General features: G+C 47.1%; 1 protein-coding gene across 1 annotated transcript; it reads right to left on the bottom strand.

Annotated features, from left to right (window-relative positions):
- Positions 1-22,168: 22,168 nt before the first annotated feature.
- On the bottom strand, positions 22,169-58,297 carry LOC142250421 (uncharacterized). Its single transcript, XM_075322587.1, has 6 exons — positions 57,864-58,297; positions 49,337-49,476; positions 37,541-37,674; positions 36,152-36,278; positions 26,825-26,938; positions 22,169-22,421 (listed from the first exon to the last, which is right to left on the bottom strand). The coding sequence occupies exons 1-6, from the start codon at positions 58,141-58,143 to the stop codon at positions 22,284-22,286; spliced, it is 933 nt and encodes a 310-aa protein (XP_075178702.1). The 5' UTR covers positions 58,144-58,297; the 3' UTR covers positions 22,169-22,283.
- Positions 58,298-72,089: the final 13,792 nt, after the last annotated feature.

Raw genomic sequence — 72,089 nt, 5'->3', positions numbered from 1 at the left:
ATACAAACGATTCACTTTGTTGAAGGACCTGTGTGAGGTCATACCCATACCACCCACTTCAAGGGGTTTCCAGTATTGAAAATCCCTGTACCCCGGGTGCAGTTTGTATAAACACAAAAAGCAAATGGTGCTTTCCTCACCCTGCCCTGGTCAAGTCTCGGTTGCCACTCTCATATTGGTGTCTGTTATTTTCTGCAGCCCCCGTGGAAGCAACCAAGCTGCTGGGATCTGGGTTCTCAGTGGCTCGAGGGTCTCCAGACCCGGGGGTCGTGCGGCCACTCAAATGAAGGGGAGTATTTACAAGGGATTATAGAGTTTGTGACGCCACCCGTGGTATGTGGTTATTAGGAGTACCACCGCTGCGGTTGGGAGTACCCGGCGATGATGGAACGGGGCAGCCAGGTGTTGTGACCCTCCACGGGTGGGGGGAAATGCTCCGGGACTCGGTGTGGGGATCAGGCCATGGGATGCAGGGGTCACTCTTGTACTCACTCAGTCCATTAAGCAGACACCGATCACTGGGTAAACCAAATCTCTGGACACCGCTGCCGCTGTGGGGAACTATTTCGGGTCCCATCCCCAATGGTGCTGCCTGGTGATCCGTGACCTGCCTCTTGGCACTAAGTTTACTTCTCTGGTGGTCCCGGTAGTGTGAAACTTGCCAGGTCCCGCTCCCCACTGTGGCTAAGTGTGGGAGCTTGCTCTCAGGGCTCATGCTTGGGATTTTCTGGCCTGTTTTGAGTGGAAAGTCCTATCCCCCTCGATGCGCTAGTACCCCAATTTTGGAGCGGTTGGGAATGAATCTTGAAGGCTCCGTTCTCCACGGGTAAATTATCGGGCTACATGCAGCTACTCCCCGACCTAGGGTCCACGTACCCCGTCGTCCCTCGGTCCCGCCGCTGGCTGCCCTGCTTGACAGATCCGAGCCCCTTGCTATGATCCCCTGCGACCGGGGGTCCGATCCTCTAGGCCCAGACCACCGCCTGCCACCTAGACAGTTTTCTTATGGGAGTCACCGCTCCCGACCTCCTCAGAGCTCCTCACAGCTCGAGGGCTACTCTCTCTCCACCTCATTCCTTCACTCCTCCTCACTACTGACTACTCACTACACTCCTCACGTCCCCTCCCCGACCCCCCAGGTGGGCGACTCTATTCCACTTAAGCCGTCCACTGGTGTGTCTGGTGGGTGTGGTGCAGGGTGTATCTAGGATTTGATTTGCTGTTGTAGGCAACACCATTTGATTAGGGACCCAGAACCAAGAGGGAGGTGGATACTGCACGGGAGGGTAGGTTGTGCAATACCCTGTGACGACCTGATAGTCCAGGCGCGTCACACTTACATCTTGTAAATAGTGCTGCAGCCAATCAGTGACATCAAATCAAGTTCAGTTATTGACTGCAGCACTGTAGACAATAACAGATAACAGGAGCAGCGTCGTAAACGGTGGAGACTCAGCGCTGGACCTGAAGAGGGTGAGTAAAGCACCAATTTTATTTTTATTTTTGTAAACTGCAGCCGAGGGTCCGGGGTTTTCTGACACGGGAAAACGGCTTTTACGTTGTCGACAAATGACGCCCTTTTATGAGAGTAGTCAATTGCTATGGGATAATGATCAGCCGTAAAGTGCTATATTGGAAGTGGGCGGAAAATCGCCTTCTCCTCCGCCCCGGTTCTCTCGGGATTCTTGAATCTGGCCCAATTTGGAAATATCCCCTAACTTGACTACAAATGCAATCAATAGAAATGGGCAGGTGCGGAGAGCGGTGCACACGGTTATGATGGGAGAGGGCAGCGGATGATGGACGTGTGCATCATGGATCTGTGCGCGGTGGCCACATATTAGTCCCTGAGCAGCTTGCTTCCTGCTGCTGCTGGTTGTGAAATGTGCACAGCAGCAGCCTCCCCCACCCTTGCTGGCTCAGGATGTCGCTGCTGCCTTTTATGGGTCCAGATTGCTGGAGCAGAGGCGTGGTTGGGGCCTGGGCGCCCTGACAGAAGCAGACGTGCTTCGCATTCTTCATGGGAGACTTTTTTTTTTCATATATCGTTTGATGCCTCTGATGTCATCCTTGCTTCATTTTCTTTTTTTCTCCCTTGCAGCGGGGAATACATTTCTAAACATGCAGAAAATCTTATCATCTGCTTCTAATAAATCCAAGAATTGTGCAGAAGTCTTAATATTCTGTATAATAGTCTGCACAAAACCTATAGGACAAAGTTTCCTACCTGGAAGAACGAGCACAATCATGGGGGGGGGGAGGGAAAGAAAGGCGCTATGTCAAGAAGGAAGCAATTTTTTTTGCAGTTTCAGATGACCCCTGTACCCCTGGCTAAAGTAAGTTTAAAAACAAATTGTGGTTTACTCACCTTCCCCAGGTCCGATGCTGAGTTTGCACCTGTTAAGGGGGTGTTACACACAGCGATATCGCTGGTGTAAGCACCCGCCCCCGTCGTTTGTGCGTCATGGGCAAATCGCTGCCCGTGGCGCACAATATCGCTAACACCAGACACACGTACTTACCTGGCTAGCGACGTCGCTGTGTCCGGAGAACCGCTTCCTTTCTAAGGGGGTGGTTCATGCAGCGTCACAGCGGCGTCACTAAGCGGCCGCCCAATAGAATCGGAGGGGCGGAGATGAGCGGGCGGAACATCCCGCCCACTTCCTTCCTCATTGCCGGCAGCCGCAGGTAAGCTGTAGTTCGTCGTTCCCGAGGTGTCACACGTAGCGATGTGCGCTGCCTCGGGAACGACGAACAACCTGCGTCCTCAACAATCAACGATTTTATGAAAAGGAATGACCTGTCAACGATGGACGATAAGGTGAGTATTTTCCATCGTTAACGGTCGCTCCTTGCTGTCACACGCAACAACGTCGCTAACGATGCCGGATGTGCGTCACGGAATCTGTGACCCTGGCGATATATCATTAGATACGTTGTTGCGTGTAACGGTGCCTTTATCCCGTTCTCTGTCTCACGTCAACGGTGCTGCAGTCAATCAGTGAGCTTAGTGGTTCGTGCTGTCAACTCGGCCGAGCTACTGAACTTGGTGATTGGCTGCAGCGCTACAGACAATAACATACTGGGGGCAACGAGAGAGACTCAGCTTTGGACCCGGGGAGGGTGAATAAGGCAGACACAGGAGTCAAGATACTGTGGTTTTCTGTAAACCATATGCGAAGAGCTGGCTGCTGACTAAAGACTATTGGGCCAATGGACATAGAGTGCAGTACACGACTCTAAGGGATGTGGACTTTTTCCAGCATGGAGTGCTGGTTATTTCGACCTCATTGTTGTGTTTTATTAGATATTTTCTTGCTTGTCAGTTGACGATACACAGAAGGCCAGACATGGGATTGGTAATTAGCTGTCACGGCCGTCTCTCTGTATTTTGAGACTAGTGACAGGATCAGGACTAGAGTCTCTCATTGTCATCTGAGACTCTACAGATTAAAGGTGTTTACTTTCTTTTGGTGTGACAAGGGTTAATGTCCGTTTTCCTTGCCAGCAGCTTCTGACTCCTTGTCAGGTGTTTCCAGTTTGGGACCAGTCCCTTTATATTCCCTCTGCTTCCAGCAGAGGGTGCCGATTATTCGCGTTGCCATTTGGATTCTGGGCCTGGAGGTGGAAGGAGCTCCTGAAGTCCTTGCTGTTGGTAGGCTGCAGTACTGGTGCCTGATTGCAGCTTAGTTGTTGGAGTTCCTCTGTTCCTCTGTTGTTGTTTCACCCCTGTCTGTCTTACCTTCCCTTGGTGTGTTTTAGTGCAGCGGTGGGACTAGTGATCCTTACCTTCCCACTCACTAGCCAGGGCTTACTGCAGGGTCTCTCAGGGCTTCAGGTTCCTGCTTGGCGACAGATGATGAACCTGTATAGAGACTGTCTAGGAGTGCAGGGTACAGCGGCAGGTAGGTGAAGGAGATCTCCATCTTCCCTCTCACTAGCATCAGGGCCCGCCGATGCTTTTGTGTTCCAGGTGTACCACTTGTTTGTCTTGGTAAAACCCCTGTCTTTTGCGTGTTTTACCAAGTGTTAATCATTCCATTACTCTTGTTAGTGTTACAGGAGCCTCAATTAAGCTATTACTTTCCCAGCCACTAGTCCCATTATGTGAATGTGGATTTTAGACCAGTGGAGCCGTCACCACAGGGGGTCTCACATGTAGTCCCAGGTTGAGGGGTTCGGCCTCAGGAAAATACCTCCACCAATGCACAGTTAGTATTGAGGCTTTCCTGGGATCTGACCTGAACCCGGGGTGGGGTGGCCTACCTAGGACACTGACAAGGGGATGCTGGTTGTTGCCGGCTGGAGCTGGATACACGCACAACGGTCGTGATATTTGACTGGAGGAGTATAGGCTGTGACTGCAGACCATACTGGTGGGAGATACAACAGCTTTGGGACAACCAAAAGTTGGGAGACAGTGGGCATCGCCTGGTACCGGGGCAGTGGAATTGCTAGTTTGGGATCTTGTGGACGGATGGCATCTTATTTTGTCCATCTACCTGGAGCTGCTGTGAGACCGTGAACGGAAGCCTAAATATAATTCTGCCTAGATGATTAATTCAACCCACAACCTCAGATCTTCACACCTTATAAAGAGTTTGTTGAGTTTAGAAAACCCACTTTTGTGCCCCCTGTCTGGGGATATAATAGACGGGGTTCTCTGTTTAGGATCCTCATCTCTTGATCAGAGCACACAGCGGTGGCAGAGAGGCAGAGAGCGTCTCTGTCTCTGGGGACCTGTCCTGCTATTCACCAGTGGCAGCACTGCATAGAGATCCTGCCAGTTTTCCCCACGTATTACACAGCTGATCGCCGGGAGCATCTGCCATGAGACACTTTTATTATAGGAGGAGCAATCCGGCAATAAAGTAGGCTATCCGCAGACTCAGCTTTTAATAGTAATGTTTGACAGGAACTAGCAAAAATACAGTCAAAACACCTAAAACAATAGAAATATGTTCCGAATATCACCTGTATGAGTATAAAGTGCGGTCAAAGAATTAGGAGGAGAGGATAAGAAAAGGAATACTGATAAGTTCTCCCGTCCTCACAAAGTGTTGCAAAAAGCCGGAAACAAGTTGGATTTTTTTGGTCCTGTTCTTTGCTGTCACAATGTGACTACATTCACCCGCTTTGTAGCAGACTCCTTTGCACTCATTTCTTCTTTTTTATTGTTTGTTGTACTAGCTATTGACCGGGATAGTAACTGTCTCTCTGTCTCCCTCCGAGTCTCTGTCTGTGTGTCGCTGTCTGTCTCTCTGTCTGTCTCTTTCCTTGTCTGTATGTGTCTATGTCTCTGTTTGACTATTTCTATCTCTGTCTGTATTTGTATCAGTCTATCGGTCTCCATCTCTGTGTCTGTCTGTCTCTATCTCTGTCTCTATGTGTGTGTGTGTCTGTCTCTTTCCCCGTCTGTGTCTTTTCCATCTGTCTTGGTCTGTCTCTTTCTAGGTCTGTCTCTTTCCAGGTCTGTCTCTTTCCCCGTCTGTCTGTTTCCCCGTCTGACTCTTTCCAGGTCTGTCTCTTTCCAGGTCTGTCTCTTTCCCCGTCTGTCTCTTTCCAGGTCTGTCTCTTTCCCGGTCTGTCTCTTTCCTGGTCTGTCTCTTTGCCCGGCTGACTCTTTCCCGGTCTGTCTCTTTGCCTGGCTGTCTCTTTCTAGGACTGTCTCTTTGCCCGGCTGTCTCTTTCCAGGGCTGTCTCTTTCCAGGGCTGTCTCTTTCCCCGTCTGTCTGTTTCCCCGTCTGACTCTTTCCAGGTCTGTCTCTTTCCAGGTCTGTCTCTTTCCATGTCTGTCTCTTTCCAGGTCTGTCTCTTTCCCGGTCTGTCTCTTTCCTGGTCTGTCTTTTTGCCCGGCTGACTCTTTCCCGGTCTGTCTCTTTGCCTGGCTGTCTCTTTCTAGGACTGTCTCTTTGCCCGGCTGTCTCTTTCCCCATCTTTCTCTTTGCCCGGCTGATTCTTTCCAGGGCTGTCTCTTTGCCGGGCTGTCTCTTTCCAGGGCTGTCTCTTTCCCCGTCTGTCTGTCTGTCTCTTTCCCCATCTGTCTCTGTCTGTGTCTGTCTTTTTTTGTCTCTCTATATCCTTCTCTCCACCGACATCATATAACCTCACACATAAGCTTCAACTAACAGTTTATTTTGTTCCTATAGCAACCACTGACAGTTGCTATTAATAACCTATAGCTCCCACCTCCATTCAGTTTAATGGTGGCAGGATTTTAGAGAGTAACTGTAAAGCACGGGGTTAAATTTTTCTGTCAAAACATAGTCTACGAGTCCCCTGGGTCATATGAGGCGTCTGTGCAAAATTTCGTGATTGTAAATGCGACTGTGCGGATTCCTTTAGTGGACATACACACACACACACACACATACACACACACACGCATATACACTCAGCTTTATATAGTATATATATATATATATATATATTATTGCCGCATAGTTTAATCACTGTCTTATTGTTACCCCCTTCACACCATCGTTTCATCAGGCAGATATAGATATTCTTCAGTTCAGCACTGTGTGTTGTGTAAACCTCCTGCTCCTCTCCGCAGCTATAGAATGGAGCCAAGATGGAGTATGACAGGAGAACGGCACCATAATGTATAGACATGTCATCAAACCGGTTGTGCATTCCCGGCGGTGGTTACTTTGTGTAGAGCATACGTCTCCTTGACATATTATCTCTTGCTGTGCTGTAAAATGTTTGGGAACACTGCGTTTTATTTTCTCCAGTCTCGCAAAGATAAGATTGATGATTTTCCAAAATATTAAGACTTCTCTACCTAAGGTGCAAACATATGTCCTTGAGGTGTCCTCTTTTATTAAAGGGGTTGTCTACTACTTTTACATTGATGGCCTTTCCTTAGGGGTACTTTGCATGCTGCGACATCGCTAGCCGATTGTAGCGATGCCGAGCGCGATAGTCCCCGCCCCCGTCGCACATGCGATATCTTGTGATAGGTGCCGTAGCGACCAATATCACTACGGCAGCTTCACACGCACTTACCTGCCCTGCGACGTCGCTCTGGCCGGCGACCCGCCTCCTTCCTAAGGGGGCGGGTCATGCGGCGTCACAGCGACGTCACATGGCAGGCGGCCAATAGAAGCGGAGGGGCGGAGATGACCAATAGAAGCAGAGGGGCGGAGATGAGCGGGACGTAAACATCCCGCCCACCTCCTTCCTCATTGCAGGCGGGATGCAGGTAGGCTATGTTCCTCACTCCTGCAGCTTCATACACAGCGATGTGTGCTGCCGCAGGAACGAGGAACAACATCGTACCTGTCGCTGCAGCGAAATTATGGAAATGACCGACACTACACAGATCACCGATTTCCGACGCTTTTGCGATCGTTTATCGGTGCATCTAGCCTTTACACGTTGCGACATTGTTACTGGCGCCGGATGTGCGTCACTTTCGATCTGACCCCGGCGATATCGCAGTAGCGATGTCGCAACGTGCAACGTACCCCTTAGGATAGGTCATTAATGTCTGATCAGCTGGCTCCAACCCCTCACAACCCCGTTAATCAGCTGTTGTTGGTCCTGACGGCGGCAGCAGCATGCAGCCGGAAATGCTCAGTTCTGAAGCTGCTCCATCTTCTCATAGTGGCCGCAGCCAGGTACTGCACATCTGCCTCCTATTGATTTTAAAGGGAGGTGGATGTAGTATTCGTCCGCCGCCACTATCAGAAGATGGGGCAGCTCCGGAACTGAGCATTTCAGGCTGCATGCTGCCACCACCGGGACCAAGAACAGCTGATCAGCAGAGGTGTTGGGTGTTGATCCTGGCTGATCAGGGGGCAATGCACCTAGGACTTCACTGTGTTGAGCGCCTTCGCTGGCTGCCGGCAGTGTTTTCTCTGGCTGGTCTTCCCGAGATCAATGATTGTTTTGTCTTGCTGGTCTACTAGGCATTGCTCCCACCTAGCCAGAATCCAACTCCACACTGATGAGGGGCAACACCCCGAAACAGCTGTCTGTGAATGGATACCTGGCCTTGGTATTTCCCTTGTCATAGCTTTAAACTCGTCAAAGAGTTGGATACTGACTAAAATGGCCACTTAATATGGTGGTTATGGTGGTCTTCTTAAAAAGAGCCACTCCTTGGCCTTCCCGGAGGGATATCTGGCTATTTTCTGTGTCCACGGACCTTTTTTGATTTGCAGACCCCGGCCGATCAGACATTGATGACCTATCCTAAGGAAAACCCGTCAATGTAAAAGTAAAAGTAGTGGACAACCTCTTTAACTTGTTAAAAATTACATCTATGAGAAAGTTGGGTGTTAACCAATAGGCATATGAAAAAACGGGGACACGTAAAAACTAGACTATAAAAAGGAGCAAATTAAAAGTAGCAGAAAATCCACAAATGAATAAAGGGTGAAAAACAAAAACTAGACAAAAAAGGCACAAATGCAATAATGAATCGGGCTCTTCATTTGAAGACTGATGTACAATAAAGGGGCAGGAAGCTGAATGTGGAAGCAACACAACTTAAAAGAGGGAAAGTTATGTACAAAAAATGTGACACATTCTCAATTCTCCCACAGGAGAGAAGGATTTATAAAGTTAGCAGCCATGCCAATATAACCAGCATTACAGCACTTAAAGGGGTTGTCCATTGTCATCCAGACTAACTGATGACTTTGGGAACGTTGTGATAGGAATTGGGGGATCTTGTATAATTGTGGGCAATTCTTTAACCATATACACTTAATAGCTGCAGGTTGGACAGTTTCAAAAGTAGGAGAACCAGGCTTCAGTGGTGAAAATCAATGCAATAATTAATTATTTTGGTGGTATCAGATATCCCTCAGCTGTCCTGGCTCAGGCGCCATCTCTTGCTTCCTTCCCCTGGGACTAGTTCCCTTTGTGCAAGTCCATGGCAGGTTTCTGCTGTTACCCAGAAACCACATTTGTCATCATCCCCCAAGGAATTTTAAGGCCAATTTAGACAGCTATATGCTGTATGAGTATTCACAAACGTTTTGCATTCAGTTACCCCATGCACTTCTGGAGTTTGTCTCTTCATGCACTGCTGTCAGCTGGATAATCATCTTTTCAGTAAACTCTTGCTTGGTTTGTAACTATATATGTTCTAGCTCAGACCTGCGGTTAACCATTTGCCTTCTGTAAGCATTATGTTCTAGCTCAGACCTGCAGTTAACCATTTGTCTGCTGTAAGCATAACAAAGTCTACGCTGCTCATGCTGTTCACACCACACTGCTACTGCAAGACTAGGTGATCTTCTCTACAATCAAGGACCCAGTTTGTGGGTTCATCTCTGCTGCCTGTAGTTAACCACTTGTCTGATGATTGTCTACACCTCTGCTATTAACAGTTTGTCTGCAGATAGCATATAACTCTGCCATTAATTATTTGTCTGCTGCAAGTCCTGGTTTAGCTATATATCTGTAGTTCTTGCATAAGTCTACACTCCTGACTCTGTGTCTTGAGGTGTTTTTTGCTCTGTTTGTCTGCTGCCATTCTATAAACCCTGCTGTCCTGGTCCTCACTGATCCACATGTCATCTGCTATGTATCGCCTTTGGTCCGTGTTGTTCACTCTTACCAATGACTAAGGCTAAGTTCACACATCCTGTGTTTTCAATCCGTCAGGTCCGTCAGCAACGGATCAGTCATTTTCAAGATGTCAACTGATGCAACTGATGTGTTTTTCACAGGATTCCTTTCACAGGAATCCTGTGAAAAAACGGATCAGTTGCGTCCGTTACATCCGCTGTGCGTCCGTTTTTTGACGGATCAGTCATGATCCGTCTGTGTTTGGGACAGCCCAGTGGGCGTGCCAAGCATGCTGGGCATGCTCAGTAGAGCATGACGGAATCCTGCGCTGGATTCCGTTGTAAGACGGATTACGACGGAATCCAGCACCATAGACATGCATTACAAGCTTGACGGATGGCGACGGATTCCTGCGCGGCGCGTTAATTTTGACGGCCCGAAAAACGTTACATTCTGCGTTGCTCCCCGCTCGGCGGTCAGTCAAAAACGACGGACCGCGACGCAGCGGATGCAACGCAGGGTCATCAGTCGCAATCCGTCACTAATAGAAGTCTATGGGGAAATACAGGATTCCTGCAAAATATTTTGCAGGATTCCGTAATTCCTCAAGGCTACGGATTGTGACTGATGCAAAACACAGGATGTGTGAACTTAGCCTAGAGAATCCTCCTCTCCAGGTGAGCCCATAACATCACTGGTTACGAGTACTGAGCACCCGAGCATGGTAGTGCCCACTCATCACTAGTTACGAGTACTGAGCACCTGAGCATGGTAGTGCCCGCTCATCACTAGTTACGAGTACTGAGCACCTGAGCATGGTAGTGCCCGCTCATCACTAGTTACGAGTACTGAGCACCTGAGCATGGTAGTGCCCACTCATCACTAGTTACGAGTACTGAGCACCTGAGCATGGTAGTGCCCGCTCATCACTAGTTACGAGTACTGAGCACCTGAGCATGGTAGTGCCCGCTCATCACTAGTTATGAGTACTGAGCACCCGAGCATGGTAGTGCCCACTCATCACTAGTTACGAGTACTGATCACCTGAGCATGGTAGTGCTCACTCATCACTAGTTATGAGTACTGAGCACCCGAGCATGGTAGTGCCCGTTCATCACTAGTTACGAGTACTGAGCACCTGAGCATGGTAGTGCCCGCTCATCACTAGTTACGAGTACTGAGCACCCAAGCATAGTAGTGCCCGCTCATCACTAGTTACGAGTACTGAGCACCCGAACATGGTAGTGCCCACTAGTTACGAGCACCCGAGCATGGTATTGGCCGCTCATCACTAGTTTCGAGTACAGAGCAACCGAGCATGGTAGTGCCCGCTCATCACTAGTTTTGAATACTAAACACCGGAGCATGGTAGTGCTCACTCATAACTAGTTACAAGTACTGAGCACCCAAGCATGATAGTGCCCGCTCATCACTAGTTATGAGTACTGAGCACCTGAGCATGGTAGTGTCCGCTCATCACTAGTTACGAGCACCCGAGCATGGTATTGGCCGCTCATCACTAGTTTCGAGTACAGAGCAACTGAGCATGGTAGTGCCCGCTCATCACTAGTTATGAGTACTGAGCACCCGAGCATGGTAGTGCCCGCTCCTCACTAGTTACGAGTACAGAGCACCTGAGCATGGTAGTGCCCACTCATCACTAGTTACGAGTACTGAGCACCTGAGCATGGTAGTGCCCGCTAATCACTAGTTATGAGTACTGAGCACCCAAGCATGGTAGTGCCCGCTCCTCACTAGTTACGAGTACAGAGCACCTGAGCATGGTAGTGCCCACTCATCACTAGTTACAAGTACAGAGCACCCGAGCATGGTAGTGCCCGCTCATCACTAGTTACGAGTACTAAGCACCTGAGCATGGTAGTGCCCGCTCCTCACTAGTTACTAGTACAGAGCACCTGAGCATGGTAGTGCCCGCTCATCACTAGTTACAAGTACTGAGCACCCGAGCATGGTAGTGCCCGCTCATCACTAGTTATGAGTACTGAGCACCTGAGCATGGTAGTGCCCGCTCATCACTAGTTACGAGCACCCGAGCATGGTAGTGCCCGCTCCTCACTAGTTACGAGTACTAAGCACCTGAGCATGGTAGTGCCCGCTCCTCACTAGTTACGAGTACTGATCACCCGAGCATGGTAGTGCCCGCTCATCACTAGTTACGAGTACTGAGCACCCGAGCATGGTAGTGCCCGCTCATCACTAGTTACAAGTACTGATCACCCGAGCATGGTAGTGCCCGCTCATCACTAGTTACGAGTACTGAGCACCCGAGCATGGTAGTGCCCGCTCATCACTAGTTACGAGTACTGAGCACCCGAGCATGGTAGTGCCCGCTCATCACTAGTTACGAGTACTGAGCACCCGAGCATGGTAGTGCCCGCTCATCACTAGTTACGAGTACTGAGCACCCAAGCATGGTAGTGCTCGCTCATCACTAGTTATGAGTACTGAGCACCTGAGCATGGTAGTGCTCGCTCATCACTAGTTACGAGCACCAAGCACCCGAGCATGGTAGTGCCCGCTCATCACTAGTTACGAGTACTGAGCACCTGAACATGGTAGTGCCCGCTCATCACTAGTTACGAGTACCGAGCACCCGAGCATGGTAGTGCCCGCTCATCACTAGTTATCAGTACTGAGCACCCGAGCATGGTAGTGCTCGCTCATCACTAGTTATGAGTACTGAGCACCTGAGCATGGTAGTGCTCGCTCATCACTAGTTACGAGCACCAAGCACCCGAGCATGGTAGTGCCCGCTCATCACTAGTTACGAGTACTGAGCACCTGAACATGGTAGTGCCCGCTCATCACTAGTTACGAGTACCGAGCACCCGAGCATGGTAGTGCCCACTCATCACTAGTTACGAGTACTGAGCACCTGAGCATGGTAGTGCCCGCTCATCACTAGTTACGAGTACTGAGCACCCGAGCATGGTAGTGCCCGCTCATCACTAGTTTCGAGTACTGAGCACCTGAGCATGGTAGTGCCCGCTCATCACTAGTTACGAGTACTGAGCACCTGAACATGGTAGTGCCCGCTCATCACTAGTTACGAGTACTGAGCACCTGAACATGGTAGTGCCCGCTCATCACTAGTTACGAGTACCGAGCACCCGAGCATGGTAGTGCCCGCTCATCACTAGTTACGAGTACTGAGCACCTGAACATGGTAGTGCCCGCTCATCACTAGTTTCGAGTACTGATCACCCGAGCACTGGTAGTGCCCGCTCATCTCTATTTAAAATATATACTGTAAGCAGCAGAAAGCAAATATAAAAAGTGGCAAAACCATATATCTATTTTTTTCATGTGGAACTGGTATGGCTCACTAAAGGCTGCTTTACACCAGACAATCTATCGTGCGATAGATCGTCGGGGTCACGTTTTTTGTGACGCACATCCGGCATCGCTTGCGATGCCGGCCTGTGTGACACCTCCTAGCGACACAGTATCGCTCACAAATCGTGAGTCGTGTACTGCTCGCTAGGTTCCATAATATCGTTTAATTTAGTTGTTCATCGTTTCCGGGGTAGCACACGCCGCTCCGTGTGACACCCCGGGAACGATGAACAGCAGCTCACCTGCGTCACACGGCCGCCGCCGGCTATGTGAAGGAAGGAGGTGGGCGGGATATTTACGTCCCGCTCATCTCCGCCCCTCCGCTTCCATTGGCCGGCGGCCGTGTGACGTCGCTGTGACGCCGAACGTCCCTTCCACTCCAGGAAGTGGACGTTCGCCGCCCACAGCGAGGTCGCGGAGAGGTAAGTATGTGTGACGGGGGTTACTGACTTTGTGCGACACAGGCAGCGATTTGCCCGTGACGCAAAAAGGACGGGGGTGGGTACGATCGATTGTGAAATTGCACAATCGGTCGTACCGTGTAAAGCCCCCTTAAGGCTCAGACTTGATATAGAAAGATTTAGATTTTCTGTTCTGTACTTTATTGGGGAAATTGTGGACCTGGCTGCCGGTCATAAGGGCAGCTGGCTCTATGAACATTTGTACTGGGAGCAAAGGTCTGGTCTCTGAGCAGTGCGCCCTTACACATGGGTGCTGCTGATCAGTCGGGAATCATGACTCCGGTGCATGTCTCTCACCTCCGGGGCTGCGGTACTGTAATATCGCTGCTGCTTCCTCACTGTGTGCTTATTTCTCTTCACATCCTTTATCTTATCCATAATGCTAAGTTCACACGACTGTATAAAAAAATAGTTTGATTTATATCAAGAAAAACAACAAGTTTTTATCTTTATTGTTATCTGTTTTATACATTAGCAGGAAAAGAATTACAAGAAAACAATGTTAATAATGGCAATTTATCTGTAAAAATCGGATTCTAGATGGTCCATATAGTTCTAGAATCTCAATTGAATATGATCAAACATACAGTACCAGGGTCGCCTGATCCCAGTGGGTCCTGTCATTTGCTTTGGATTACTGATGTCAGCCATGTTTGTGGCATACATGTGCACGACTGAAGAAGTTTATTATTATGTAAGGTCAGCTGCCTCCAACAAGCAAGTCCTGGTTTGTAAAAGTGCCTTAAAGGGGTAGAATTATCATAGACACAGCACCAGGGCTAGAAAAGTACCCTGTTACTTCTGAAAATTGCTGGCAAATATAAGCAATACATCCTTTATAATCAGTGTGAATTGGAGGCATACAATAGTACAGTTGTTCATCACCTGTCCTGGATCCAGAGCCGGGCCTCCAATAGCCAGATCCCTCTGTTCTTCGATGCAATGAGTTGCTACTGATTTACATCATGCCATCTGACCTTATAGGCTGGCTCAGGCAGCTGGAATGCCGCCTGAGTATTCTGGTCGTTGGCATTCGCACCAATACTGTGGACCTCTTTACTGTTTCGGCTCTCACGTGGCATACACTGCTCTACTACATCGCTAGGACTCTGCTACCCTGCTGATCAGCTCTGTATTGGACTCTGTAACAAACTTAGCTTTGCGATCTCACTGTGTCCACTCTACTATACCACTGCCAGCTCTGCATGGGGCAGAGTGACAAATTCAGCTCTACTACTTCGCTAACTCTGGTTCACTGCTTCAAGGATCCACCTTAAATTGGGAGATATACCATCGATAAGGCCCTGCAGAAACATATGTGTATATAGAAGCCATCGGATCTTTACAACTCATGGTATGGAGACCTAAAACAGTCAGATGAGAAAGTCCAAATACTCAACTTTTTTAGGACAATGCCATAAATCTAATAAGATAAAGCAGCCACCACAAGGATCCTGCTCACCAGGACAGCACCATCAAGAAAGCTAATTGACTACATATATCCCTGGGAGAGTACTCAATATGGTGAGCGAGGGTGGAATGGGTACAGACACAGTATGGGGAGCGAAGGGAGGTAATGTATGCAGACACAGTATTGGAGAGCGAGTGGGATGGGTGGAGTGAGGGGTATATGTCAGGAGACAGTATTGGGAGTGAAGGGGTAAATATGTGAATAGACTGTTCCAGGGGTGTGAGAGCAGACAGTATGAGGGAGGGGGGAAATGTGTGAGGAACCTTTTGAGGGGAATAGTGTGAGGAGACAGTATGGTGGGAGAAAAGTGTGAGGGGTCACAGAATAGAAATTGGATAGTGTGTGTGTGTGTGGGCGCGGTATAGCGAGGGAATAGCATGGGGAGACAGTGTAAGGGCACAGCCTGGTTGTGACAGTATGCTGAGGAGGTGGATTGGTGGGGGCACAGTATTAAAAACTGGACAATATAGGGGACACACAGTGTAGAGGACAGTGTGAGGAGGGGTCCCAGTATGGAAAGGAGAGGACAGTGTGGAGGGTACGTACCATTAGAGAGACAGTGTGGGGTCTTATCTTCTGCAGGGACCACAATGAGGAGCAATTATTTATTCAGGGGCACAGCGTTGGGCAGACATTTATCAAAAATATAATTATTCTGCTATTTTTAAGGGCATGGTGTCAGGTTGTGCTGCAGAAGACTGGAGAAGATGGAAGTCTACAGAGACGAGCTATTGATGGGAAAAGTAATCATGGTGTCTGGACAAGATGACAAAAAGAAAGAGAACAATTCCAGACAGAGACAACATCATCTATAATGTACCTGAATGTAAATGTTTATTTGTGATCCTAATTAATTCTCATTAGTACGGTGGTTCCTGTATGGTCCGCAGTTTGATGATCACTTATAGCAACAGCTCCCAGTATCTCCTTACCATTGTTAAGGACATACTGGGAGTTGCTGGTTCATGTGATACAAATGTATATGGGTCTGATCTGACATTACAATTGATGTACCATGTACTGATGGTGGTTCTGGTCATGTATTTCTGTACTGATGAGGTTTGTGATGCTGTGTTTTTGGTGCTGTTATTAGTTCTGATCCTGTACACATGTAACAATATATAACTTGTAAGATTATGTTATACAGGGCTATGTTAATAAAGTATTGTGCCATCTGATAAGTTAAGCGTTACTGTGTTTTTATTTATGTTAGGAGCATTAAAGGGGTTGTCTAAGTTTGGATGAAAATCTGTAGTCACTCTAGCTGACTGCAGACTTCTGAATACTCATAGCTTGCGCACTGCACACTTTTAGGATTCCGTGGTGCCAGTGGTCAGATTTGGTTACATGCCAACTAGACATGCCTGACCTCAAGCAATACAAGTGTATTGAATGAGGCTGGACACAGCTAGTTGGAATGTGGCCGGAAGTATGCAAATCACATGACTGTCCACTCTTGCCGCCAACATGGAAGATACTGAAAAGTGTGCAGTGGTTGCGCTGTGAGAATTCAGAAGTCGTCAGACATCTTAAGAGACTGCAGACTTTCATCACAAACCTGGAGGAGCCCTTTAATTAGAAAATCAAGCACTGTAGCATACCAATCCAAACAGTGCGTAATATACTCGGTGTCAGGATCCAGCTCTGCTTGTTAGTTCTGGCAGTCATCATATGGCCACTCCACTCATATGCGATTTTCATACCTACGGTCACGTGACATCTAGCTTTTCTTTCTTCCTGCTTCTCTGGGGGGGTATCAAGCAGAATTCTTGCCCTGGGTGCTGGAAAACCTAGATCACCTCTGACATATGTGTGGCGCCCTGGACTAGCCAGGTCGTCACAGGTAACACTCAAACACCCCCACCCCTCATTAGACAGTAACATTAGCCAAACACAAAACCCTTGTTGCCTCCCTCCAGGGTCTGATGTCCACACAAGGTGGGGCGGAGCCAGGCGGTTGGCCCCACCCACCGAGGAGTTCACAGGCCTGGAGGCGGAAAAAGTGACAGTTGAGTTCAGGAGTTCAGTGGAGGAGGTTGAAGTGGAGTGTCTGGGTTTGTGGCCCAGGCACTGACAACAAGGTTGGCAGACGGTGGTGGCCGTCTGCAGGAGTGGTGAATCAACGCGGAACTGTAGGAACGGGGTCGGGCGTTGGCCCGCCGGTACCGGCCGGGGAGCGAAGTGAAGCCAGCACACACAGGCAGGGCCATCGGACCCCGACTAGGCTTGGAGTTGCCGTCAACAGTCAAATCCGAGTGTGACAGGAACCCCAGGTATAACACCACTATATACAGCACATTAAAACACGATATCCACCATTCACAAAATGTGATATCACAGCTCACCTCTTCCACCTTATGTACAATGCTTGATAACACCTCTATTTACAGTAGATAACACAGGATCCACCTTTCACAATTGGTGATATCACAGCTCCCCTTCTCCTCCTGTACAATGACTGATAACACCTCTATATATAGTACATAACACAGGATCCACCATTCACAATAGGTTATGTCACAGCTCACCTCCTCCTGTACAATGACTGATTAACACCTTTATGTAAAGCAGATAACATAGGATCCACCATTCACAAAAGGTGATGTCACAGCTCACCTTCTCCTCCTGGACAATGACTGATAACACCTCTATATACAGTACATAACACAGGATCCACCGTTCACAACAAGTGATATCACAGCTCACCTCCTCCTGTACAATGACTGATAGCACCTCTATATACAGTACATAACACAGGATCCACCATTCAGAAAAGGTGATGTTACAGCTCACCTCCTCCTCCTGTACAATGAACACCTCTATATACAGTAGACAAAACACTTGATCCACCATTCACAATAAGTCATGTCACAGCTCACCTCCTCCTCCTCCTGTACAATGATTAATAACACCATAATTTACAGTAGATAACACAGGATCCACCGTTAACAATTGGTGATGTCACAGCTCACCTCCTCACCCTCCGGTAAAATGACTGATAACATCTCTATATACAGCAGATAACACAGGATCCACCATTCACAGAAGGTGATGTCACAGCTCACCTCCTCCTCCTGTACAATGACTGATAACACCTCCCTATATATTTTACTTCTTGACGGATAGAAGCAGGAAGGTAGTTTCCGCTTTTCTGTTTTGGGATATATAATATATATATATATATATATATTTTATTATTATTAATATATATATATATATACATATATATATATATATATTTTTTATTATTATTAATATATATATATACACATACATACACACACATACATATATATATATTTTTTATTGTTATTAATATATATATATATATATATATATATTTATTATTATCAATATATATATATATATATATATATATATATATACACATATATATATATATATATATATATATATATATATATATATATATATATATATATATCCCAAATATATATATAGAATCGTACGGCCCTATAATGGGCAGAAGGTCCAGACATATAAGTGAAGAAGGAAATGATCAGCCCTCGTCCCCATGTCGGGTGTCGTTCCCCCGGTCACGTCAGCATCATATCTATATATTGGATGTTTATTTTATACATTGTATAAACTTTATCCAATATAAACTATTTCTCTCCCCCCAAAATAATGATGAAAATGTTTCCAGCCCTCTCTTTTTGAAGTGTAATGTGCATGGGCGCAGGAGCAGGGCTTGTGCTCGCGGTTCCCAAACACTTGGGTGTGTTCCTGTTTTGGCCAATTCATTCCCTATGAATGCTGAACCTCCACATACCACTTGTCTGCAGAACAGGTCTGTGAGAAGCTCATGCAGTCCCGGCAGCCACCACCGGGGGTCGCCATACACAGTATACGGAGATTGACGCCTCCGCCAAAGCTCATGTTTAACCCTTACATTGTTTACTGAGACCTTAATCAACAAAAAAGGTTTTTTTTGTTTTTTTTTTGGGATAAAACATCAATAAATCATCGTTGGCTTTCCGGATAGTAAAGGGAACCTATGGAACCTAGGATCCAACGTAAAACACGAGCTATATTTCTGTGAATGTGTCTCTGCGCCGATCAGGAAGTGTAGATAGAAGAACGCCGGGTGGGATGTAGCGGAGCAATTCAGCAGTTGTAGCAGAGCCACATCACATGAAAAAAAAACCTAAAAATAAAATACTGAGACTTCGCAGACTGTTTTTTTTTGCCATCGGTCGGATTAATTTAGCGTTTTTTTAAAGAATCAAATGGAGCATTACAGAGGGGATCCCGAAACACAACATTTAATTTATCACCCGCCCAACAATCCCAAGAACAAAGGTCCTAAAGTCCCGTGTGCACACGACACCGAGAATCTTTGGAACCGGTGGCCGTGCATGTACGCTCTCCATTCACGTAAGGCTGCTTTCACACCTCCGGTTTTAGCAGAGACGGCCAATCAGGCTCTAAAACCTATTCAACGGATGCGGTGACAAAACCCCATCTTTTGCATACGTTTTTTACATGCGGCTCGTCCGTTTTTTGCCGCTTGCAGCATGCTACTGAGCATGCGCAGGGGAAAAAAACGCATGCGGCGTCCATAGGCATGCATTGCAAATCGCTCGGAAGCGGCACGATGCATTTTTTTTGCCGGACAAAAAAACGTGCTAGGCAACATTCCATCCGGCCGCCGCATCGGCTACATCTGCCACATGCAGCAAAAACCGGACGGATGCAAGCCCATGCGGCACAATACGGCACTAATGTAAGTCTATGCAAAAAAAAAACGTAACCGGCGGCAAAAAAACGGTTGCGTTTTTTCTGCAAAGTGCCGGATTGTGCCGCACAGGAAAAAACGGATGTGTGAAAGCAGGTCAGAGTCCCAACAGTTGGACCCCCACTGATAATACATCTACGGACAGAGTTGGTGCAAATTGATTCGCAGGACCCAGACCATCAACCGAGTCAGTAGTCTGTGCCCGCTGGACGAGAGACCTGAACACCGGTCCCACTCTGACCTTCCAACAATCGTGGATCTGCTTTTCATGAGCCGGTCTGGTGCCATCATAGTAGCATGACACACAAGCGAGGAAGAAAAAAAAAGCAAGAATGGTAAGAAGGAAGGAAAGGAGGAAGACAAGAAGGGAGGAAGGAAAGAAGGTAGGAAGGAAGGGACGAAGAAAAGAAGGAAAGGAGAAAGGAAAGGAGGAAGAAAAGAAGGAAAGGAGAAAGGAAAGGGGGAAGATAAGAAGGAAGGGAGAAAGGAAAGGAGGAAGAAAAGAAGGAAAGGATGAAGATAAGAAGGAAGGGAGAAAAGAAAGGAGAAAGAAAAGAAGGAAAGGAGTAAGAAAAGAAGGCAGGGAGAAAGGAAAGGAGGAAGAAAAGAAGGAAGGGAGAAAGGGAAGGAAGAAGATAACAAGGAAGAGAGAAAGGAAAGGAAGAAAGATAGGAGGAAAAAAGAAGGGGCAAAGTAAAAAAGGAAGGGAGAAAGGAAAGGAGGAAGAAAAGAAGGAAGGGAGAAAGGGAAGGAAGAAGATAACAAGGAAGAGAGAAAGGAAAGGAAGAAAGATAGGAGGAAAAAAGAAGGGGCAAAGTAAAAAAGGAAGGGAGAAAGGAAAGGAGGAAGAAAAGAAGGAAGGGAGAAAGAAAAAGAGGAAGAAAAGAAGGAAGGGAGAAAGGAAAGAAGAAAAGAGAGGAGGAAGGAATTAAGAAAGGGAGGAATAAAAGAAGGAAGTCAGAAGAAAACGAGGAAGAAAATAGGGGGGGATGGGAGGAAGAAAAGAAGAAAGGAGGAAGAAAAGAAGGCACGGTAAAGGAAAGAATGGAGGTAGGAACAAAAAAAGGAAGTGGGAAAGGAAGGGAGGAAAAAAAAGGGACGGAAGTCAAGGAGAAAGAAAGTAAAGAAAGAGAAAGGAAAAAAGGAAAGTAGGAAGGAAAGAAGAAAGACAGGAAAGAAAGAAGGAAGGGAGAAAGCATAGAATGGAGGGATTAAAAAGGTAGGAAAGGAGAAAGGAAAGAAGGAAGGGAGAAAAGAAAGAAGGAAGGAAGAAAACAAGGGAGGGAAAAGGATAGTCAGAAAAAAAGAAAGAAGGGCGAAACTGAGGAAATAAAGAAGAAATGGAGAAAGGAAAAAATGAAGGGAATAAGAAAAGAAGGAAAGGAGAGAGGAAAAAAGGAAGGGAGGAAGAAAAGAAGGAAGGGAGAAAAGAAGGAGCAAAGTAAGAAAAGAAGGAAGGGAGAAAGGAAAGATGGAAGAGAGGAAGAAAAGAAGGAACTGAGGAAAGAAGGAAGAAAAGACAAAACAGAAGGAGGAAAAAAGGAAGGGAGGGGAGAGGAAAGAAAACTACACTTTTCAATACCACATGTTTTCCATACTGATGGCTCCAGTAAAAGAATGAATTTGTTAAATGGCCCTTTTTTTTTTTTACATGAAAGTCTATGGGAGACAAGTCCACTTTTGGACATTAATGACAGCCTACTTGATGAATGGAGCTTTTCTGGATCAGTTAAGAATAACAGAATTGGTGCAGGAACAAAAGAAATACAGCTCCAGAATCAGGAGATCAGTGTTGTTTTCACCTGGTGACTAATATATACTGTATATATTTTTGGCAAATTACAGGTCCTCTTTTTACATTATAAAATTCTGTCTGCCTGCACCACTTGGGGGGAGCTCAATGCACATGGTTTAAAGAGCATCTGTCAGCAAAATTTTGCTACCTCATCTGAGAGCAGCATAGTGTAGGCAAAGAGATCCTGAATCCAATGATGTATCACTTAGATTACCGGGTGCAGCTGTTCTTACACAATCAGAATTTTTAGATTTAGCCATGTAGCAGAGCTAAGAGAGCTGCCCCTCCCACATCAGGCTTTCAATAGAGATTGTACATTGACAGTGAGGTGCCAATCAGAGGACAAGGTGTGCCAGGCTGTCGTGCACGTGACATTGTAGTCCGAGCAATGATAAGTCCTGCTATTTAAACAAAAATAGCAAATAAACAACTGTGACAAGACAGGCATCCCTGAATTCCATATTTTAACCCTTGCAGCTTGCTGTTTTCAGATCACATAGCAAAAACCTTCTGACAGATTCCCTATATTTCAGTATGTACTTACTAAATCTGCAAACAGTGAGCTCCCCCTAGTGGTGCTTCAGGTAAGCTAAATTTTATTGGAAAGGGAAGCAGCTCTCATCAATGGCTCTATAGTAGTAATGATTAAAATAAAATTGAAAATTAAATTTAAACTAAAACTGCTTTATGTGAATGAGGCCTAAATAATAATAATTAATTGCTGTTATTCTATAATTTAAATAATACATAAAGTCGGCAAATATTACTAATGGCAAACAAATTGTATGGAAGTCAAATCACTCTTTAATCACTAGCTTTTATTGTAGAAAATATACTTTTCTGCGACATAAAAATGCTCAAATCTGCCACCAAATATTACCAAAACTTCAAATTGTGAGTCCAAGGGAAATATTACACAAGGAGACTGCGGTTAAATTCATAGGCGACCTTCAGCCGAGTCTTCCCGCTGGGCTGGGACCAGTGCTGGAAAAGGGACTGCAGGTGATGGGATGGGCTGAAACCAGTGACGTGGACTGACACAGAGGCCACCTGGGACACAGAGGGGAAAAAATAGACAAAGTAGTGAATATTGATCGCATAGGGACTATCTGTAGTAATGCTGATAGTTAAAAGATTTGGTCACTTTAATGGTGGCATTTTAAAGGGGACCTGTCACAAATCTGATTTTATGGAATGTCAGGCTCTCAGCTGTCCTACTATTTTGACATCTATGTGAGACTTCCTACCTCTGAGCTGATAAGACTAGAAAAAAGAAGCGCTGATAGGGTATTAACAGATGACAGGAGTAATATATAAAATATATACACTCACCTAATGTGGTTGTGAAAGTCACAACCACTGCCAAGCATAAGATAATGGCGTCTGCCGCAGCCCCACGTGGATGAGCATTCAAACAGGAGAAGAGAAGGGGTTAATGCTGCGCATCAGCCAAATGAAGATGTAGGGTTGTTGATAAATTGATATCTTTGTTATTTCATAGGTCTACACGTTTCGAGGTGGAAGCCTCTTCCTCAGGAACAAAACATCTGGTCCTGAGGAAGAGGTCTCAACCTCGAAACGCCTAGACCTATGAAATAAAAAAAGATATCAATTTATCAACAACTCTACATCTTCATTTGGCTGATGCGCGGCATTAACCCCTTCTCTTCTCCTGTTTGAATACTTCTGAGCTGAAAAATACCACTGAGTTGGAATAGACTGGGAGTGTGCAGTATTGAAAAATATCATAATGTTGTCTTTTACTTCATGCTGAATAAGTCATGGACCTGTGTATTATGAAGCAGAAGTAGGAGGAGGAGGCTTGAAACAGCAACTGAGGTTTATCCTGTCACTGCCTCCTTTTGTTGTCTGTCTGTCTACAGTTTAAGACTCAGATCAAAGGGTTTATCTTAGGTTAACAGCCACCATGCAGTCTCACTCTGGCCGGTAAGCAAGGCAATGTGCACGCAACGCAAGCAGGCCCTATGCTTTACAAGCAGTTTGCGGTGATGTGGAGCTGGCTAGATCCGGCCAGCCTCAGTGCCCTTGGGCGTCTCCATTGCAGCCTAGGTAATAGTACAGTTTGAACCAGTGGTGCGACATGCCGTCGGTCCAAACTGTCAATCTTCAGGAGCGCACCGCCCCCAGCAAAACACAAAGCTCTTCCAAAAACCCCTTTAGAGTGAGCAGATTACTTCTTTTACAAATTAACACTTTACAAACAGCTATGTCCCTTTCTTGCAGACTAACCTTTTGGTGCAGCTATGTCCTCCACTTGCATTTTAACCTTCTACAGGCATCTACTGTATTTCTCTATCATGCAGACTAAAGGCCGCTTTACATGCTACGACATCGCTAAAGCACTGTCGTTGGGGTCACAGAATTTGTGACGCACATCCGGCCGCGTTAACAATGTCGTTGCGTGTGACACCTATGAGCGATTTTGAATCATCGCAAAAACGTTCAAAATCGCTAATCGGTGACATGCCCCCCTATTCCCAATTATCGTTGCTGCTGCAGGTATGATGTTGTTCGTTGTTCCTGCGGCAGCACACATCGCTATGTGTGACGTCACAGGAACGAGGAACCTCACCATACCTGCGGCCGCCGGCAATGAGGAATGAAGGAGGTGGGCGGGATGTTGTGTCCCGCTCATCTCCGCCCCTACGCTTCTATTGGGCGGCCGCTTAGTGACATCGCTGTGACGCTGAACGAACCTCCCCCTTAGAAAGGAGGCGGTTCACCGGTCACAGCGACGTCGCTAGGCAGGTAAGTCCGTGTGACGGGTCCGCGCGATGTTGTGCGGCACGGGAAGCGATTTGCCCGTGACGCACAAACAAGGGGGGCGGGTACGCACGCTAGCGATCTCGCTACCGAGATCGCAGCGTGTAAAGTGGCCTTAACCCTTTTGATGCAGCTATGTCACATTGTGGCAAATTAACTGCTTAGATGCTGCTATATCCATTTTTAGTAGACTAACCATCTACTAGTAACTATGTCCTTCAGTTGCAAATAAGTCCTGTAGAAGCAGCTGTGTCCTCCTACTTTATCTGGGCTGCATAATACACAGAGACATTTTATTACATCGCTGATATATAAAAATATTCTGTATTTTTTTTTTAACTCAAAGAGAGGCATTACTTTGATAGGGACCCAACAAAAAGAGGTCACCTTGCCGTTGGCTGTTGGGCTCACATAACACTGGCCATTTTTGTGTGCTATGTATCTCAATTTTTACATGTTTTTCATAGCAGTAATGTATGTCTATATTCCCATATTCATTGTTCCAGATATCTGAGTGCAGCTGTCTCCTTTTTGTTACTAATATTCTGTGTAAAGTCCAAGCTCTTGGCTGAAGGTAAGAAACAAATTCACCTGATTGGTGTTTCGTAGCTTCAGGGCTTTTTGGGATGGATTGGTGAATTCACCATATTTGTGATTGATTTATTGATTGCAAAAGTCTGATAATTTCATAAACTGTACTTTTTTTTCTATAACTGATGTGCACCCTTTAAATGAGTAGTCTCATATTTAGGAGGAGTTATTAGTACAGTAGGATTGGTAGAAGTTGATGAGCGCTGGTAGTCTCACAGATCCCAAGAACAAGGCTTTGTAGACCTGTCTGAATGCAATGTTGGTCAGGCGTCTACAATGATGCTCCACTCATGGAAAACTAATGGAGTGGTGGGTGGCTTTTGGAGATGCTTGAACTTCCTGCTGTTAGTGGGGACAGGGGAGATGCTTCTTTTACAGTAAGGACACAGAGCTGTTCGTATAGCTGTGTATTATGAAGCAGCCAGTAGGAGGAGGAGGCTGCAAACAGCAACTGAGGTTGTATATCCTTCACTGCCTTCTGTGGTTGTCTGTCTACAGTTTATAGTGAAAGACTCGGATCAAAGGGTTTATCTCAATTTTATAAATAGGTAATGTGACGACATGGACTCTGTCAGGGGTTAAAATTTCTTAAAATTCAGCCAGACATGAAGATAGTTTGTTTATAGACGGGGGATAAGTCCCTCATTGTTTTCACAAGACTCTTGTTAACTCATGTAATTGCCTTGGCTAATGAAGGCCAGACACCCAGATAAATCAATTATGCGAACTTCCCATTGTATTACTAAGTGAATTGCTAGATGTGATGTAACTTACCTGTCTATCCTGTCTCTGGATAGTTGAATATGGCTTGAAATCTAGCCAATAAGAGCCCAGTCTTATCCACCAATCGTAAAGAACCCAATGGTCTGAATGGAGTGCTCAGGGGTATAAGAAGGAGGACTGTCCATTGCCCGGGGAGACTCTTGCTACATGCTACCAATCTAGGACCTGCGGATCCGATTGGCAAGCCATAACCAAACCTGGATTATATCACTATATTGACTTCAGCATCAAATGCAAGGATTCGGCTTTGATATCAAGGACTACCCAAGGAAGGAATCCAGCTTGGGACAATCCAGTCATCTGACTACAGACTTTGCAGACCTCAGACAGCTTCCTAAATCTGGCGTTATTCCATTCTCGGTGGGTGCCCGCCGAAAGCGGGGTGCTGCTGAAATGGAGTAAGTAGCCCTGGAAGCTCTGAGGCATGGACATTCTAATCCCTGGTGAGCCAGCGGAAGGGTGAGACTCTGTTGCCTGTTACATTTGTGTGTTCTGCTGGTTATGTGCTATGTGCCGTTAATTGTTTGGGGATCCAATAAAGTCTAAATATTGGGATTCCCTCACCCTGTGTTGTCTGAGTAGTGTTTCGCCCACGGTTAAAGAGGTCGAGCGTTCAGTTGGGATGAGCCCTGGGCCATGCTGTCTTTCTAAAGGTGGCCGGATCAGCGGACGAGAGCACCCACTGACCCCTGTGTCTCCACAGGTAACATTGATTAAAAATCCTCCCTGTTCTCAAAAATGAAGCCAATTTAAATTTTTAATTGTACAGCTCAATGCTTAGGTTAACAGCCACCATGCAGTTTCACCCATGGGGCAGGTATCAGTACTGGGGGAAGAATCAGTGAGTGTACTGAGTGAGCAGATTATTTATTTTACAAATAAACCCTTTACAAACAGCTATGTCCCCTTCTTGTAGAGTAACCTTTTGATGCAGCTATGTCCTCTACTTGAAATGTAACCTTTTACAGGCAGCTACTGTATTTCTCCTTCATGCAGACTAACCATTTTGTAGCAGCTATGTCATGTTCTTGCAAATTAACTGATTAGATGCCGCTATCTCCCAGGGTTGCAGTAGATAGCTCAGATTATGCTTGAACTTCTTGCTGTTAGAGGGGACAGAGGAGATGCGTCTTTCACAGTAATTACATAGAACTGTTCATATACCTGGAAACCAAACCTTACTGTGTAAAATGCTGGAAAGATTGTTCTGCAGACCTGATGATTTGCACATTGCCATGCCCAATAATTGTAATAACATGTCTGGTGACTTTATATGAGTTTAGGTGTTCTCTCACCTTCATAAGTTTGAGTTCCGGGTCTCTTGCTAACCCCGTGCTCAGCTTGTGTGGTTGTGGCCTTTGTTTAGGGACTGGGGGAGACGCAGAAAACCTGGTTCTGTGAGGTGGACCCTATGGAAGGAAAAAAAATGTCAATACTTAATATCAGAATACCAGCTCCAGTGATGACATGATTCAATTTATACTGATTTCATTGTTTTCCTTATATAATCCAAGACTGCATTTGTGTAGGTTTTATACAGGGATTGTCCAACCAGATATTCGCCCTGGGATTCCAACCTGATGCCCAAGAAAACAGCTGACATTGCTGAAAAAGAGCCAGACATGTCACCATGGTCAATAGCCTTATAAAGGAAGCACAGCTCCAGTATACCTGAATGGGAGGCGCTCTGTTTTGGGTCATTAGGTAGGGTCCCTTCCTCGGGACCCTGGGCAAGAACATATCAATGGAAGATTTTTTCTTGAGACAAACCCTTTAAGCCCTAAACGCTCCATCATGAACATAACATGGAACAGGTTGTAAGGTGCAGATTCAGGAGCCAAGCCCAGTCCAGACATGGCAGATGCCAGCTGTATTATACATCCAGCATCGGCCAGCATGAGCTATGAGCAGTTTCAATGTACTGCCTGTCACAATGGGACTGCAAAATAGTGAGGGACAAGGGGCTTCTATGCTGTCCCTCATGCTATCCGACTCTAGGCTATCCCTAACCTCAGGGTTACCAATAATGGTGGAGTCCCGTGCCTTACTATTCTCCTGACCAGAGCTAATTTGTCCCCTCTGGGAAGGAAGTGGCAGGAATGTGATGGCAACACAGATCTAGACAGACAGGGAAAAAAACAAAACTCAGACACACTGCAAACTCACAGCAACAAACAGTAAGAAACTAAGGAGAAAAGCAAGAGAAGTAAGGCAGCAACAAATGGACAAGGGTTAACACACAACCACACACAGCAATACAGCACTACAACCACCAGTACGTCTGGATCTGTGCACTGATCACAGACATCAGAGAATTTTGAAGGGAGAGTTCAAGAATTTGGAGTTTCCACAGATCCTGACACTGCCATGACAGTCGGCGGTGATTGCAAAAACCTCCATGTGACACTACCCTTGTGTACTTATGTACCGCCCCGCGCTCAGCTGCAGCCGAGCCACTCAGATCTTGGCTCGTTTGTGGGTGGCTTGAGCGCCTCCGGACCAGGTGTCACTTCGCTCTGAAAGGGGCTGGCGCTTTGAAGGGGGGTTTAGGGTCATGGCCGAGGCCGTGATTTTTGTTAGAGTTCGTGACGCCACCCACGGGTTGTGGTGAATGTGGACACCACCGCTGTTGTTCACTAGGCACCCGGGGAAGATGTTGCGCAGCAAGGTGTTAACCCCTCCGTGGGCAGGGGTGATGGTCCTGGGGCCCGTTGGGGATGGTATTTGGGTGCTTGGCGGTGCAGGGCGATTCGTGGCTTGAGGGCACAGTTGTACTCACTATTACAGATGCACAAGAGTCTCTGGTAAACCAAAAAGATGGTGGTCGGTGCCCGCAGCCGGCTGCGTTTGGTCCCCCACTCGGGTTGGTGGTCTCCGCCTTTCTCCTGCACATTCTTTGTAGCTGTGGATGGCCCGTGCGTTGTGTGTCAGGAGAGCCCGTTTGCCCGCAGACGCTGGCCCTTGGGATCTCTAAGCCTGAGCGGTGGCGTTTTATCCCCCTCGGTGGGCTGTTGTCTTCAGTCGGGACTTGGGTGGGAAAGGACCTATAGTCCAGACCTCAATCAGTTAATTAACTGGGTCCACTGGTTTCTGGACTGAGTTTCAGGGTCTGAGTACCCCCCTTTGTGCTCCGGTTTCCAGTCGGTTCCCCGGTTCGGTACTACCCTGCCCCGGTCCCTTACGGTTCCACCGAGCCGTCTTCTCGGCTCCTGCAGGCTGAGGCCACCGTTCGCCTCCTAGCCAGAGGTGACTGGGCTCCAACCCAGACACCTGGATTTAGACTAGGGCAGACCTGGGCACAGGTCTGCCTCTGCACTTGACCTTCACTCCTCCACTGTCAAAACTAATCTATTAACTGGTTTCTCCTGCCTCAGGCCCTGTGAACTCCTCTGTGGGTGTGTCCAACCGCCTGGCCACACCCCGTGGTGTGCTCATTAAATCCTGAGGGAGGTGACTAGGGTTTTTAAGGGTGGCTGATGACACCTTTTTAGGGGACGGGTGTTATGCAAGGGCCTACCTGTGACTACCTGGCTAGTCCAGGGTGTCACACTTACACTTGCATGGCTTAACTCTTAAAGGGGTTGTCCCATGAACAAAGTACATTTTAGTTAATAGATCTTAGAATAAAAATACATTTCACAATTGGATGTGTTAAAAAAAAAATGTTTCGGTCCCAGGATAATCTTATAAATTTGCCCCTGTGTAATGGGTGTGTTTGACCATGAAGACAGATGGCCGGATATACAGTGGGGGGAAAAAGAATTTAGTCAGGCACCAATTGTGCAAGTTCTCCCACTTATAAAGATGAGATTTGCCTGTAATTGACATCATAGGTGACCACAACTGTGAGAGACAAAATGAGAAAAATCCAGAAAATCACCGCGTCTGATTTGGCAAGATTATTTTTTGCAAATTATGGTGGAAAATAAGTATTTGGTCAATAACAAAAGTTCATCTCAATATTTTGTTCTATATCCTTTGTTGGCAATGACAGAGGTCAGATGTTTTCTGTAAGTCTTCACAAGGTTATACAGTTAGGTCCAGAAATATTTGGACAGTGACACAAGTTTTGTTATTGGGTCACTTGTGTTTATTGATGACATAACAGCAGACAAGAGTAGCCGGATGAATTCTGAAGTGTACCGGGATATACTTTCAGCCCAGATTCAGCCAAATGCCGCAAAGTTGATCGGACGGCGCTTTATAGTACAGATGGACAATGACCCCAAGCATACAGCCAAAGCTACCCAGGAGTTCATGAGTGCAAAAAAGTGGAACATTCTGCAATGGCCAAGTCAATCACCAGATCTTAACCCAATTGAGCATGCATTTCACTTGCTCAAATCCAGACTTAAGATGGAAAGACCCACAAACAAGCAAGACCTGAAGGCTGCGGCTGTAAAGGCCTGGCAAAGCATTAAGAAGGAGGAAACCCAGCATTTGGTGATGTCCATGGGTTCCAGACTTAAGGCAGTGATTGCCTCCAAAGGATTCGCAACAAAATATTGAAAATAAAAATATTTTGTTTGGGTTTGGTTTATTTGTCCAATTACTTTTGACCTCCTAAAATGTGGAGTGTTTGTAAAGAAATGTGCACATTTCCTACAATTTCTATCAGATATTTTTGTTCAAACCTTCAAATTAAACGTTACAATCTGCACTTGCATTCTGTTGTAGAGGTTTCATTTCAAATCCAATGTGGTGGCATGCAGAGCCCAACTCGCCAAAATTGTGTCACTGTCCAAATATTTCTGGACCTAACTGTATAGGAATATAGAACAGACTTATATAACCTGAGTGAGTACGAGACTACAAGAGCTGATATTGTACGACTAGTGTAACAGATGGGAAATCTTCGGGGGAGTTATACGACTTCCTCTCTTTGTATGTCATCAAACAGTGACTAGATGAACAGATACACTATGTCTTTGGGGGAGTTATTCGGTAAAGATGCATCTAGAACATTCAGCAAATTAGTAAATCCTTGGCAGATATCTCCCTTATTAATAGATGACTCTACACACACTTAGTTATATAACTTCCAAATTAACTTTTTTTTATTGTTTCACTCATTAAAATTGTCAGATTTAGATTTTCTGATGTTAGTACAAGGTTGGCTCATGTGTAGACAGATATCAGAATGTCCAGTGTCACAGGAGGGTCAGGGTAACTGAAGAAGAGGCACCTAGACTGACCCTCAGAGTAGGGACCCTGCGCTGTGCCTTATCCCAGAGGTACGCCCTGTGGTAGCAAGGTCTGGACCGCCAGTGTGACCCTAACTCCTGTCCGAACCCTGGTCGAACACCTCTTCTCCCACATCCCTGGGGAGGACCGAGACCGAAGTAACAAACCCAACAGATAAGGCAGACAGGGGAGAACCCAAACACATACAGTCTGCAATCAGACACAGAGGAGAGACAATACGTGCACAGGAAGAAATAAGATACAGGGAGGAAATAAACAGACAACAGGGATATTTCCACACCAAACAGGATAGCATACAACTGACCACCAGAAACTGGATTACACACTAAAGATCGGAATCACTGGAGCTATAATCGATGATGAGGAACCAGATCCAGCACATTATAAAGGATGGAGGCGGCTGTGAGTGGTCATTAGCAAACTGAGCTCCTAGCAGCAGTTGACAAGCCAACTTGGATTAACTCCTGCTGGACTGATGAGCAGTGAACATGAAACAGCCGACGCCCGACTCTGGCTGATCAACTAAGAGACATAAGGTTGCCTGTCACACTCTGCAATGTGAACAGAGTCTGACGCCGCCACGACACCTGGCGAGTGAAGAGCAGAACATCACATGACACCCAGCAGCACCAGTATCACCTATACGAGAGGTGTCAAACCCATTTTCTCTTAGGACCACATGAGCAGTATGGATGCCTTCAAAGTGCTGATTCAGACGTCCGTGAAACACAGTGTGAGCACAAACTGCAATGCACCAACTGGTCACCGAACCCAACTCAAGTATATAGCTTAATATATTTCTTTGAGGCTGTCACAGTTGGAAGCTTTCCCTGTGTAGTAGGGCTAAGAGCGCTGACCTTGGATAGTAGGGCTAAGAGAGCTGTCCCTGGGTACTAGGACTAAGACGGTGTCCCTGGCTAGTAGGGCTTAGAGAGCTGACCCTGAGTAGTAGGGCTAAGAGCGCTGTCCCTGTTTAGTGGGTTTTAGAGAGCTGTTCTTGGGTAATAGGGCTAAGAACGCTGTCCCAAGATAGTAGAGTACGAGTACTGTCCTGTCCCTTGGTAGTAGGATTAAGATAGATGCTCTTGGGTAGTAGGGCTAAGAGTGCGGTTCCTTGGTAAAAGGACCAAGAGAACTGACCCTGAATAGTAGGGCTAAGAGAGCTCTTCATGGGTAGAAAGGTTAAGAGCGCTGTCCCTGGGTAGTAGGGCTAAGAGCGCTGTCTCTGGGTAGTGGGGTTAACAAAGCTGTCCCTGGTTAGTAGGGCTAAGAGTGCTATCTCTAGGTAGTAGGGCTAAGAAAGCTGTCCCGGGGAAGAAGGGCTTAGAGAGCTGTCCCTGGATAGTAGGGCTAAGGGTGCTGTCCCTGGGTAGTAGGGCTAAGAGTGCTGTTCCTGGTCAGTAGGGCTAAGGGTGCTGTCCCTGGGTAGTAGGGCTAAGAAAGCTGTCCCGGGGAAGAAGGGCTTAGAGAGCTGTCCCTGGATAGTAGGGCTAAGGATGCTGTCCCTGGGTAGTAGGGCTAAGAGTGCTGTCCCTGGGTAGTAGGGCTAAGAGAGCTGTCCCTGATTAGTAGGGCTAGGAGAGCTGTCCCTAAGTAGTAGGGCTAAGAGAGCTGTCCCTGATTAGTAGGGCTAGGAGAGCTGTCCCTAAGTAGTAGGGCTAAGAGAGCTGTCCCTGTGTAGTAGGGCTAAGAGTGCTGTCTCTGAGTAGTAGGGCTAAGAGCGCTGTCTCTGAGTAGTAGGGCTAAGAGCGCTGTCCTTGGGTAGTAAGCCTAAGAGTGCTGTCCTTGGGTAGTAGGGCTAAGAGTGCTGTCCTTGGGTAGTAGGGCTAAGAGTGCTGTCCTTGGGTAGTAGAGCTAAGAGTGCTGTCCTTGGGTAGTAGGGCTAAGACAGCTGTCCCTGGGTAGTAGGGCTAAGACAGCTGTCCCTGGGTAGTAGGAATAAGAGCGTTGTCCTTGGGTAGTAGGGCTAAGAGAGCTGTCCCGGGGAAGAAAAGCTAAGAGAGCTGTCCTTCTGTAGTAGGGCTAAGAGAGGTTTACATGGGTCTAAGGGCTAAGAGTCCTGTCCTTGGGTAGTAGGGTAATAACGCTGTCCCTGGATAGTAGGGCTATATGACTGCTGTCCCTGGATAGTAGGGCTATATGACTGCTGTCCCTGGGTAGTAGGGCTAGGAGAGCCGTCCCTGGATAGTAGGGCTAAGACAGGCGTCCCTGAGTATTAGGGCTAAGAGAGCCCATGAGCCTTGAGTTTAACACCTCTGACCTACACGTCTGTGTATGTCTTATATTGCCGAACATATTTATGACATTGCTGATTGTTTTCATAGATAATTGCTTTATTTACACATCCTGTTTCTTTGGTGTCCCTTTTTTTTATCAGTGTGATGGATCCATTTTTCATCCAAACGTGGTACGTGTCCCTTTTTACTATCCGTACGCCATCTAGGGTTTTTTTTTGGGTGAACAAAAAACTGCTGGAGGTTTCCTAAGTTTCTCCTAAAATAAGGGCCCATTCACATGTATGATTTTGTGTTCTTGTCCTATCGCTTTTTTCTTTTGTGAACATGTATGCAATATCATTTATAAGCCTTTTTACTAGCTGGTTTTTCTGTTTTATTTTTGCAGACCTTCAGTGCAGGGCTCCGCACATGAACAGTCACGTGTGTATCCCGTACATGTCTCATCCGAGAATGGCAACGTTCATGTGAACCCAGCTTAATGCCTTTAGGGTGCGATCAGACGCCAGTAATTTTTGGCAGTGCGCTGTCTGAGTGCACAATCCCAGCGTGCATTAGTCTTGTCCATTTTGCAGGTGAGCCAGTGCTAACTTCAATTACACTGCGTAGCTCATAACCCATGTGCCCACTTTTGATGTGTACAAAATTGGCAAATGGGACTGCCCTGTTATTTGCCACGTTGAGGCAATTGGCAAGTACTGAAGGCTGCTAATGATTTCCTGGCCAAAAATCGTGATGGAAAATCGAAAAAATATCCATTACATCTAAAATTTACTAGTGATGAGCGAGCACTAAAATGCTCGAGTGCTTACTACTCAAATTGGGCAGGTCGGACACTCGGATGGGCTCAGTTCAAGTACCGAGTATAATGGAAGTCAATTGGAAACTCAAACATTTTTCTAGACGACCCTAACAGGAGGCCTGAGGAGGCAGGAAAATAGCTAAAATGGATGGACAGTGCTTAAATGTAATGGAAACTGCATGAGGAAGTAGCCTGAACACATCTCCGACTCTCAGGTTGCTCTTAGGAGCTAAATAAATAATTTAAAACAATGACTTGGGTTCTGCCTTATTTTTAATAACCAGCCAAGGTAAAGCAGACAGCTGCGGGCTGGTATTATTTTTCTGGGTAGGTCCATGGTTATTTGGACCTTCCCAGCCTAAAAATAGCAGCCCACAGCCTCCCTAGATGTGGTGCATCACATTAGAGCCAGTCTCTTCTGTGTTCCTTTTAACGATTTTGGCTTTTAGAAAAAACTTGTGACAATTTATATTTATTAACGATTTAATTTTAAAGGGAAAGATATGCCAAAAGGAAGACAAAGGATGGTATCGGCCCTTCAAACGATAATAGGATAATTATAGAGGACAAAGAAAAAGCTGAGATATTAAACAAGCACTTCTCATCTGTGTTCACCAAGGAACTGACTGTTCCAGAGATCATTCAACAAGGCAAAATTCACCACCTGATATAACTAATTTAACACAAGAACAAGTACGCCTGTATCTGAGTAAACATTGACAGATCCCCCAGACCCAATGGCATTCATCCACGAATATTGAGGGAATTGAGCTCAGTAATTGACAGACCGCTGTGTCTCATCTTCTTAGACTCTCTTGCAACAGGGTTAGTGCGTCAGGATTGGAGGATTGCTGATGTGGTACTAATATTTAAGAAAGGTAAGAGGGTGGATCCAGGCAACTACCGTCCAGTAAGCCTGACATCAGTAGTATGCAAGGTTTTTAAGGGCAATTTAAGGGTTGAAATGCAAAAATATATTGCAGGAAATAATATAATAACTGACAGCATGGATTCATGAAAGATAAGTCGTGTCTAACCAATCTGTTGGGGTTCTATGAGGGGGTAAGTGCAAGCATGGATATTGGTAATGCAGCTGATGTGATTTATTTGGACTTTGCAAAGGCATTTGATACTGTACCACATAATAGGCTTATACTAAAGCTCCAGAAGCAAGGACTAGGGGACACAATATGCAACTGGGTAAGGAATTGGCTAAAAGATAGGAAACAAAGAGTAGTCATAAATGGTACATTCTCTAAATGGGCTATAGTCAGCAGTGGGGTGCCACAGGGATCTGTACTGGGAGCAGTAATCACCGCAGGGATCTGTGCTAGGAGGAGTGGGAACTGCAGGGATCTCTTCTAGGACAGATTCTTTTTAATCTCTTTATTAATGACCTTGTGGATGGGATTGATAGTAAAGTGTCAGTCTTTGCTGATGACACCAAACTATGTAGGATATTAAAATCTGACCTTGATAGTACAATATTACAAAACGATCTGGATATGTCAGAATGGGCAGACATTCAGCAAATGAGATTTAATGTTGATAAATGTAAAGTAATGCACCTAGGACAGAGTAATCCTATAGCTGCGTATACATTAAATGGAAGAAAACTCGAGACTACAGAACAGGAGAAGGACTTGGGTATTCTCATTACAGATAAGCTGAGCAGCAGCACTCAATGTCAGGCAGCAGCTGCTAAAGCAAACAAGATTTTAGGGTGTATAAAAAGAGAGATTAGATCCCGTGATCCCAACGTATTGTTACCCCTCTATAAATCACTTGTAAGGCCACATCTGGAATATGGGGTCCATTTTTGGTCTCCACATTTTAAAAAGGACATTCAGAAGTTAGAGTCAGTTCAAAGGCGGGCAACTAGACTACTACAAGGAATGGAGGCCGCCCGTATGATGAGAGGTTGAAAAAGTTAGATATGTTTAGCTTAGAAAAAAGACGTCTCAGAGGAGATCTCATTTATATGTATAAATACATGTGTGGTCAATATAAAGGACTGGCACATGACTTATTTCTTCCAAAGACAATACTAAGGACCAGGGGGCACTCACTGCGAGTGGAAGAAAAGAGATTCCGACAGCTAAATAGGAAAGGGTTCTTTACAGTTAGAGCAGTCAGACTGTGGAATGCCGAGCACAAGAGGTAGTAATGGCAGATACTATAACAGCTTTATATCAGGGCTGGATCATTTCCTCAGTGCACAAAACATAGTCGGTTATAAATGATTTAATGACAAAATATATAATTGGTAGAGGAAGGGGGAACTAGATGGACCCAGGTCTTTTTTGCAACCTATGTAACTATGTAACTATGATACTTTTTTAAAAAATGTAAAAAACTACAAAAGATAATTGCAAACTAACCTTATCATTAGGGTTGATTGGGAGACATGAGAGGTAGCTGCTGTGTAGCAGGGATCCTTTCCACTTGTACAGGGCATCGGGGTCTCTTGTGCGTTCACACGAGGAGCGCTGCAGATAGTCTATGGATCTGCAATCACAAACCAAAATAAAAAAAGACAAAAGAACATATGAGACAGAAATCTGCAAAATATACAAACATTCTACTGTTTACAATAAACCAAAGAAGCAAGAAGAACATGACAAGTGTCCGGGAGGCTCAGTATGACCCAGACCCTGCCCCGCAGACCCTGCCCCGCAGACCCAGCCCCGCAGACCCTGCCCCGCAGACCCAGCCCCGCAGACCCTGCCCCGCAGACCCTGCCCCGCAGACCCAGCCCCGCAGACCCAGCCCCGCAGACCCTGCCCCGCAGACCCAGCCCCGCAGACCCTGCCCCGCAGACCCTGCCCCGCATACCCTGCCCCGCAGACCCAGCCCCGCAGACCCAGCCCCGCAGGCCCTGCCCCGCAGACCCTGCCCCGCAGACCCTGCCCCGCAGACCCAGCTCCGCAGACACAGCCCCGCAGACCCAGACCGGCAGACCCAGCCCCGCAGACCCAGACCGGCAGACTCAGCCCCGCAGACCCTGCCCGTCAGACCCAGCCCCGCAGACCCTGCCCGGCAGACCCAGCCCCGCAGACCCTGCCCGGCAGACCCAGCCCCGCAGACCCTGCCCCGCAGACCCAGCCCCGCAGACCCAGCCCCGCAGGCCCTGCCCCGCAGGCCCTGCCCCGCAGACCCTGCCCCGCAGACCCAGCCCCGCAGACATAGCCCCGCAGACCCAGACCGGCAGACCCAGCCCCGCAGACCCAGACCGGCAGACCCTGCCCCGCAGACCCAGCTCCGCAGACACAGCCCCGCAGACCCAGACCGGCAGACCCAGCCCCGCAGACCCAGACCGGCAGACTCAGCCCCGCAGACCCTGCCCGGCAGACCCAGCCCCGCAGACCCTGCCCCGCAGACCCAGCCCCGCAGACCCAGCCCCGCAGGCCCTGCCCCGCAGGCCCTGCCCCGCAGACCCTGCCCCGCAGACCCAGCCCCGCAGACATAGCCCCGCAGACCCAGACCGGCAGACCCAGCCCCGCAGACCCAGACCGGCAGACCCAGCCCCGCAGACCCTGCCCGGCAGACCCAGCCCCGCAGACCCTGCCCGGCAGACCCAGCCCCGCAGACCCTGCCCCGCAGACCCAGACCCGCAGACCCAGCCCCGCAGACCCAGACCGGCAGACCCAGCCCCGCAAACCCTGCCCCGCAGACCCAGCCCCACAGACCCAGCCCCGCAGACCCAGACCGGCAGACCCAGCCCCGCAAACCCTGCCCCGCAGACCCAGCCCCACAGACCCAGCCCCTACCTTGTACGCATCTGTTCATCACTTTGAGGTTGGACATCATGTAATAATAATGATTCCAGCGGCTGAATTTCTTCTTCTACAAGTGGATGTGACACTGGAGGAAAGCAGTTTTCAAATACGTGTTCTAGACTGCTCTGAAGAATGGAAAACAAAGGAAAATGCAATTACACTATAAGAATTGGTAAGGATTCAATACAGGAGGTTCATAATCTGCGCCCTTAAAGGGGTTGTATGAAATTAGAAAAACAGCAACTTATTTTTTTCCTTAAAACGACTCATGTCTAAAGGCTGTGACATTGTAGCTGCAATTCCAGATCAAGCCTGTGGACAAGAGTGGCGCTGTTTCAGGAGAAGTAAAAGTGGATCCGAAGATACACTATAGACGGAGGAACTTACTCAGTGGGACTCCCTTTGGTTAAAACGTCCACGAAGAGTTAAATGGGTTTCATGATTCATAAAGTAATAGCTTATTACTAGGATATGACATTTTGTTGTTCATTTTTGGGCGTTTGACCTCTGAGAACTTCAGCTTTCTAGACAATAAAAAGGGTTGCATCCCCGATTAATTGTTGTGGCCCCTTAAAGGCAATGTGTCCAGAAAATGACCGATTTATGGTAAATGTATTAAAAACATGAAGGCGTTATCAGTCATTGTACAGGAGGAGGAGGTGAGCTGTGGCATCACCTGTTGTGAATGATGGATCCTGTATTATCTACTGTATATAGAGGTGTTATGATCAGTTATTGTACAGGAGGGGGAGGAGGTGAGTTGTGATATTCCCTATTCTAAATGGTGGATCCTGTGTTATCTACTGTATATAGAGATGATATCAGTCATTGTACAGGAGGGAGAGGAGGTGAGCTGCAATATCACTTATCGTGAATGATGGATCCTGTGTTATCTACTATATATAGAGGTGTTATCAGTCATTGTACATGAGGGAGAGGAGGTGAGCTGCAATACACTTATTGTGATTGATGTATCCTGTGTTATCTACTGTATATAGAGGTGTTATTAGTTATTGTAGAGGAGGAGGTGAGCTGAGACATCACCCAATATGAATGGTGGATCCTGTGTTATTCACTGTATATAAAGGTGTTATCAGTCATTATACAGGAGGATGGAGGAGGTGAGCTGTAATATTACCTATTGTGAATGATGGATCTTGTGTTATCTACTTTATATAGAGGTGTTATCAGTCATTGTACAGGAGGGGGAGGAGGTGAGCTGTGACATCATCATAGATTGTGAATGTTGGATTCTGTATTATCTACTGTATATAGATGTGTTATCAGTCATTGTGCTGGAGGAGGTGAGCTGTGACATCACCTATTGTGAATGGTGGATCCTGTGTTATACACTATATATAGAGGTGTTATAAGACATTGTACTGGAGAGCAGGTGAGATGTGACATCACTTATTGTGAATTTTGGATCCTGTGTAATCTATAGTATAAAGTTGTCATTTTTTATTGAAAACCTGTCTATAATAATAATCCTTCTGTAAAAAAAAAGTGAAAATTGCAAGATGTTTTGTTTTCTGTTTTGTTATATACTGTATATACAGTACATAGTGACATATAAAATTGAATAAACACTTTCTCAAAACCGAAAAGAACCCCCCCAAGAACAAAAAACAAATATATTTCACATAAAAAACCCTGTTTTAGGCTATGTGTGCAAGTTGCTTTTTTAAAGATCTTTTTATGCTTTTTTCCTTGCAGATTTTGATCAGTAGTGCAAGGAAAAACACATACCAACAAAGTCTATGAGAATCCTGACTGTGTATACGTTGCTTCTTTTTTTTTTTTTTTGCAGATTTTGTTGCGGAAAATAGAAGCAGCATGTCTATTCTTTCTTGTTTTTTGTTTTTTTTTTCCTGTGTTTTCCCTATCTCAATAGATTAAAAAAGCATGAAAAAGTCTAAACGCTGCAAAAAAACCCCATTTTTTCTGCTGCTTTTTCTTGCCAAAACAGGCTTTTTTATGTGCAGAAAAGAAGCACACAAAAAAGCAACGTGGGCACATAGCTAAACAATAGGTCATTTGCTGTGTGGGCAACCTGCAGCTCCTTTCAAGTGAGTAGGGCTGTCTCCAGTTCCTCGCAGCACCACTAATGTCACTGTGCAGGAAAAAAACGGTAAAAAGACTTCAGCACTACTGTATATCTGTGCACCGGGCCCTGAATTCTGAGGAGCACTGGGGGTCAAGTTCCCAATAATCATACAGAGATGGTATAAAGAAGAAGAACTGAATATAGAGATCCTACCATATAAAATCACTACCCGCTGTGTAAGTACAATAGAGCTGTAAAGCCGGGGTACATGCAAATTAGAGCAGTACACTAATACCACCTGCTCAAGCACTGCATTCCCCGTCTCCTTGTTTATCCTTATTTCCATTGCTCAGCAATATTGTTAGGATCCATGCATGACCTTGGCGTCTGCCAGATAGTCATTGTCAGCAACATTACACTTTCTATTCCCAACAACTGTCTACAACACTTGAGACTTGGAAAGTATTTTTTCCGTCCTAACCCTGAGTTCTTTTTTCTAGTCCAGTACTGAACCCCTTATTCCCCAGGAACATGTAATATATTTGAAGAGAATTATGTAATTATAGTTTGCCCTTTGGCTCCTTAGTTTCTTAAGCTTTTTGCTGAAATCTGACAGTCAGGGGCGTAGCATTGGTTGTCAGCACTTGAGACTTGGAAAGTATTTTTTCCGTCCTAACCCTCAGTTCCTTTTTCTAGTCCAGTCCTGAACCCCTTATTCCCCAAGAACATGTTCTATATTTTAAGAAAATTATGTACCGTAATTATAGTTTGCCCTTTGACTCCTTAGTTTCTTCATCTTTTTGCTAAAATCTGTCAGCCAGGGGCGTACCATTGGTTGCCAGTATTCGAGACTTGGAAAGTATTTTTCCCGTCCTAACCCTGAGTTCCTTTTTCTAGCCAGTCCTGAACCCCTTATTCCCCAGGAACAGGTAATATATTTTAAAAAAAATATGTAATTATAGTTTGCCCTTTGGCCTCTTAGTTTCTTAAGCTTTTTGCTGAAATCTGACAGCCAGTGGCGTAGCATTGGTTGCCAGCATTCGAGACTTGGAAAGTATTTTTTCCATCCTAACCCTGAGTTCCTTTTTCTAGCCCAGTCCTGAACCCCTTATTCCCTAGTAACATGGAATACATTTTACGAAAAATTATGTAATTATAGTTTTTCCTTTAGCTTCTTAGTGTTTTCAGCTTTTTGCTAAAATCCGTCAGCCAGGGGCATAGCATTGTTTGTCAGTATTCGAGACTTTTTAGAAAGTATTTTTTCCATCCTAACCCTGAGTTCCTTTTTCTAGTCTAGTCCTGAACCCCTTATTCCCCAGGAACAGGTAATATATTTTAAGAAAATTATGTAATTATACTTTGCCCTTTGGCTCCTTAGTTTCTTAAGCTTTTTGCTGAAATACGACAGCCAGGGACATCGCATTGTTTGTCAGTATTCGAAACTTGGAAAGTATTTTTTTCCATCCTAACCCTGAGTTCCTTTTTCTAGTCCAGTCCTGAACCCCTTATTCCCCAGGAACAGGTAATATATTTTAAGAAAATTCTGTAATTATAGTTTACCCTTTGGCCTCTTAGTTTCTTAAGCTTTTTGCTGAAATCCGACAGCCAGGGGCGTAGCATTGGTTTTCAGCACTTGAGACTTAGAAAGTATTTTTTTCCATCCAAACCCTGAGTTCCTTTTTCTAGTACAGTCCTGAACCCCTTATTCCCCAGGAACAGGTAATATATTTAAAAAAAAAATTATGTAATTATAGTTTACCCTTTGGCTCCTTAGTTTCTTAAGCTTTTTGCTGAATTCCAACAGCCAGGGGCATAACATTAGTTGTCAGCACTCGAGACTTGGAAAGTATTTTTTCCATCCTAACCCTGAGTTCCTTTTTCTAGTCCAGTTCTGAACCCCTTATTCCCCAAGAACATGTAATATAGTTTAAGAAAATTATGTACCGTAATTATAGTTTGCCCTTTGGCTCTTTAGTTTCTTCAGCTTTTTTGCTAAAATCTGTCAGCCAGGGGCGTAGCATTGGTTGCCAGTATTCGAGACTTGGAAAGTATTTTTTCCGTCCTAACCCTCAGTTGCTTATTCTAATCCAGTCCTAAACCCTTTCTTCACCAGGCACATATATTACATTTTAATAATATATTGCAATTATCGTTTGCCCTTTGGCCCTTTACTTTGTTCAGCTTTTTGCTAAAATCCAACATAAAACTTTACAAATCAAGTTACTTGTTTTTTGTGCTAAATTCTATATTTTTAATATTATTATTTGACTACTCTAGCCCCAAACCTAGTTAGAGCTGAAAGGTAACGTTTATTATAATGTTGTTTTTATTTGTCTTTTACAGGGGACATTTTTTTTTTTAAATTTGAGAGAGCTCTTCCAGTAAGACTGTTTATCCTTTCACAAGTGGAAGGAGATACAGAAGAAGAACATGTGCAGAGCACAATAGTCAATGCTTTCTTGCTCAGCCTCTGTCATATCAGCTGCTGCCTATGCAGAGTGCACCAGCTGATGACACACTTATCCCGACTGCTGCATATAGTTGCATAGCACAGTTGAAAAAAGATGCTGAACTCAGGGATGGGTAAGTATAAAAAGATAAAGGGTATGTGGTTTAGGTTTTGCATCATCCTGTACCCATCCCATCCTGACAAGTAAGACAGGAGGATATTTTTATTGGCCAGTCTGCACTGAACAGAGGATCACAATGTAAACACCTGGGCTGTGGAAAGATTCACTGAGCATGTGCGTCCCCAGCACTCAGCTCATTAGGTGGACGTGCAAATTACTTTACACTTTGAACACCAGGTGGCGCAAGATTATGTTAGTACAGTATGGGACTATGTATATTATTTTTAACAGCATGAAAGTGACAAACAATGTACTTGTTTCTATCATCTTTAAAATAAAAGGGCAGGATGATTTTCTCAGTACACATAACATTGTGTGACACAAAATGTATAATTGTGGAAAAAGGTTGGACTTGTAACTATCTATAAAATGAGGGTGATTTTTAAGGGTTAATCAACCCTCTTGTCAATCAACTGAAGAACCCAGAGATCAACTCTTTTACCAGGTGGCTACACAGAAATATAATATTACTTTAATTATTATTAATTAAATTAATTATTATATTTAAATAACTCAAATTAACGGATAACCATGTAATAAATATTTGAGTTGAGTTCTAGAAATGGGGGCACCTCTGTCCTGAGCAAGCCTTTCCCCTAATGGCATCCACATGCCATCGGGCAGATAAAATAAATGTGTTCAAGGTATTTCTAAGTGGATCCGGAAGTGGGGGCAGGTTTCTGACTCTTTACAGGACATGGGGGCAGGTCTTTGTCCCTTTTGAGGACATGGGGGAAGGTCAATTACCCTTTTCAGGACATGGGGGGACAGGTCTATGACCCTTTTAAGGACAAGGGAGCAGGTCTATGACTCTCTACAGGACATGGGGGCAGAACTTTGAACCTTTACAGGACATGGGGGCAGGTCATAGGGTGCGTCCCTACGATCAGTGTTTGCAGCGTTTTGGACGCAGCATGCTTCAACTGCGTCCAAAATGCTGCATTGTACAGTACAAGCATAGTGGATGGGATTTCTACAAATCCTGTACCCATTGTGCTTGTTTTTTTCGGCAGCAAACACTGACCTGAGGTGTGGCTTTCCAAGTCGCAGCATGTCAATTTTTTTGCTGCAGATTCGAATGCGTCCTCCATAGGGAGAACACAAGAGACAGACCGCAATGCACCGAACCCTGATCATGGGTACGAGCAGCTGCGGTCTCCTGTGGAGGATACTCGCGTCCTCACAGGTCAGGACCCGCTGCAACCAGGTCGGAGTGAGGCCTGATTGTGGGCACATACCCTTAGTCTCTTTACAGGATGTGGGGGCAGGTCTTTGTCTCTTTACAGGATGTGGGGGCAGGTCTTTGTCTCTTTACAGGATGTGGGGGCAGGTCTTTGCCCCTTTACAGGATGTGGGGACAGGTCTTTGTCTCTTTACAGGATGTGGGGGCAGGTCTTTGTCTCTTTACAGGATGTGGGGGCAGGTCTTTGTCTCTTTACAGGATGTGGGGGCAGGTCTTTGTCTCTTTACAGGATGTGGGGGCAGGTCTTTGTCTCTTTACAGGATGTGGGGGCAGGTCTTTGTCTCTTTACAGGATGTGGGGGCAGGTCTTTGTCTCTTTACAGGATGCGGGGGCAGGTCTTTGCCCCTTTACAGGATGTGGGGACAGGTCTTTGTCTCTTTACAGGATGTGGGGGCAGGTCTTTGTCTCTTTACAGGATGTGGGGGCAGGTCTTTGTCTCTTTACAGGATGTGGGGGCAGGTCTTTGTCTCTTTACAGGATGTGGGGGCAGGTCTTTGTCTCTTTACAGGATGTGGGGGCAGGTCTTTGTCCCTTTACAGGATGTGTGGGCAGGTCTTTGTTCCTTACAGGATGTGGGGGTAGGTTTTTGCCCCTTTACAGGATGTGGGGCAGGTCTTTGTCCCTTTACAGGATGTGGGGCAGGTCTTTGTCCCTTTACAGGATGTGGGGCAGGTCTTTGTCTCTTTATAGGATGTGGGGGCATGTCTTAAGCGGTCTTTACATGCTACAATAAATCTTACGATGTGTCGGCGGGGTCACGTCGTAAGTGACGCACATCCGGCATCGTAAGTAATATAGTAGCGTGTAAAACCTACGTGCGATTGCGATTGAATGAAAAACCATTCATCACATGCACGTCGTTCAAAAGCTAAAAATTGTACGTCGGGTTGTTCAATGTTCCCGAGGTAGCACACATCGCAGTATGTGACACCCCGGGAACGATGAACAGATCTTACCTGCGTCCCGCGGCTCCCGCTGGCAATACGGAAGGAAGGAGGTGGGTGGGATGTTTACGTCCCGCTCATCTCCGCCCCTCCGCTTCTATTGGCCGGCTGACGCGTGACGTCGCGGTGATGCCGAACGTCCCTCCCACTCCAGGAAGTGGATGTTCGCCGCCCACATCGAGGTCGTATGGAAGGGTAAGTACGTGTGACGTGAAATAATCGTTTGTGCGACACAGTTAACAAATTGAACGTGTCGCTCATACGATGTGGGCGGGTATGATCGCATAAGATATCGTATGTGTAATTGTACCGAATAAAGCAGGCTTTAGTCTCTTTACAGGATGTGGGGGAAGGTCTTTGTCCCTTTACAGGATGTGGGGGCATGTGTTTGTCTCTTTACAGGATGTGGGAGCATGTCTCTGTCCCTTTTCAGGATGTGGAAGCATGTCTCTGTCCCTTTTCAGGATGTGGGGGCATGTTTTTGTCTCTTTACAGGATGTGGGGCAGGTCTTTGTCTCTCTACAGGATATGGGGGCATGTGTTTGTCTCTTTTCAGGATGTATGGGCAGGTCTTTGTCTCTTTATAGGACGTGGGGGCATGTCTTTGTCTCTTTACAGGATGTAAGGGCATGTGTTTGTCTCTACAGGACGTGGTCGCAGGTCTTAGTCTCTTTACAGGATGTGGGGCAGGTCTTTGTCTCTTTATAGGATGTGGGGGCAGGTCTTTGTCCCTTACAGGATGTGGGGACAGGTCTTTGTCTCTTTGCAGGATGTGGGGGCAGGTCTTTGTCCCTTACAGGATGTGGGGGCAGGTCTTTGTCTCTTTACAGGATGTGGGGGCAGGTCTTTGTCCCTTACAGGATGTGGGGACAGGTCTTTGTCTCTTTGCAGGATGTGGGGGCAGGTCTTTGTCCCTTACAGGATGTGAGGGCAGGTCTTTGTCTCTTTACAGGATGTGGGGGCAGGTCTTTGTCTCTTTACAGGATGTGGGGCAGGTCTTTGTCTCTTTACAGGATGTGGGGGCAGGTCTTTGTCTCTTTACAGGATGTGGGGGCAGGTCTTTGTCTCTTTACAGGATGTGGGGGCAGGTCTTTGTCTCTTTACAGGATGTGGGGGCAGGTCTTTGTCTCTTTACAGGATGTAAGGGCATGTGTTTGTCTCTACAGGACGTGGTCGCAGGTCTTAGTCTCTTTACAGGATGTGGGGCAGGTCTTTGTCTCTTTATAGGATGTGGGGGCAGGTCTTTGTCCCTTACAGGATGTGGGGACAGGTCTTTGTCTCTTTACAGGATGTGGGGGCAGGTCTTTGTCTCTTTACAGGATGTGGGGGCAGGTCTTTGTCTCTTTACAGGATGTGGGGGCAGGTCTTTGTCTCTTTACAGGATGTGGGGCAGGTCTTTGCCCCTTTACAGGATGTGTGGGCAGGTCTTTGTCCCTTTACAGGATGTGTGGGCAGGTCTTTGTTCCTTACAGGATGTGGGGGTAGGTTTTTGCCCCTTTACAGGATGTGGGGGCAGGTCTTTGTCTCTTTACAGGACGTGGGGGCAGTTCTGTGTCTCTTTACAGGATGTGGGGCAGGTCTTTGTCCCTTTACAGGATGTGGGGCAGGTCTTTGTCTCTTTATAGGATGTGGGGGCATGTCTTAAGCGGTCTTTACACGCTACAATAAATCTTACGATGTGTCGGCGGGGTCACGTCGTAAGTGACGCACATCCGGCATCGTAAGTAATATAGTAGCGTGTAAAACCTACGTGCGATTGCGATTGAACGAAAAACCATTCATCGCATGCACGTCGTTCAAAAGCTAAAAATTGTACGTCGGGTTGTTCAATGTTCCCGAGGTAGCACACATCGCAGTATGTGACACCCCGGGAACGATGAACAGATCTTACCTGCGTCCCGCGGCTCCCGCCAGCAATACGGAAGGAAGGAGGTGGGTGGGATGTTTACGTCCCGCTCATCTCCGCCCCTCCGCTTCTATTGGCCGGCTGACGCGTGACGTCGCGGTGACGCCGAACGTCCCTCCCACTCCAGGAAGTGGATGTTCGCCGCCCACATCGAGGTCGTATGGAAGGGTAAGTACGTGTGACGTGAAATAATCGTTTGTGCGACACAGTTAACAAATTGAAAGTGTCGCTCATACGATGTGGGCGGGTATGATCGCATAAGATATCGTATGTGTAATTGTACCGAATAAAGCAGGCTTTAATCTCTTTACAGGATGTGGGGGAAGGTCTTTGTCCCTTTACAGGATGTGGGGGCATGTGTTTGTCTCTTTACAGGATGTGGGAGCATGTCTCTGTCCCTTTTCAGGATGTGGGGGCATGTTTTTGTCTCTTTACAGGATGTGGGGCAGGTCTTTGTCTCTCTACAGGATGTGGGGGCATGTGTTTGTCTCTTTTCAGGATGTATGGGCAGGTCTTTGTCTCTTTATAGGATGTGGGGGCATGTGTTTGTCTCTTTTCAGGATGTATGGGCATGTCTTTGTCTCTTTACAGGATGTAAGGGCATGTGTTTGTCTCTACAGGACGTGGTCGCAGGTCTTAGTCTCTTTACAGGATGTGGGGCAGGTCTTTGTCTCTTTACAGGATGTGGGGGCAGGTCTTTGTCTCTTTACAGGATGTGGGGCAGGTCTTTGTCTCTTTACAGGATGTGGGGGCAGGTCTTTGTCTCTTTACAGGATGTGGGGCAGGTCTTTGTCTCTTTACAGGATGTGGGGGCAGGTCTTTGTCTCTTTACAGGATGTGGGGGCAGGTCTTTGTCTCTTTACAGGATGTGCGGGCAGGTCTTTGTCTCTTTACAGGATGTGGGGCAGGTCTTTGTCTCTTTACAGGATGTGGGGGCAGGTCTTTGTCTCTTTACAGGATGTGGGGGCAGGTCTTTGTCCCTTTACAGGATGTGGGGGCAGGTCTTTGTCCCTTTACAGGATGTGGGGGCAGGTCTTTGTCCCTTTACAGGATGTGGGGGCAGGTCTTTGTCTCTTTACAGGATGTGGGGGCAGGTATTTGTCTCTTTACAGGATGTGGGGCAGGTCTTTGTCTCTTTACAGGATGTGGGGGCAGGTCTTTGTCTCTTTACAGGATGTGGGGGCAGGTATTTGTCTCTTTACAGGATGTGGGGGAAGGTCTTTGTCCCTTTACAGGATGTGAGGGCAGGTCTTATTTTCTTTACAGGATGTGAGGGCAGGTCTTTTTCCCTTACAGGATGTGGGGGCAGGTCTTTGTCTCTTTACAGGATGTGGGGGCAGGTCTTTGTCTCTTTACAGGATGTGGGGGCAGGTATTTGTCTCTTTACAGGATGTGGGGGCAGGTCTTTGTCCCTTTACAGGATGTGAGGGCAGGTCTTATTTTCTTTACAGGATGTGAGGTCAGGTCTTATTTTCTATACAGGATGTGGGGGACAGGTCTTACTTTCCATCCACTGTTTTTCACTGAAAAACAGTGGATGGTATGTTATAGTGTGGCGCCCTGGACTAGCCAGGTCGTCACAGGTACTACAACACGACACCCCCACCCCGAGACAGGCACATCAGTCAGACACAAAATCCTTGTTGCCTCCCTCCAGGGGCTGATGTCCACACCAGGTGAGGTGGAGCCAGGCGGTTGGCCCCACCCACTGAGGAGTTCACAGTCCTGGAGGCGGGAAAAGGAAGTCAGTTCAGTTCAGTTAGGGAAGTTCAAGTGTGAGGAGTGAAGTAGCAGTGGAGGAGCAAACTGACAGTGTCCGGGTACGTGGCCCGGGCACTTAAAGCAAGGTTGGCAGACGGTGGTGGCCGTCTGCAGGAGAGGCAGATCAACATGGAACCGTAGGACAGGGGACGGGCGGTGGCCCGCCGGTACCGAACCGGGGAGCGAAGTGAAGCCAGTACAAACCGGCAGGGCCTGCGGACCCTGACCAGGCTTGGAGTCGCCGTTAATAAGGTCAAATCCGTCAGTGACCGGAACCCCAGGGGTTTCCTAACAGCCAAGACCCGATTGAAGGCAACCGTCCAACCAACAAAAGGAAATACAGCCACCGCCACAGCTAGAGTTCCAAGGGCCAGAGCTTGCGGGCAAAAGGGCTCCTCCGGCACATACACATGCTGGGGATCGGGTTACCGGTGGGAAGCCATCGGAACCGAACATCCACAAAAGGTGCAGGGAAAGGCAGCCACCACCACCCGTCCGGGAGAAGTCACAGCAGCCGGCTGAGGGACCCGTCCATCCAGCCGTTTGGTTTACCAGAGACTTTGCGTACATTTGTGGCTGAGTGAGTACAACCGTGCCTTCCGGCACCGCGCTGCGCAGTCCCCGCGACCCTGCACCTTGCCAGCCCTGCCTCCCAGTCACCTCACCAGGCCCCGGGACCACCAACCCCTACCCACGGAGGGGGGAAACAACATCCCAGCTGCTCCCTACCATCACTCCTGAATCCCCGTCAATAGCAGCTGTGGTGCTCAACTTCACCACAACCCGTGGGTGGCGTCACGGACCAAATCCCCAAACCAAACCACCCTCTTTCACTCATGGGCGAGGAGCGCCGCTCAAGTCCCCGGATCCGGCCCACCACTCGAGCCACCGAGCAGCAGCAGCAGCAGCGCCGGACCCGAGCGTGGTGAGCGCAGCGCCCTCCCCGCCCGCGACAATAGCACATAAGAAGAGTGACACGTCTTGGACATATTACATTGATAAGCCACCAAAAGCAGTTTTACCTTATAGAGGAATGAGGGGAGTAGGACTTTGTTTATCGAAACAATTTTTTTGTAATTATGTAATGTAAGGAACGTAAAGAACAATGTACAGTATATGGCAATGACAAGTTAAGGGTCACATGCTGTGCCCATCCACCTTTTCCCATAGATTACCCGCCCCAGGATGGTCCCCTAGGCCAAACTATGAAACAGTAGATCAGAGCTTTAATAATTTTGATTTATTTGGAGGCTCACTTTGTCTATAGATTGCTCTCTTGAACACAACCTTGTGCTGTCTTCGCACCACCAGCGCCCGTTGTGCTGTATTGTGTGTCCCTCCTGATCTTCTGACTGTGGTTCCTCACCTTCTGTATCTCTGAAGGCCACCCAGGTGTCTATGAGCGGAGAAAAAAAAACGCATTAATTCCCAGCATTGTTACACATATTCTATTTCAGGAAAGTAGAGCAATGCATTGACGACGGCTGCATGGGGAAATAACACAAGCCGTGCCCAATGGACATATTAACGGAAGAGTAAAGGGGCTTTACACGCTACGATATCGTTAATGTTTTATTGTCGGGGTCACGTTGTTAGTCACGCACATCCGGCGTCATTAACGGTATCGCAGCGTGTGACACTGACCAGCGACCTTACGCGACCTCAAAAATGGTGAAAATCGTTCACCATGGAGAGGTCGTCCCAAAACAAAAAATGGTAAGGGTTGTTTAGCGTTGTGGCTCATCGCTCCTGCGGCAGCACACATCGCTATGTGTGACACCGCAGGAGCGAGGAATGTCTCCTTACCTGCCGCCGGCGCAATGCAGAAGGAAAGAGGTGGGCGGGATGTTACGTCCCGCTCATCTCCGCCCCTCCGCTTTGATTGGCCGGCTGCTTAGTGACGTCGCAGTGACGTCGCTGTGATGCCGAACGTCCCTCCCCCTTGAGGGAGGGTTTGTTCAGCAGTCACAGCGACGTCTCCGACCAGGTAAGTATGTGTGACGCTGCCGTAGCGATAATGTTCGCTGCTGCAACGATCACACGAAATCGCATGCACGATGGGGGCGGGTGCTTTTGCGTACGATATCGCTAGCAATTGCTAGCAATATCGTAGCGTGTAAAGCCCGCTTTAATCTTTTGGCTGACAGGTATGTAATACAGTCATGGCCAAAAGTGTTGGCACCCTTGAAATTTCACCCAGAAAATGAAGTGTTTCACCCAGAAAATGATTGCAATTACACGTTTTGTTATACAGGTTTATTTCCTTTGTGTGTTTTGGAACAAACCACAAAAAAACAAAGAGAAAATGGGACATAATTTCATACAAAACTCCAAAAATGGGCCAGACAAAATTGTTGTCCCTCTCACCTTAATATTTAATTGCACCCCCTTTGGAATAAATTCCTGCAATCAGTCACTTCCTATATCCATTCACGAGCTTCTTCCTCCTCTCACCTGGAATTTTGGACTCTTCTTTATAAACTGCTCCGGGTCTCTCATATTTGGAGGCGTCTTCTCTTCTCCCAACAGGAATTTAAGATCTCCCCACAGGGTTTCGATGGGATTTAGATCCAGACTCAATGCTGCCACTTCAGAACCTCTCCAGCGCTTTGTTTCCATCCATTTCTGGGGGCTTCTTCGAGTATGTTTGGGGTCATTGCTCTGCTGGAAGACCCATGACCCCAAACACATACACAGCTTTCTAACACTGGACACTACATTGCCACCCAAAATCCTTTGGTAATCTTCAGATTTCATGATGCCATGCACACAGTTAAGGCCCCCAGTGCCAAAGGCATCAAACAACCCCAAAACATCTCTGTCCTCCACCATATTTGACTGTAGGTACTGTGTTCTTTTCTTTGCAGGTCTCATTCCGTTTTCAGTAAACAATAGATCAAGGTGCTTTTAGAAAACAGCAATCTAGCTTTTTTATGTCTTTGTTTCAGCAGTGGGGTCCTCCTGGGTCTCCTCCAAAGCGTTTAATTTAATTTAAATGTCGACAGATAGTTTGTGCTGACACTAATGCCCCCTGAGCCTGCAGGACAGCTTTTTATTTTCTTAGAAACTTGATTGAAGCTGCTTATTCACCATTAGGAGTATCCTGCGTTGCAACCTTTCATCAATTACTCTCTGTTTTGCACGTCCAGAGAGATTAGCTACAGTGCCATGCCATGGGTTGTAAACTTCTAGATTATGTTGGACAAAGTAACATCAAGATCTCTGGAGATGGACTTGTAACTTTAAGATAGTTGATATTTTTCAACAAGTTTGGTTCTCAAGTCCTCAGACAGTTCTCTTCTCCTCTTTCGGTTCTCCATGCTTAGTGTGTCACACACAGACACATAATGCAAAGATTGAGTCAACTTCTCCCTTTTTATCTGGTTTCAGGTGTGATTTTCATATTGCCCATACCTGTCACTTGCCACACGTGAGTTTGGGTGAGCGTTACATGCTTGAAACAAAGATGTTTAGCCGTAATTTTGGAAAGGTACCAACAATTTTGTCCGGTCTATTTTTGGGGTTTTGTGTAAAATTATGTCTAATTTGCCAAGCACCTTACGCAAATACCTGGTATTGCAAAGGAAGTCTCGGACAGCCAGCCATTAACTGTGAAGTGACCATTGCAGGGGAAAATTAGTTTTACATGGCAGCATTGAGATAATGGGATGTTCTTGTAATACAAGGATGGCTCAAGTCCACCAGAACTGAAGTTGCTTATTGGGGCCGGGTGTTGGACCACCACCAATCAGATATTGATGACCTAACTTAAAGGGAACCTGTCAGGTGCAATATGCACCCAGAACCACGAGCAGCTCTGGGTGCATATTGCTAATTCCTGCCTAACTGTCCTTGTATACACTAGCATAGATAAAGAGATCTTTAGAAAAAATATTTCTAAAGATCCTTTATGATATGCTAATGAGGCCAGGGACTAGTCGCAAGGGCGTTATTTCTCTTGGCTAGTTGGCCCCCTTAGCATGTAAGCACATTCCAGTGGGCTTGCTAACATGAATGCGCAGCGTCAGAGGCATGGTCGCGCTCACCTCTCTGCTGCCACCGCACCCGATGCTGGATTTGAACTTAGTGCGCTAGTGACTAGCCAAGGCAAATAACGCCCTTGCAACTAGTCCCTGGCCTCATTAGCATATCATAATGGATCTTTAGAAATACTTTTTCTAAAGAGCTGTTTATGTATGCTACTATAGGCTACGACGGTTAGGCAGGGATTAGCAATATGCACCCAGAACTGCTCATGCTTCTGGGTGCATATTCTACCTGACATGTTCCCTTGAAGCATAAGCCATCAATTTAAAAGTCCCAGAAAACCCCTTTAAATATATTGTAAAGATGCTACACCAGCCTTTTTGTAGTCAATAAAAAAAAACCCTCAAATAAATCTAAAAATCATAAATGAAGCAACTTTGCAAATAGTCGTGACTAAAATCTTCCGACCGGATTCTGTAAACAGTTTCTGTGCTGACCTATCCGTCTCCATGGTTACAGAGTATAAACAAACTTTTTTGTATTTGTAGTTTATAGCCATGAAGACACAAGGCTTGTGCGACAATTGTACACAAGATAATTATGAAAAGTCAATATTTTTATTTTTTTACTGATAAATTTGAAAACCATGATGAATTAAATAAAGAATATAAACAATGTTTAGTTGTAGCTCAATATTATGATAAGAACTAATTATCAGGATATTGTGAGCTGCAAAAAAATGATAATTACAATGACCTGCTCAAGTACGAGATACATTTCTTGGGGCAGGAAAAGAATATCCTCAATTTTCATGCGCTGCCCAGGGATATATGAACAGTTTACAACCCTGAAGAGGTTTTCCCAATGAAAACAAAATTCTTATATGTTCCAATTTTAGGGCCCAAACTCTCGCACAAAAATCAACTCCAATTTCCATCACAAGACATCCTTATTTATAGCTGATTTTCAAATCGATCCCTTAAAGAGGAACTTTCACTAGATTTTTTACATTTCAACTGAGCACTTTCTCCAATTGCTGCTGTTCCACTGATTCTGGAACAGTTTTCCCTTTTCTTCTGTGCTCCTCTGTTCCAAAGTTATGTCCACTGGAATTAAAGAAACTAAGTTTCCCTTCAGCAGCTGGGCGTATACCACAGAACTTCTCTGTGGGTGTGGCCCTGATTTGATTGGCCATCATAAGAGAAGCTAAAGTAAACGCTCACAGAATAGTACACACCCACTTGTTAAAGGGAAAATATGCACCATTATTACCAGGGGGTATAACTTTGGAATGGGGGGTCACAGAAGGAAAAGAAAAACTGTAACAGAATCAGTGGAATAGCGGCAATTAGAGGAGGTACTCGGTTTAAATCTAATATATAAAACTGAATGTGTGTGTGTGAATGTGTGTGTGTATGTCCAGGATTGGCATCCGCACCGTCGCAGCTACAGCCACAAAATTTTGTACACTCACACTTCTGGACCCCGAGAGCGTCATAGGCTATGTTTTGAGGGGAAATTTTAACCACGCTCTTTACAGTTATTCGCCAAAAAACCTGCCTCCATTAAAGTGAATGGAGCTCGGAGCCACAGTGCAGCCAGAACTTCAGAAGAATGCGCAGCCACGCCCTTATATGGAATGTTGGCGTGTCACAATGCAGCCAGGGAAAGAGACAGACACAGACAGGGAAAGAGGCAGACACAGACAGGGTAAGAAACAGACATAGACAGGGTAAGAGACACACACAAAGAGACAGACACAGACAAAGAGACAGACTGACAGGGAAAGAGACAGACAGGGAAAGAGAGACAGGTTAAGAGACAGACACAGACAGGTAAAGAGACAGACACAGACAAAGAGACAGAGACCGACACAGGGAAACAGACAGACAGGGAAAGAGAGGGAAAGAGACAGACAGGGTAAGAGACAGACAAAGACAGGTAAAGAGACAGACACAGGGAAAGAGACAGACAGGGAAAGAGAGGGAAAGAGACAGACAGGGAAAGAGAGGGAAAGAGACAGACAGGGAAAGGGACAGACAGGGAAAGTGACAGAGATAGATAGACAGACAGACAGGGAAAGAGATAGACAGACAGGGAAAGAGATTGAGACAGATGGAGAAAGAGACAGAGACAGTCAGAGACAGACAGGGAAAGAGACAGACAAAGAGAGAGAGAGACAGAGAGATATACATATACAGAGGGGAAGACAGACATAATGACATTTATATCTATTTGTTTTGTGGTTTTTGTGTGCAGAATACATTTTTGTTAATACATTCTATTTTGTTAACAGCAGTTATTAACCCGGAAGAAGCCGGGTAGTACAGCTAGTAATAAATAATTATCAAGTAAAAGGTTCTTTTCAAAGGGGCTTTTCCTACTGCTTTTTCAAACTGTACAGAAAGAAGGAATTGTTAAAACTAGTGAGAGTGTGCTCCTTATCTTTCTGAACCCCAATACTCTTGTGGTATCTGCCAGGACTAGAACGAATAGCATCCTGTCTGTTGGTCATCTGACCCTTTTACTGAAAAGTGATCTTGGGGATAAGGTGACTTATTGACCTTCCGGAAGTCATCATTGAGGGTTCCATCATTGTACCCCAGAGAGGAGGGTTTCCAATGAGTAAGTAAAACTCCTTTCTTTTTAACTATACCATTTCTTGGTTTTAGAAACAAGGGGTGAAAACCCACCTCCTTTAACATTAGGGTCTGTTTTTTTGCTAGGTGGTTTACAATTTAAGAGACTTGTAAATAGAGATGAGCGAATCCAAAGTCTGGTATTAGTACCAAACACAGAGTTAGGAGTTTGAGTGCTTTGCGCATGCAAACCACTTGCGCGAGCATCGCTATGCTCGGGTACGCTCGGTACTCAGCCAAGTGCGAGCCGCTTGCAGGGTTCGGACGGCTCGCACTGGAGGTAAAAACAGCGTGATCGGATGTAGAGTGCACAAAAAAAGGAACCCCCCGTGTTCTGTTTATAATAATATTTATTCACTTATATAGCACTATTCATTCCACAGCACTTTACATACATCAGCAACTCTGTCCCTATTGGGGCTCACAATGTAAATTCTCTATCAGTGTGTCTTTGGAGTGTGGGAGGAAACTGGAGAACCTGCAGGAAACCCATACAAACACGGGGAGAACAGACAAACTCCTTGCAGATGTTGTTCTTGGTGGGATTTAAACCCAGGACCCCAGCGCTGCAAGACTTAACTGCTAACCACTGAGCCACTGTGTTATGCCAGGCTGCATGTGCGCGGAGACCAAAACTGCCCTATTAGTGACTTCCATTGGGGTTCAGGTCACGTCCGGGTCCCAAACTGAACCTGATCTACAGTCCGGATGAACCTGGCGAACTGAAATTACACAGGTCCGCTCATCTCTACTTGTAATGATACATCACAGCCAAGATTCCCAGGATAGGTGATAACCTTATTGATCCATCGGGGACCAACCGCTGTCATGAGCACCAATTGCAGAATGGGGCATTTTTATCCTTGGTGTGGAATGGAAGAACAGGTTGGACGTCCATTCAGTCTTCTTATGGAAAAGCCGACCACAGCGCGCGACAGCCCCATTTGGAATGTAGTTGAGCATGCGCACTGCCGCTCATTTCTAAAGAGGGTAGAAATGTCCTCTTCTGCCAATCAATGTGGGTCTTAGCAGTTGGACCTCCACTGATCAGTAAGTTATCACCTATGCTGTGTAGCAGTCGGACCTCCATCAATCAGTAAGTTATCACCTATGCTGTGTAGCAGTCGGACCTTCACCGATCAGTGAGTTATCACCTATGCTGTGTAGCAGTCGGACCTCTGGGAGCAGAGCACCGACGAGGCACAGGGCCCTAGGTCAGGCAACAGTTTCAGATGGCCTGGCAAATACGTGCACAGTGAGGGGACCTTCACAGACCTCACTGACCCACAAATCCTTGGGCATCAGCAGTAAAGCAAGGATCAGGGTTCGGGACACAGACCAGCCCTAAAGGGTCCACACTGCCCGCAGTACAGACAAGGAGACTGCCACCGCAAAGGGACAGTCGGGCCCCAAACACTCCACACTACGGGGACCCAACCACACTGAGAATGCCGGGGAAAGAGCAACCGAGTCATCAACTGATACTGGAAATACAGTGGCCTGAACCAGCCGTCCAAAGGTCCAGAGTGAGTAGAGACTGTTAACTACAACCCACGGTGTGGCCTCCCTTATTACTCCATCATACATCTCCCAGGCTCAGCCCTACCTACGGAGGGCCTACCACCACAGCTGCCACTACCACCAGCTCTGGGGGATAATCAACTCAGCAGCGGCGGTTCCACAATCTTAACCGTAACCCACAACACACAAATTACTTTCATCTCCCCTGTAAATACTCCCCATTAAAAAGAACCCAGGGCACAGGACCGGGCAACGGCCACCAAAGTGACATTCCCCAGTTGTACACTGCCCGGGACCGAGTACTCCATTCCCTGAGCGACACACTGTGTAGCAGTCGGACCTCCACTGATAAGTAAGTTGTCACCTATGCTTTGTAGCAGTCGGACCTCCACCGATCAGTAAGTTATCACCTAAGCTTTGTAGCAGTTGGACCTCCACCGATCAGTGAGTTATCACCTATGTTGTGTAGCAGTTGGACCTTCACCGATCAGTACGTTATCACCCATGCTGTGTAGCAGTCGGACCTCCACCGATCAGTAAGTTATCACCTAAGCTTTGTAGCAGTTGGACCTCCACCGATCAGTACGTTATCACCTATGCTTTGTAGCAGTTGGACCTCCACCGATCAGTGAGTTATCACCCATGCTGTGTAGCAGTCGGACCTCCACTGATCAGTGAGTTATCACCCATGCTGTGTAGCAGTCGGACCTCCACCGATCAGTAAGTTGTCACCTATGCTTTGTAGCAGTCGGACCTCCACCGATCAGTACGTTATCACCCATGCTGTGTAGCAGTCGGACCTCCACCGATCAGTAAGTTATCACCTAAGCTTTGTTGCAGTTGGCCCTCCACCGATCAGTACGTTATCACCCATGCTGTGTAGCAGTCGGACCTCCACTGATCAGTAAGTTATCTCCTATACTGTGTAGCAGTCGGACCTCCACCGATCAGTACGTTATCACCTATGCTATTTATAGGTGATACTTTTCACTGGAGAGCCCCTTCAATCGCACATTGTTGGGGCAGTACATCTGTAGCACTGTGGCCTTAACTTTATGGGGGTCTCCCACCTGAGTTACATTAGTTTCTGAATTCTAAATGACGTACCGATGGGCTGCATTATACGAAGAAACATTACATAACGTATATATTAAAAGTAGAATATGTGATGTAATATATGACTTTATACTTTAAATAAAAGTAGAATATAAACAAATACATTTGATAACTATAATTTAAAAGGATATGGGGGGTAAGGTCTCCATTTTATCTTTTTCCTGCGCACGTGATAGTGGATCCTGGATCTCTCCACTTCACCCCCAGCAGGATATACAGCAGATATCTATATATAATGTATATATATATATTTATATAGTTCACACAGAGCCTCCGTCATGGGGATTCAGTCCACACACCAGAATACCAGGGTATACATTCGAGGAGGAGGGGATTACAGGGCGTCCTGCAGGGTCGCGGACACTAATCCCAGATTACTGAATACCTCACGTGATTAATATTCATGTATTGATATTGGCCTCTATGTAAAAAGACATAGAATGAATGTGACTATACAGGTAGACGGAGACATTACAGTGCCCATCAGCTGACATAACAATACCCACACAGTGATTCTTACCCTCAGGCCGACATCTATGCAGACAGCCTTTGTGGTACCACTCGTTCCCGTCGTCCCCCTCCGTTCCTTGAAATTCACCCCAGAGAACGGTGGACCCCTCGGTTCTTGTCGAATCCACCTCTACTCCCTGGTCCTTTTCTTCGATCATGTCTCTCGTCCCCTCTGCGGAGTGAACAATCCCTGCATCGACTTGATGCTGAGCAGAGGATGCCATGGCGCGTCTGGTAGATGTGTTTGTTTTTTTGTGCGGGGTCCTGTGTGACCCCAAAAACGTCCTCATTCGCCCTGGTTTAAGCCGGTGTTATTAGCAGCGAGCAGCACGGCTCACACTGTATTCAGCGTTCTCCCCCTCCCTCCATTTTCTGCGCTCCCCCTGCCGCTCTCTCTTCGCCTCTCCGAGGAGAAAAGCTGTTTTCTCACATTCTCACAAAAGCAGCACTGCCACCTAGCAACCCAGCCAATTAACATCATTATCTCCCAGGCAGGAGCGGTACTACTGTATATACAGCAATGCTTTGTCCCCCTATGGACGCCTATTCCTGGTGGATACTGTTAGCTTTCATATTTATTCATCCGTTCCCTGTAATATTTTATAGCAGGTTTATTCTTGGGTATTTGCACTGTGTATAGGGTAAGAATTCTATACATGACACACAGGCCTGACATCGAGACGCACGATGGCCATACGGGCTGCTCTTATGGACCAGTGCAGCACAAAGAAAACATGGCTACATAGCAAAGCTCGAAATGACCCCCTCCATTATGAGTTGCACCTACTTCTCAGTGTCCTTGGGCTAGTTCTTCACACCCTGGATGGCTAATAACGCTGTTATACAAGGTCTCACCACCCAATAACACAGGGGCATTAGCAGACAAACCATTGGTGCAAAGGTCCGAGGGGAAAGGGGGTCACTACCACCTCCAAAGCAGCAAGACGCTTCTATCTAAAGGTCATTTATAGAGACAGACCGACACCACTAAATGACCACTGGTCGGCAAATATTTATCATATCATATGCTATATAGTTGCAAGTCAAGTCTATGTATGAGATAGCCAATATGATTGTCTATAAAATGAAGGTCATCTCACTCTCAAAGCTGTAGTGGATGGTGAGATATGGAGCCTGAAAGTCAAATTTCAAATCATTGTTACCCTTTTGCTCATCAGTGAATATTTAATATAGAGGATACAGGATGCTGGCTGTATATAAATATATATAATATAGAGGATATAGGCTGCTGGCTGTATATAAATATATATAATATAAAGGATACAGGCTGCTGGCTGTATATAAATATATATGATACAGAGGATATAGGCTGCTGGCTGTATATAAATATATATAATATAGAGGATACAGGCTGCTGGCTGTATATAAATATATATAATATAAAGGATACAGGCTGCTGGCTGTATATAAATATATAATATAGAGGATACAGGCTGCTGGCTGTATATAAATATATATAATATAGAGGATAAAGGCTGCTGGCTGTATATAAATATATAATATAGAAGATACAGGCTGCTGGCTGTATATAAATATATATAATATAAAGGATACAGGCTGCTGGCTGTATATAAATATATAGTATAGAGGATACAGGCTGCTGGCTGTATATAAATATATAATATAGAGGATACAGGCTGCTGGCTGTATATAAATATATATAATATAGAGGATAAAGGCTGCTGGCTGTATATAAATATATAATATAGAGGATACAGGCTGCTGGCTGTATATAAATATATATAATATAAAGGATACAGGCTGCTGGCTGTATATAAATATATAGTATAGAGGATACAGGCTGCTGGCTGTATATATACAGAGTGGTCCAAAAGTAGGTGGACAGTATGTGTAATAGGGTTATGAAGGGGGAGATTTATCAAACATGGTGTAAAGTGAAACTGACTCAGTTGCCCTTAGCAACCAATCAGATTCCACTTTTCATTCTTCCCAGACTCTTTGGAAAATGAAAGGTGGAATCTGATTGGTTGCTAAGGGCAACCGAGTCAGTTTCACAGATCCAGTTTTCACATATAAATCTCTCCCAAATCTGTTTTCTTTTCAAATAATTCAGATAACCCATAATGGCAAATAATTTAAATACAGATCAAAGAAAATGGATTTTGAAAAGAGTATTGGAAATCTCAAAACGCTGAAACCGTTAGAGCAAATTGGGTTGAAACATTTGGTACTGAAACCCCAAAGAGACAAACCATTTACCGCATTCGTGACAAATTCGATGCCACTGGCTCAATCCTTAATGCTCCAAAAACTGGTCGACCCAAAACAGCCTGTACAGAAAATAATAAACAACTTGTTGCTGAAACATTGGTTCAGAGTACAAAAAAGTCACCAGAAGAGTCTCTTTAGAATTGGGAATTTCACGAGCTTCTATCATGCGAATCCTCAAATTTCCTAATAAATGGATTGGCTGAAGACGCCCACTTGATTGGCTGGCGTGTTCACCAGACTTGACCCCAATGGATTTTTTTTCTTTTGAAGAGTACTCAAGGACAAAGTTTATAGTCAGAAACCAAAAAGTGTCAGTGATTTGAAAAATTACATAAGAGATGGATTTCAAGAAATTAATACCCAAAGAGACTTGTGCAAAAATGTTTGTCGAAGCGAAAGAGGCTTCAAAGCTGTGAACATTGTAATGGATAACAGCTTGAGTGCCTGCGTTGATAAAATTTAAGAGCTTTTGTATTATTGTTCAGAATAACATTTCATTGTCAATGTTATGCTTGTGTTAGTAAATATAATTTTATATCTAAATCAAAATAAATGCTATTATTTTCTGTCCACCTACTTTTGTACCACCCTGTATATAAAATATAGAGGATATAGGCTGTGTATAATAATATAGAGGATACAGGCTGCTAGCTGTATATATATATATATATATATATATATATATATATATATACACACATATATATATATATATATATATACATATATACAGTGCCTACAAGTAGTCTTCAACCCCCTGCAGATTTAGCAGGTTTGATAAGATGCAAATAAGTTAGAGCCTGCAAACTTCAAACAAGAGCAGGATTTATTAACAGATGCATAAATCTTACAAACCAACAAGTTATGTTGCTCAGTTAAATTTTAATAAATTTTCAACATAAAAGTGTGGGTCAATTATTATTCAACCCCTAGGTTTAATATTTTGTGGAATAACCCTTGTTTGCAATTACAGCTAATAATCGTCTTTTATAAGACCTGATCAGGCCGGCACAGGTCTCTGGAGCTATCTTGGCCCACTCCTCCATGCAGATCTTCTCCAAGTTATCTAGGTTCTTTGGGTGTCTCATGTGGACTTTAATCTTGAGCTCCTTCCACAAGTTTTCAATTGGGTTAAGGTCAGGAGACTGACTAGGCCACTGCAACACCTTGATTTTTTCCCTCTTGAACCAGGCCTTGGTTTTCTTGGCTGTGTGCTTTGGGTCGTTGTCTTGTTGGAAGATGAAATGACGACCCATCTTAAGATCCTTGATGGAGGAGCGGAGGTTCTTGGCCAAAATCTCCAGGTAGGCCGTGCTAGCCATCTTCCCATGGATGCGGACCAGATGGCCGGGCCCCTTGGCTGAGAAACAGCCCCACAGCATGATGCTGCCACCACCATGCTTGACTGTAGGGATGGTATTCTTGGGGTCGTATGCAGTGCCATCCAGTCTCCAAACGTCACGTGTGTGGTTGGCACCAAAGATCTCGATCTTGGTCTCATCAGACCAGAGAACCTTGAACCAGTCTGTCTCAGAGTCCTCCAAGTGATCATGAGCACACTGTAGATGAGCCTTGACATGACACTTTGAAAGTAAAGGTACCTTACGGGCTGGTCTGGAATGGAGACCATTGCGGTGGAGTACGTTACTTATGGTATTGACTGAAACCAATGTCCCCACTGCCATGAGATCTTCCCGGAGCTCCTTCCTTGTTGTCCTTGGGTTAGCCTTGACTCTTCGGACAAGCCTGGCCTCGGCACGGGAGGAAGCTTTCAAAGGCTGTCCAGGCCGTGGAAGGCTAACAGTAGTTCCATAAGCCTTCCACTTCCGGATGATGCGCCCAACAGTGGAGACAGGTAGGCCCAACTCCTTGGAAAGGGTTTTGTACCCCTTGCCAGACTTGTGACCCTCTATGATCTTGTCTCTGGTGGCCTTGGAATGCTCCTTTGTCTTTCCCATGTTGACCAAGTATGAGTGCTGTTCACAAGTTTGGGGAGGGTCTTAATTAGTCAGAAAAGGCTGGAAAAAGAGATAATTAATCCAAACATGTGAAGCTCATTGTTCTTTGTGCCTGAAATACTTCTTAATACTTTAGGGGAACCAAACAGAATTCTGGTGGTTTGAGGGGTTGAATAATAAATGACCCTCTGAATAAACTTTTCACAATTTAAAAAAAAAAAAAAAGAAAAGAAATAACATTCTTTTTTGCTGCAGTGCATTTCACACTTCCAGGCTGATCTATAGTCCAAATGTCACAATGCCAAGTTAATTCCGAATGTGTAAACCTGCTAAATCTGCAGGGGGTTGAATACTACTTGTAGGCACTGTATATATATATATTATAGAGGATAGAGGCTGCTGCCTGTGTATATATACATATATACAGGCCACAGCCTCTATCCTTTATAATATACAGTATATATAGAGATATATATATATACAGCCAGCAGTCTGTATCCTCTATATTATAAATACACGCAGCCTGTATCCTCTATATTTTATATGCACAGTTAATAGCCTATATTTTATATATATATATATATATATATATATATTATATATATATATATATATATATATATATATATATACACACACAGGTTGCTAGCTGTGTACATATAAAATAGAGAATACAGGCTGCGGGCTGGTAATCATTATAGAGAGGGGGGAGCCAGCACTGCCTATGAATGGCATGCAACAAATGAAAAGTGTAAAATTCACAAATTCATTCCTACTGTACTATAATGCAAAATGAGATTTTTTGCAAACAATTGATCAATAATTTGAGCCACCCCTGCCATGTCACGGCAAATCTCAATAGGGGGGGGGGGGTGTCCTACTCTATATAATATAATTTACCATTGTGCCATACGGCCTCCTAAATATTTTAATTCCTTCTGCTACTATTAAAACTAATGTTGGAGCCTGTTCACATTACCCTGTTCCACAGGCATCATTAATTAAGCACCATTTACTTGGGCCTGCTCCGCCTTTATCCATGGCTACTGGTCAGACACTGTGAGGGCCAGTTCTGACATTGTGCTGGTGTGTGTGGTCTGGCTGCATATGCTGGCATCTGGACTACCTTTATTTGCAGCTCTCTGTCTTTGCAACATGGGAGCGGATCTGAGATGTCACAGGTATATGTGTTGCTTTTATATGGTTCTGCTTATTAAAATATTTAGGAGGCCGTATGGCACAATGGTAAATTATATTATATAGAGTAGGACCCCCCTATTGAGATTTGCCGTGACGTGGCAGGGGTGGCTCAAATTAACTATCAATTGTTTGCTAAAAATCTCATTTTGCATTATAGTACAGTAGGAATGAATTTGTGAATTTTATACTTTTTATTTGTTGCATGCCATTCATAGGCATTCATAGGCAGTGCTGGCTCCCCCCTCTCTATAATTATTTACAGGCTGCAGGCTGTGTATATATATTATAGAGGACTCAGAAGGGTGGTGTAACAGGATGCTGTTGGCTGTATATAAAGGATACAGGAGGCTGCTAGCTGTATATAGAGGATACAGGAGGCTGATATATATATGTATATATATATATATATATATATATATATATATATATATATATATATATATATATATATATCAAATACTGAGGATATAGGGGGCTGCTGGCTGTGTATATATAATATTGAGGATACAGGAGAATGCTGGCTGTATATACTGTATAGAGGATTTAGGCTGTGGGCTGTGTATATATAATGCAGAGGCTAAGGGCTGTGTATATGTGGCGCCCCTGACCTGGTCAGGCACCACTGAGTACTGCACCCATGCTGGGGACAGTACAATACAGGTAATCCAGATGGCTGACAGGGGTGTGGAACACAGGCGCATAGTGACCAGGTCTCACACATGTACCCATGAGAGGACCCCTGGGGATCCCAGGAGGGGGCAAGCCTTCACCTTCACTGGAATAGTGGAGGGGGTAGAGCCTCCATCTCCTCTCAAGGGGTGTGGTAAGAGAGTCTGGTTGCTAGGTGGCGTAGGCAAGAACAGGAGAGGAGGGGCAGTGAGCCAGTTCAGTGTAGAGTCCAGGGAGCTCAAGTGAGGAGCAGATCCCTGGAGCTGTGCAATCTGACAGCGTCCGCGCAGTGGCTATTGACGGGGGAGAACGGTCAACTAGGAGTGCTGCCTGAAAGCCAGCTTCAGCTAGGGAGTGCAACGGAGTGGGAAGTAAGGAGACTGCTAGAGAGCACCAGGCCCAACCGGGCGGAAGATCCCGAAGCGGGGATAGATTCAACTTTCTTCTGCTAAACCTGCCGGTGTGGGGCTCTTAAAGCCCACACCACAACACTACAAAAGCCGCAGCCACGTAACCACAAGTTAGGGCCCATAGGTCATAGGAGGCAAGAGGCTGGAGTGGCCTGGTCCGGGGAACAAGCACACGGCAAAACAAGAAGGGGAGAGAGGCTTGGAGCATCTTCCCTGGGTGACCCCCATAGGGACTCAAAGTCGGGGTCACCCCAAACCACCAAGGGCTAAGGAAGGCGAGTCAGTAGTCACCCTCATAAAGTCAGCCTGAAGGATACCTGGTTCCCATCTGGTTCATCCCAGCTACGCCCGGGTTACTCACCCTGCCATCAAATGTGAGTAAAAACCCTAAAAGACATCCTGCCTGTGTGGTCATTCTGCGACTTGTAGTACTACGCATCTACACCGGGCCCTGGGGCTTGCCTCCCTCTCAGGAGGCTACTACATCTGACTGCACATATCATCAGCCCCAGGCACCCCTAACCTGCAGTGGCGGTCCCCACTGACCGCAATACTGAGAGTGGCGTCACGATCAAAACCGAAGATTCCCTACCTGTGACCAGCACCAGCTACGTGGAGTCCCTGAAGGTATGCACCGACACAACACCTGCGGGGCTTCACATCTGGCGTCACGAACAGGATAAGGACTAGACCTGTTCAGACAGGTGACCATGTGCCTGGGCGGTCCGCTTGAAAAATTGGAAGCGCCGCCATATTGCCACCATGAAAAGCGCGCCGAAAAACAACAGCAGCCCGCGCTGGGAGAAGTTACCGCCCACGAAGAGGTGTGGCTACCCAGAGATCCCCTGCAGAGTTCTGACCTTGCCGGCTATGAGAGCGGAAGCGTCCAGAAACGGCGAGAGAGAAGGGAAGCCACAAACCTGCTGCTGCGGAGAGCAGAAATGGAATCCAGACGCGGATACCCAGAACCAGGCTCTGCTGCCTGGTGGTGCCGGGAGCTTGCCCTCTTCTGTGATCAGCTGGAGGCCAGGATTATGCGACGGCTCTATGAGGAACGCAAGGAGCTTCTAGAGAAGGCTGCAGCGGTCCGGACCTATGAGGAGAGAGCCGCGCGGAGCCTGCCGGATCGAGCGGCGACGACGATTCAGACCCCGATGGGTGAGTCCGGTGTTGCCCCGGCTAGAACAAGAGCCCCGACCCTAGCTGCTACGACCGCGGTCCCAGAGGAGGCGCCCGGTGCGGCGACGCTGAGTGAGGCCGCAGCCACGCTAGGTGCGGCCCGCCAAGCCCAGGCCGCTGCAGCGATGCCCCGCCTGTCCCGCAGGGCTCCGACCACCACGGCAGTGCTCATCCGTGCTGCAGGTGTGACGCTGACCCAGGCTGCCACCCTGCTGAACCCGGTCCGCCAAGACCCCAACGCAGCAGTGACGCTCGTCCGCGCCGCAAGTGATATGCTGAACCAGGCCGCAGCCCCGCCGGGTGCGGCCCGCCAAGCTCCGATCACTGCAGCGACGCCCGGCTCAGCCTGCACGGACCCCATCGAGGCTGCGACGCCAAGTGAGACCGCGGCTGCAGTGTCCAGTCCGGCCCGCCAGGAACCGGCCGCGACAGAAACGCCAATTCAGGCCGCCGCCATACAGGGCGCGGCCCGCCAAGACCAGGCCGCCGCCATACAGGGCGCGGCCCGCCAAGACCAGGCCGCCGCCATGCCAGGCGCGGCCCGCCAAGAAGAGAAGACTACCTCATCATTTTCCCCGGCCTGCAAGGCCAGAGCAGACATTGCTCCCCAGTCCACGGAGGTCCCTGATAGGAAGCCTATGCTGGGAGAGGACTCCACCTACTGGCAGCTGAGGGCTGACATGGAGGCCAAGTTTCCGAAGTGGTTGGTGGATCAGTACGTGCGCCCCCCGCGCACCCCCAAGGAGATTCAGGCAACCCCTGCAGCCCCGCCAGAGAGTCCACCGCCCGGACCAGCTGAGGACCACTCATCCCCAACGCTGCCACAACCCGAGTGCAGCGAAGAACTAAGGGGGAGAGGAGGCCAGGAAGCAGAAGGGCTGACTCCGACGCCAACCGCAGCAGACCCCTACCCAGAGCCGGAGATGCTGCCCTATTCCCGCTGGGAGGAGGAAGACTTGACACCGTCAGCAGATGAAGATCAACCCAAAGACCTCACCTGGGAGCCCACAGGCATGAATCCAGCCCGCAAGACACGGCGCAGCAGAACACAGGTTGCTCCAGCACCACAATCCCCAGAGCAGAGAGAAGTCACGGTCAGAGACCTGGAGGAGAAAAGGTGCCTAAGAAGGTCCAAAGCCCAGGCCAGAGGACCCCTGTGTTATGGCGTAGTGGAAGATTTCAATCTGAGAAGTGGTTATGGATTCATTGTAGCCCCTGGCATCAAGGAGGGGATATTTGTTAACAGGAGAGATGTAAGCGCTCATCTGCCTAGAGGACACCCTGGCAGAAATCTAAAGATGGGAGACTCAGTTCAGTTCACCATGCATCAGGGCGAAAGGGGATTGTATGCCCTGGACGTAGCGCTATGTCCCAGCAAACCTTACAGCCATCCCATGCTACAAGAAAGACAAGAAAGACAAGAAAGACAAGAAAGACAAGAAAGACAAGAAAGAAAAGACAGAGATAAAGAACCTACAGATGAAACAACCACAGACAAAGATCCTACAGATGAAACAACCACGGACGACGACGGAGAGCAAGAAAGTCACAGGTGCCGGTGCCCTACATGCCCACGCCCTGGTGAAATGGAGGAGTAGAGTAGAGAGAAGTAAAGAAATACAGCAAGTTACCAGTTGAAGTTTTGAAAAGTTTTGTTTGCAACGTTTAAGAAATGCGCCCACAAAAACTATTGTGAGAAAACCATAAACCTTAAGGCTATGAACTTGCTATAGCCACAAACTCTCGCAGTGTAAATAGTTACACCAGTGGCACCACCACCAGGGCCAGCCTGTTTAGGGGCTTGGCTCGTCTGCAACCAGGGGGGGCCCGTCCGTATATAGGGCCTTGGCTCACCTGCGACCAGAGAGCACGCCTGTTTATGGGGCCTTGGCTCACCACCACAAAGAGGGTACCTGGTCAGCACCAACTGTGGAGGCCGCCTCTGCATCCTGCCAGAAGAGGCTGAAGGCGCGGATCCACCAGGCCAGGTATACCCTGAAACCACCAGCCCATGAAAGCCGCCTCTACATCCTGCCAGAAGTGGCTGAAGTCGCGGCCAACGGGAGAGGAAGATTGGAGGAAAGGTCTGGGGAAACGGATGGCCCAGACCTGGTTACCAACAGGACCGGTGACCTGCCTCCTGAGAGGGTTTTGGGTGGGTTAACGGACTTGTGGGTGGAGGGTGGTGATGTACGATAACTGGTGATCTTAAAATGTTTTACCATGTTTTAATGTTTTATGCATTTTAAAATGTTGTCTTGCAGCCCGAGGACGTGCTGGTGATAACTAAGGGGGAATGTGGCGCCCCTGACCTGGTCAGGCACCACTGAGTACTGCACCCATGCTGGGGACAGTACAATACAGGTAATCCAGATGGCTGACAGGGGTGTGGAACACAGGCGCATAGTGACCAGGTCTCACACATGTACCCATGAGAGGACCCCTGGGGATCCCAGGAGGGGGCAAGCCTTCACCTTCACTGGAATAGTGGAGGGGGTAGAGCCTCCATCTCCTCTCAAGGGGTGTGGTAAGAGAGTCTGGTTGCTAGGTGGCGTAGGCAAGAACAGGAGAGGAGGGGCAGTGAGCCAGTTCAGTGTAGAGTCCAGGGAGCTCAAGTGAGGAGCAGATCCCTGGAGCTGTGCAATCTGACAGCGTCCGCGCAGTGGCTATTGACGGGGGAGAACGGTCAACTAGGAGTGCTGCCTGAAAGCCAGCTTCAGCTAGGGAGTGCAACGGAGTGGGAAGTAAGGAGACTGCTAGAGAGCACCAGGCCCAACCGGGCGGCAGATCCCGAAGCGGGGATAGATTCAACTTTCTTCTGCTAAACCTGCCGGTGTGGGGCTCTTAAAGCCCACACCACAACACTACAAAAGCCGCAGCCACGTAACCACAAGTTAGGGCCCATAGGTCATAGGAGGCAAGAGGCTGGAGTGGCCTGGTCCGGGGAACAAGCACACGGCAAAACAAGAAGGGGAGAGAGGCTTGGAGCATCTTCCCTGGGTGACCCCCATAGGGACTCAAAGTCGGGGTCACCCCAAACCACCAAGGGCTAAGGAAGGCGAGTCAGTAGTCACCCTCATAAAGTCAGCCTGAAGGATACCTGGTTCCCATCTGGTTCATCCCAGCTACGCCCGGGTTACTCACCCTGCCATCAAATGTGAGTAAAAACCCTAAAAGACATCCTGCCTGTGTGGTCATTCTGCGACTTGTAGTACTACGCATCTACACCGGGCCCTGGGGCTTGCCTCCCTCTCAGGAGGCTACTACATCTGACTGCACATATCATCAGCCCCAGGCACCCCTAACCTGCAGTGGCGGTCCCCACTGACCGCAATACTGAGAGTGGCGTCACGATCAAAACCGAAGATTCCCTACCTGTGACCAGCACCAGCTACGTGGAGTCCCTGAAGGTATGCACCGACACAACACCTGCGGGGCTTCACATATAGTGTTTACAGCACTATACTGTTCACACAGATCCACACTATATATAGTGCAATGGCAACGTCATCCTTCTTCCAGTAAGTTCCTGTTTGTACTCTGCATGGCAGACTTTTTAGCGCATGTGTACCGCCCCAGCAGCGGTCGAAGCGCTCGGATACGGATGTCACTGCCCGTGGTTCGAGGGTCTCCGGACCCGGGGGATAAGGGTCACACCCGAATGAAGAATGGGGGTCTTTACAGGGGAGATATATATAGTTCGTGATGCCACCCGTGGTGTGCAGTAATAGGGAGTACCGCCGCTGCCGTTGGGAGTATCCGGGATGATGGAGTGGGGCAGCTAGATGACGTTACTCTCCACGGGTAGGGAGAGGCCCCGGGACCCTGGATAGTGGTATGAGGTGCAAGGGGAGCGCAAGCTCGCTGGTTGCAGGGGTTAATCAGGTACTTATGTGCCGCCCCCGTGCCAGTAGCCGCCACTGCTCGGATCCGGACCTTCTGTGGGTGGCTCGAGGGTCTCCGAACCCGGGGGTCTCGCGGACATGCCGAATAAAAAGGGGGGACGTAGATGTACGGGCTAGGCCGTATCAAGTTCGTGACGCCACCCACGGTGTGTGGTGAGGTGGGACACCACCGCTGCTGTTGTGGGGCTCCTGGGGGAGATGTAGTGGCAGCTGGATGTTAACCCCTCCGTGGGTAGTGATGGTTGCCCCGGGACCCAGTGTCTTTGTGCAGGGTATAGCGATGGCAAGGGCCGGCGCGCCCGTACGTGCGGGGGGATGTTTGGTTACTCACAGTAAATGAATCACACGAGTCTTTTGGTAAACCAAGGTGCTGGTGGCCGGCCGCCGCGGCCGGTTGCATTCAGGTCCCCCACCTGGGCTGGTGGTCGCTGTCTTTTCCCTCTGCACTTACTTTGTGTATGGTAGACTGCCTGGTCTGGAACTCAGGAGTCCGCTCCCGGCTGGATGTGGCCTAAGGAGCCATGCCCGCAGACGCTGGCCCGTGGGATCTATGGGCCCTGGCGGTGGCCTTATCCCTATCGGTGGGCTGTTGTCTTCTTTTAGGGACTTTGGGTGGGGCAGGACCTATAATCCTGCCCTCAATCGGTTAATTAGCTAGGCCGCTGGTTTCGGTCCTGGCTTCAGGGTCTGAGTACCCCCTCTGTGCTACGGTTTCCAGGTCAGTTCTTCGTGTCGGTACCGGCGGGCTACAACCCTGTCTTGGTCCACCTCGGATCTGCCGAGCCGTCTTCCCGTCTCCTGCTGACGGAGACCACCGTCTGCCTCCTAGCCAAGGTACCAGGGCTCCAACCCTGGCACCGTTCAACTTGAGCTTCTCCTCCTGCTGGGACTACACCTACTCCCAGCTCCACTCCTCTCAACTGGAACTCTAGATTAGATTCCACTTAACTGCTTGTTTTCCCGCCCCGGGCTGTCTAGACCCCTGGTGGGTGTATTCAACCGCCTGGTCCCGCCCACTGGTGTGCCTATCTTTCCCTAAGGGGGGGTGACTAGGGTTTCAGGTCAGTTGTGTGTTACCTAAGTGAGGGATGGTGTTGTGCGGGGGCCTATCTGTGACTACCTGGTTTTGCCAGGGGGCACATTCACTCAACAAGAAAGCAGACACTGACAACGTAGTAAACCATGTCTCTGGGTGCCACTGCCCTCTTGGGGAGCTCCTCCGGGTCCCGTCCCCTGCAGCACTGCCTGGTGGTCTGTGGCCTGCCTCCTGGCACCGTATTTTAGAGTGTTCAGTTGGCCCATCAGCTTGGAGCTTTCCGGGCCCCGCTCCCTGCCAAGAGTAGCAGAGGAGTTTGCTCTCAGGAGCTCACGCTTAGGATTTCAGTGGGCTGCTTTGCTTGGAAAGCCCTATCCCCCTTGTTGCGCTAGTGCCCCCAATCTCTGAGCTTCGTGGGAACAGTCCATATAGGTCCTGTCCGCCGCAGGTTAATTGCCGGGTTGCTTGAAGCTTCTCCCCGACCTAGGATCCATGTACCCCGACGTGCCTTCGGTCCCAGCCAGGCTATTGAACTGCGGCTGCTGGCTGTCCTCCAAGACTAGCCCAGCACCCAGTCCCAATCTCCCGAGACTGGGTCTCCGACTCCTCCTGGTCCAGACCACCATCTGTGACCTAGTCTGCTTTTCCCCTGGGAGCTCCAACTCCCAGCTTCCTCCAAGCTCCTCACACCTCGAGGGCACACCTCACTTGTCACCTCCCTGCCTGACCCATAGGTGGGCGGCCTTATTCCAGCTTAGCAGTCCACTGGTGTGCCTGACAGCAGTGGTGTAGCAACTGCTTTTGCCGCCCAGGGCAGTCGTCAAATTCTCTTCCTCTCACCCCCTCTCTCATACTCACCGATCACTGGCGCGGTGCTGCACGGCTGTCACAAACCTCCGGTGGCTTTTCCTCTTTTGAAAATGCCGGCCGCACATTATTACATCTCGTATTCCCTGCTTCCCCCGCCCACCGGCGCCTATGATTGGTTGCAGTCAGACACGCCCCCATGCTGAGTGACAGCTGTCTCACTGCAACCAATCACAGCCACTGGTGGGTGGGTCTATATCGTGCAGTAAAATAAATAAATAAATAATTTTAAAAAAACGGCGTGCGGTCCCCCCCAATTTTGATACCAGCCAAGATAAAGCCACACAGCTGAAGGATGGGGAGCCCCATGTTATGGGGAGCTCCCAGCCTAAAAATATCAGCCAGCAGCCACCCAGAATTGCCTCATCCATTATATGCGACAGTACCGAGACTCTACCCGGCTCATCACGAATTGCCCTAGTGTGGTGGCAATCAGGGTAATAAGGAGTTAATGGCAGCTCATAGCTGCCACTAAGTACTAGGTTGATCATGGCAGGCGTCTATGAGACTCCCCCATGATTAATCTGTAGTGCAAGTAAATAAACACAAACAACGAAAAATCCTTTATATGAAATAAAAGACAAAAAAACACCCTCTTTTCCCACTTTGTTAACCCGCAAATACCCCTCTAGGTCCGGTGTAATCCACATGAGGTTCCATTATGCTTTCAGTTCTGCTACATCGGAAGCTGACAGGAGCGGCAGTAGAACACCGCCACTCCTGTGAGCTCCACGAAGAAACTGAAGTGAATCGCGCTGT

The sequence above is a fragment of the Anomaloglossus baeobatrachus genome, chromosome 9, assembly GCF_048569485.1.
Source record: "Anomaloglossus baeobatrachus isolate aAnoBae1 chromosome 9, aAnoBae1.hap1, whole genome shotgun sequence".
NCBI lineage: Eukaryota > Metazoa > Chordata > Amphibia > Anura > Aromobatidae > Anomaloglossus > Anomaloglossus baeobatrachus.
Note: the sequence above shows the minus strand (reverse complement) of the source record. Positions and strands in the feature narration are given on the sequence as shown.

Coding starts and splice junctions, on each gene's coding strand:
- LOC142250421 (XM_075322587.1), bottom strand. CDS start 58,143: ATGAGGACGTTTTTGGGGTCACACAGGACCCCGCACAAAAAAACAAAC. Junction 37,675..49,336: donor GAGAGCAATCTATAGACAAA/GTGAGCCTCCAA, acceptor TCCATTCTTCAG/AGCAGTCTAGAACACGTATT. Junction 26,939..36,151: donor CAATCAACCCTAATGATAAG/GTTAGTTTGCAA, acceptor TTCCTTCCATAG/GGTCCACCTCACAGAACCAG.